We start from the raw sequence: 71,151 nt of genomic DNA, 5'->3' as shown, positions 1-71,151 counted from the left end.
ATATATATTTTTCATTACCATTCCATTTTAAGTAAATTTTTCTTTATAATTTCTGCTTTGACCTACGAGTTATTTAGAAGTGCTGTTAACATCACATGTGCATTTTACATTAAAAAAATTATTGTCTGCTGTTGCCTCATAACTTAATAGCATTGAAATCAGAGCGCTTAATCGTCTTAATAGTCTTAGACCAGGTTTCTTAGAAAACTTAAGTTGTCTAAGTTAAACTTAATCTAATATTATGGGGTTCAATCCCAGGGAAGCAAGCATTAGGGGGAAAGGGCTGAGAGGCAGGGAAAGAGAGAAAGGTGATGTGAGACGGAGCTGACCACAGCTGGCTCAGCAACACGCAGCTGGTTGCTGAATCACAGGGACTGTCTCTGGGGAACTAGGGCTTCTCTGAATAATTTCATTTTCGGGAAGAAGGTAGAATAATTTATCTGCTGGTCCCTTCCTGTCTCCTGTTTCCCATTATTCAATATTTATCCCAAAGACAATAATTTCCATGTTTTGTTAGTCTTTTCAGGGAGCCCTGGGGAAGCAGAGCCTTGTGGGTACAGTCTGCTGGCTCTGGGTGCTGGTGGGTACAACGAAGACCACCCAAGCCAAAGCCCAGCCCTGGCCCCAGGGGAGTTGGAGACCAATGTGGTGTTAGGAGAAGAGGTGGTGGCCGTTACCAGGGCTTTGGAACCCGGGGAATGAAAGGGGCCAGTACTGGGGCCGCCCAGGGCAGGAAGCCAGGCCAGTGACTACATCCTGGAGGTGAGTGGATGGGGAATGCAGGCAAGGCTGATCAGAAATTGATGGGAGCACAAAACTGGGTGTATCCATACTGCTTTTGAAATGGGTTGAGACTTAATTTATGGACTAGCATGTAGTTAATTTTTTTAATAAATGTGCTTGAGAAGGATGCTTATTTTCTAAGTATTGTGTGCAAGTTTCTACACATGTCTATTAATCAAGCATAATATGTTGTTTAATTGTCTATACTAATATTTTACCTGTTTGACCTAACAATCATTGAGGGAAGTGTGCTAGAAGTTTGCTTTATGATGGTGGATTTATCAATATCTCTTTGTAGTTCTATACGTTTTTGAGGCTATTTTAAAACTGTGTTTATACAAGTTAAAAAAAACCTATTTACTGAGAAAAAATTCAGATATACAGAAAAGTAGAAAAATAATAAATATCCATCACCTAGATTTTGTACTTCTTGACATTTTGCTATCTTAGCTTCAACTGTTTTTTTTCCCTGAACTATAACTTGTGTTATTTTACCCCAAGTACTTCTGCATGCATCTCTAAAAATTAAGGATATTTTTTCTTAAGTATAGTATTATAATGAAATTCACAATTCCTTGTTGTCATCCAATACCCAAACCGTATTCATATTTCCCCAGTTAACCCTTAGCTCAAATGTCTTTTCCTGCTAATTGGTTCAAGTCAGGATCCAATCAAGGTCCGCACCCTGTATTTGGTTGTTACCCTCTTAAGTCTTTAGAATGTCCCACCTTCTGGTTTTGTCTGTTAGCTTCCAAATGGTGTCATTTAACTTATTCCTCTAATTCTTATATTTCCTATAAACTGGAAATCATATGTAAACTTTTGGGTTAAGCATGTTTGATAAGTTGCCTTTAAGTGATGCAACATGAGGTGTACTTCATCTTCACGTCGGTAGGCACATAGTATCTGGTTATTCCAGTGTTAGTGCGTAGGTGATGACAGCCTGATCCCTTGATTTTAAAGTTAAGTTTTCCTCTTGAGATTAGCAAGGAATCCACGAGGGTGATACTTGGGCATTATGCAAATATCCTGTTCTCCATCAACCTTTCACTTAATGGTTTTAGCATCCATTGATCCTTGATTGAGTGAATTATTTTGTTAGAAGATGCAAAAAATGATTTTCTATCATTCATCTTTATCAATTAGCTATATTTTTCTGTAAAGAAGAGCTTTCCCTCACCACCTTGAGACATCTTGTTACCTGGAAGTAGATTTCTACAGCAAAGCAGAATAATGCTTAATTTTTTCTCTTTAAATATCATTTCAGAATAAAGACTTGGTGTGATAGGTAACTACTGTGGTGACAAAGGGATTGCGTTGTTGTTGTTCTTTTCATTTCTTTTCTCTTTTTGTTTACAAGTTTTAACTTACTATACCTTCCTGGTGAAAATTGAAGCTTTTATGACTATGTAGTGACTCTCTTTATCCTAAAAATAGTTTTTTCTTTTTGTCCTAAATCTCTATTTTTTTTAAATTAAAAAAAAAATTTTTTTTTATTTTTGTGGTACACGGGCCTCTCACTGTTGTGGCCTCTCCCATTGCGGAGCACAGGCTCCAGACGCTCAGGCTCAGTGGCCATGGCTCACGGGCCCAGCCGCTCCGTGGCACGTGGGATCTTCCTGGACCGGGGCACGAACCCGTGTCCCCTCCATCGGCAGGTGGACTCCCAACCACTGTGCCACCAGGGAAGCCCCTAAATCTCTATTTAAAAAAAATACTATATAGCTTCCCCAGCTTAAATTTGGTTATGTGCTTGCTTTCTATGCCTTTTTTCGTCTTTTTGGTTTCAACGATCTGTAACCTAACGTTCTGGGTGTGTCTTTTATAAATAACATGTAGCTTGATTTTATATTTTTATCCATTTTGCCTATCTTTATGTATTAGTTGGTGACTTTAACATTTATTGTAATTATTGATATTTTTGTTTTTAGCATCCTATTTTGTATATGTTATTTGTTCCATTTTCTATGCTTTCCTTCCTTTGAGCTCTCCTCCTCTTTCTTTTGAGATTGTTTGATATTTTGATTATTTTTCCTTAATCTATTTCTTGTTTTGATTGTTTTGAAGTTAAAAACTTTATTTCCATTCTTTTGGTGGTTACTCTTTTGACCGCTTAGAATATGTATGGTCAAGCCACTCAAGATGGCTGTTCTGTTGCTCTCTGTACATCCCCTGCCCGACCAGTGCCTGCTTCACTTATACCCTGCTCACATGACTGACCTTCCTACATACTTGCCCCAGACCCCAGCTAGTAATTGTTCTTATCCAAAGGGGTGGTGAGGGTTGTGCCCCTCTGGTGGTTTCCCTGGTAACTAATGCACCAATGTGACCTCAATTCCCCCTATAACTGGCAATTTCCCCTCCCCCCTGGGGCAAGGCCTGCTGCCATGTCCCGCCTGCCATTTGCTGCACACAGTGGGGTGTTGCTCCAGAACTTTGCTTCAGATGTGTTAGCTCCCCCATCCATTAAACCATTAATGTCTCTGTCACTGACTCTGGGCTCTTTCTTTGGTCTTAAAACTGGGCGAGTACAGGCCTTGTAGGCCTGCAGGATGCAGCCCAACAGAATATAATACATACACTTTATGTATCATAACTTTAATCAATATTTAAAACCCCCTCTTGAGAAAAGTTAAGAACTTTAGAGTATTTTAACTCCAACTAGCCTCTCCTGACCTACACACTATTGTTATTCTGTATTTTGATTAGACTTAAAAAAAATAACTCACAAAATAGATGTTATTGTTATTTTATGTTGACAAAATTTGTTTAGATTTATCTACATTTTTACCAGTTGCATTCTTTACTATTCCTTCTTGCATCTCAGTTTTTCTTTTTAGCCACATTTTCCCTCTCCCTAAAGTATATACTTTAAATATTTCTTTAGAGAAGGAACATTGTTGGTAGTAAACTAAATAAAATAAAAATAAATAAAATAAAGATAAAATGAAATAAAAATTAAAAAATCTTTTTTTTAAATTAACTTTTTATTGGAGTATAGCTGATTACAATGTAGTATTAGTTTCTGCTGTAAAGCCAAGTGAATCAGCCATATATATACATATATCCACTCTCTTCTAGACTCCATTCCCATATAGGTCATTACAGAGCACCAAATAGAGGTCCTGGGGCTCTACAGTAGGTTATTAGTTAAGGGTTAAGTCTTTTTTTTTTTTTTTACAACTTTACTGGAGTATAATTTCTTCACAATGGTGTATTAGTTTCTGCTTTATAACAAAGTGAATCAGTTATACATATACATCTGTTCCCATATCCCTTCTCTCTTGCGTCTCCCTTCCTCCCACCCTCCCTATCCCACCCCTCTAGGCAGTCACAAAGCACAGATCTGATCTCCCTGTGCTATGCGGCTGCTTCCCACTAGCTGTCTACCTTACGTTTGGTAGTGTATATATGTCCATGTCTCTCTCTTGCTTTGTCACAGCTTACCCTTCCCCCTCCCCATATCCTCAAGTACATTCTCTAGTAGGTCTGTGTCTTTATTCCTGTTTTACCCCTAGGTCCTTCGTGACATTTTTCCCCCTTAAATTCCATATATATGTGTTAGCATACGGTATTTGTCTTTCTCTTTCTGATTTACTTCACTCTGTATGACAGACTCTAGGTCTATCCACCTCATTACAAATAGCTCAATTTCGTTTCTTTTTATGGCTGAGTAATATTCCATTGTATATATGTACCACATCTTCTTTATCCATTCATCTGTCCATGGACACTTAGGTTGTTTCCATCTCCTGGCTATTGTGAATAGAGCTGTAATGAACAATTTGGTACATGTCTCTTTCTGAATTATGGTTTTCTCAGGATATATGTCCAGTAGAAGTACTGCTGGGTCATATGGTAATTCTATTTTTAGTTTTTTAAGGAACCTCCATACTGTTCTCCATAGTGGCTGTACCAATTCACACTCCCACCAACAGTGCAAGAGTGTTCCCTTTTCTCCACACCCTCTCCAACATTTATTGTTTCTAGATTTTTTGATGATGACCATTCTGACTGGTGTGAGATGATATCTCATTGTAGTTTTGATTTGCATTTCCCTAATGAGTAAAGATGTTGAGCATCCTTTCATGTGTTTGTTGGCAGTCTGTATATCTTCTTTGGAGAAATGTCTATTTAGGTCTTCTGCCCATTTTTGGATTGGGTTGTTTGTTTTTTGTTATTGAGCTGCATGGGCTGCTTATAAATTTTGGAGATTAATCCTTTTTCAGTTGCTTCATTTGCAAATATTTTCTCCCATTCTGAGGGTTGTCCTTTGGTCTTGTTTCTGGTTTCCTTTGCTGTGCAAAAGCTTTTAAGTTTCATTAGGTCCCATTTGTTTATTTTTGTTTTTATTTCCATTTCTCTAGGAGGTGGGTCAAAAGGATCTTGCTGTGATTTATGTCATAGAGCGTTCTGCCTATGTTTTCCTCTAAGAGTTTGATAGTGTCTGGCCTTACATTTAGGTCTTTAATCCATTTTGAGTTTATTTTTGTGTATGGTGTTAGGAAGTGTTCTAATTTCATTCTTTAACATGTAGCTGTCCAGTTTTCCCAGCACTGCTTATTGAAGAGGCTGTCTTTTCTCCATTGTATATTCTTGCCTCCTTTATCAAAGATAAGGTGACCATATGTGCGTGGGTTTATCTCTGGGCTTTCTATCCTGTTCCATTGATCTATCTTCCTGTTTCTTGCCAGTACCATACTGTCTTGATTACTGTAGCTTTGTAGTATAGTCTGAAATCTGGGAGCCTGATTCCTCCAGTTCCGTTTCTCATTCTCAAGATTGCTTTGCTATTCGGGGTCTTTTGTGTTTCCATACAAATTGTGAAATTTTTTGTTCTAGTTCTGTGAAAAATACCAGTGGTAGTTTGATAGGGATTGCATTGAATCTGTAGACTGTTTGGGGTAGTAGAGTCATTTTCACAATGTTGATTCTTCCAATCCAAGAACATGGTACATCTCTCCATCTATTTGTATCATCTTTAATTTCTTTCATCAGTGTCTTATAATTTTCTGCATACAGGTCTTTTGTCTCCTTATGTAGGTTTATTCCTAGATACTTTATTCTTTTTGTTGCAGTGGTAAATGGGAGTGTTTTCTTGATTTCACTTTCAGATTTTTCATCATTAGTGTATAGGAATGCCAGAGATTTCTGTGCATTAATTTTGTATCCTGCTACTTTACCAAATTCATTGATTAGTTCTAGTAGTTCTCTGGTAGCATCTTTAGGATTCTCTATGTATAGTATCATGTCATCTGCAAATTGAGACAGCTTTACTTCTTCTTTTCCAATTTGGATTCCTTTTATTTCCTTTTCTTCTCTGATTGCTGTGGCTAAAACTTCCAAAACTATGTTAAATAATAGTGGTGAGAGTGGGCAACCTTGTCTTGTTCCTGATCTTAGTGGAAATGCTTTCAGTTTTTCACCATTGAGGACAATGTTGGCTTGTCATATATGGCCTTTATTATGTTGAGGAAAGTTCCCTCTATGCCTACTTTCTGCAGGGTTTTTATCATAAATGGGTGTTGAATTTTGTCGAAAGCTTTCTCTGCATCTATTGAGATGATCATATGGTTTTTCTCCTTCAATTTGTTAATATGGTGTATCACGTTGATTGATTTGCGTATATTGCAGAATCCTTGCATTCCTGGAATAAACCCCACTTGATCATGGTGTATGATCCTTTTAATGTGCTGTTGGATTCTGTTTGCTAGTATTTTGTTGAGGATTTTTGCATCTATGTTCACCAGTGATATTGGCCTGTAGTTTTTTTTCTTTGTGACATCCTTGTCTGGCTTTGGTATCAAGGTGATGGTGGCCTCGTAGAATGAGTTTGGGAGTGTTCCTCCCTCTGCTATATTTTGGAAGAGTTTGAGAAGGATAGGTGTTAGCTCTTCTCTAAATGTTTGATAGAATTCGCCTGTGAAGCCATCTGGTCCTGGGCTTTTGTTTGTTGGAAGATTTTTAATCACAGTTTCAATTTCAGTGCTTGTGATTGGTCTGTTCATATTTTCTATTTCTTCCTGGTTCAGTCTCGGCAGGTTGTGCATTTCTAAGAATTTGTCCATTTCTTCCAGGTTGTCCATTTTATTGGCATAGAGTTGCTTGTAGTAATCTATCATGATCTTTTGTATTTCTGCAGTGTCAGTTGTTACTTCTCCTTTTTCATTTCTAATTCTATTGATTTGAGTCTTCTCCCTTTCTCTCTTGATGGGTCTGGCTAGTGGTTTATCAATTTTGTTTATCTTCTCAAAGAACCAGCTTTTAGTTTTATTGATCTTTGCTATCGTTTCCTTCACTTCTTTTTCATTTATTTCTGATGTGATTTTTATGATTTCTTTCCTTCTGCTAACTTTGGGGTTTTTTTGTTCTTCTTTCTCTAATTGCTTTAGGTGCAAGGTCAGGTTGTTTATTCGAGATGTGTCCTGTTTCTTAAGGTGGGATTGTATTGCTATAAACTTCCCTCTTAGAACTACTTTTGCTGCATCCCATAGGTTTTGGGTCATCGTGTCTCCATTGTCATTTGTTTCTAGGTATTTTTTGATTTCCTCTTTGATTTCTTCAGTGATCACTTCATTATTAAGTAGTTTATTGTTTAGCCTCCATGTGTTTGTATTTTTTACAGATCTTTCCTGTAGTTGATATCTAGTCTCATAGCATTGTGGTCGGAAAAGATACTTGATACAATTTCAATTTTCTTAAATTTACCAAGGCTTGATTTGTGACCCAAGATATGATCTATCCTGGAGAATGTTCCATGAACACTTGAGAAAAATGTGTATTCCATTGTTTTTGGATGGAATGTCCTATAAATATCAATTAAGTCCATCTTGTTTAATGTATCATTTAAAACTTGTGTTTCCTTATTTATTTTCATTTTGGATGATCTGTCCATTGGTGAAAGTGGGGTGTTATAGTCCCCTCCTATGATTGTGTTATTGTCGATTTCCCCTTTTATGGCTGTTAGTATTTGCCTTATGTATTGAGGTGCTCCTATGTTGGGTGCATAAATATTTACAATTGTTATATCTTCTTCTTGGATCAATCCTTTGATCATTCTGTAGTGTCCTTCTTTGTCTCTTCTAATAGTCTTTATTTTAAAGTCTATTTTATCTGATATGAGAAATGCTACTCCAGCTTTCTTTTGGTTTCCATTTGAATGGAATATCTTTTTCCATCCCCTTACTTTCAGTCTGTATGTGTCTCTAGGTCTGAAGTGGGTCTCTTGTAGACAGCATATATATGAGTCTTGTTTTTGTATCCATTCAGCCAATCTGTGTCTTTTGGTAAGAGCATTTAGTCCATTTACATTTAAGGTAATTATCAATATGTATGTTTCTATTCCCATTTTCTTAATTGTTTTGGGTTCGTTATTGTAGGTCTTTTCCTTCTGTTGTGTTTCTTGCCTAGAGAAGTTCTTTTAGCATTTGTTGTAAAGCTGGTTTGGTGGTGCTGAACTCTCTCAGCTTTTGCTTGTCTGTAAACGTTTTAATTTCTCCATCAAATCTGAATGAGATCCTTGCTGGGTAGAGTAATCTTGGTTGCAGGTTTTTCTCCTTCATCACTTTAAATATGTCCTGCCAGTCCCTTCTGGCTTGCAGAGTTTCTGCTGAAAGATCAGCTGTTAAACTTATGGGGATTCCCTTGTGTGTTTTTCCCTAGCTGCTTTTAATATGTTTTCTTTGTATTTAATTTTTGACAGTTTGATTAATATGTGTCTTGGTGTATTTCTCCTTGGATTTATTCTATATGGCACTCTCTGTGCCTCCTGGACTTGATTAACTATTTCCTTTCCCATATTAGGGAAGTTTTCAACTATAATCTCTTCAAATATTTTCTCAGTCCCTTTCTTTTTCTCTTCTTCTTCTGGAACCCCTATAATTCGAATGTTGGTGTGTTTAATGTTGTCCCAGAGGTCTCTGAGACTGTCCTCAGTTCTTTTCGTTCTTTTTTCTTTATTCTGCTCTGCAGTAGTTATTTCCACTATTTTATCTTCCACGTCACTTATCCGTTCTTCTGCCTCAGTTATTCTGCTATTGATTCCTTCTATTTGTAATTTCATTTATTGTGTTGTTCATCATTGCTTGTTTCATCTTTAGTTCTTCTAGGTCCTTGTTAAATGTTTCTTGCATTTTGTCTATTATATTTCCAAGATTTTGGATCATCTTTACTATCATTATTCTGAGTTCTTTTTCAGGTAGACTGCCTATTTCCTCTTCATTTGTTAGGTCTGGTGGGTTTTTATCTTGTTCCTTCACCTGCTGTGTGTTTTTCTGTCTTCTCATTTTGCTTTTCTTACTGTGTTTGGGGTCTCCTTTTTGCAGGCTGCAGGTTTGTAGTTCCCGTTGTTTTTGGTGTCTGTCCCCAGTGGCTAAGGTTGGTTCAGTGGGTTGTGTAGGCTTCCTGGTGGAGGGGACTAGTGCCTGTGTTCTGGTGGATGAGGCTGGATCTTGTCTTTCTGGTGGGCAGGTCCACGTCTGGTGGTGTGTTTTGGAGTGTCTGTGGACTTATTATGATTTTAGGCAGCCTCTCTGCTAATGGGTGGGGTTGTGTTCCTGTCTTGCTAGTTGTTTGGCATAGGGTGTCCAGCACTGTAGCTTGCTGGTCGTTGAGTGAAGCTGGGTGCTGGTGTTGAGATGGAGATCTCTGGGAGATTTTCGCCATTTGATATTATGTGGAGCTGGGAGGTCTCTTGTGGACCAGTGTCCTGAAGTTGGCTCTCCCACCTCAGAGGCACAGCACTGACTCCTGGGTGCAGCACCAAGAGCCTTTCATCCACACGGCTCAGAATAAAAGGGAGAAAAAGTAGAAAGTAAGAATTAGTAGAAGTAGAAAGAAAGAAAGAAAAGAGGGAGGGAGGGAGGGAGGGAGGAAGGAGGGAAGGAAGGAGGGAAGGAAGGACAAAAAGAAAGAAAGAAGAGAGTAAAATAAAATAAAGTATGATAAAATATAATAAAGTTATTAAAATAAAAAATAATTATTAAGAAAAAACAAAGAAACAAAAAAACGGATGGATAGAACCCTGGGACAAATGGTGAAAACAAAGCTATACAGACAAAATCTCACACAGAAGCATACACATACACACTCACAAAAAGAGGAAAAGGGGAAAAAATCATAAATCTTGCTCTCCAAGTCCACCTCCTCAATTTAGGATGATTTGTTGTCTTAAGGAGGGAAGGAAAGAAAGAAAGAAAGAAAGAAAGAAAGAAAGAAAGAAAGAAAGAAAGAAAGAAAGAAAGAAGATAAAGTAAAATAAAATAAAGTAAGATAAAATAAAATAAAGTTATTAAAATAAAAAATAATTATGAAGAAAAAAATTTAAAAAAAAACGGACGGATAGAACCCTAGGGCAAATGGTGGAAGCAAAGCTGTACAGACAAAATCTCACACAGAAGCATACACATACACACTCACAAAAAGAGGAAAAGGGGAAAAAATCATAAATCTTGCTCTCCAAGTCCACCTCCTCAATTTGGGATGATGTGTTGTCTATTCATGTATTCCACAGGTGCAGGGTACATCAAGTTGATTGTGGAGCTTTAATCCGCTGCTTCTGAGGCTGCTGGGAGAGATTTCCCTTTCTCTGTTCTCACAGCTCCCGGGTCTCAGCTTTGGGTTTGGCCCCGCCTCTGCGTGTAGGTCGCCGGAGGGCGTCTGTTCTTCGCTCAGACAGGACGGAGTTAAAGGAGCCGCTGATTCGGGTGCTCTGGCTCACTCAGGCCGGGGGCGGGGAGGGAGGGGCACGGAGGCGGGGCGAGCCTGCTGCGTCAGAGGCCGGCGTGACGTTGCACGAGCCCGTGACGTTGCACCAGCCCGAGGCGCGCCGTGCGTTCTCCCGAGGAAGCCGTGCCTGGATCGCCGGACCCCCGGCAGTGGCGGGCTGCACAGGCTCCCCGGAAGGGGGTCGTGGACAGTGACCTGCGCTCGCACACAGGCCTCTTGGCGGCGGTAGCAGCAGCCCCAGCGTCCCACGTCTCTGGGGTCCGCGCTTTTAGCCGCAGCTCGCACCTGTCTCTGGAGCTCCTTTAAGCAGCGCTCTTAATCCCCTCTCCTCGCGCACCAAAGAGGGAAGAAACAAAGAGGGAAGAAAAAGTCTCTTGCCTCTTCGTTAGGTCCAGACTTTTCAACAGACTCCCTCCCGGCTAGCTGTGGTGCACTAGCCCCTTCAGGCTGTGTTCACGCCTCCAACCCCAGTCCTTTCCCTGCGCTCCGACCGAAGCCCGAGCCTCAGCTCCCAGCCCCGCCTGCCCCGGCGGGCGAGCAGACAAGCCTCTCGGGCTGGTGAGTGCCGGTCGGCACCGATCCTCTGTGCGGGAATCTCTCCGCTTTGCCCTACCCAGGTACGTGGGGAGTTTCTTGCCTTTTGGGAGGTCTGAGGTCTTCTGCCAGCGTCCAGTAGGTGTTCTGTAGGAGTTGTTCCACGTGTAGATGTATTTCTGGTGTATCCGTGGGGAGGAAGGTGATCTCCGCGTCTTACTCTTCCGCCGTCTCCCCCGGCAGTCTCTTTTTCTTGAAAGATAGCTTTGTACTATTCACAATTCTTGGTTGACTGTTATCGCTTGGCACACTGAAGATACAGCTCCACTGTTCTATCTTTTTTATGCTGTGGGGAAGTCTGCTGTTAGTCTGATTGTGGTACAATTGTGGTATTGTAAGTGGTCTGGATTTTCTCTCTAGCTGCTTTAAAGTGTTTCTTTTCATCTTTGGTGTTATGAAGACTCACTATAATATGCCTAGGTGAAGATTTACTTTAATGTGTCCACCTTGGTTGTATGGGTATACACTGTGGTGGCATATGCTGTATATGTGGATTTTTGCCTTTAATTAGTTCTGGATATTCTCAGCTGGTAAGTTTTGGGATATTGTTTCCCTTTCATTCTTTCTGTTCTCTCTCTCTGGGGCTCTAAGTGGATATATTAGACCTTATCATTCTAGCCTCCATTATTCATAGCCTTGTTTTCATATTTTAAAGTCTTCCTATCTCTTTCTGCTAAAAACTGAAACTGAAAAATGAAATAAGCCAGGCACAAAAAGATAAATACTATATGATTCCACTTATATGAGTAGTCAAATTTGTAGACAGAAAGTAGAATGGTGACTGCCAGAGGCTGGGGTATGGGAGAAATAGGGTTATTACTTAATAGGTACAGAGTGTCAGTTTGGCAAGGTGAAAACTATTCTGGAGATGAATGGTGGTGATGGATGTACAACACTGTGAATGTCAAAACCATTAAACTGTATACTTAAAAATGGTTAAGATGGTAAATTTTATGTTGTGTGTATTTTACCACATTAAAAAAATTTTAATGTGGAAAAATATCCATTTTTAATTTATATAAATATTTTATAAATTATTACCATATTGGAGGCCCCATAGTGTGGTAGTTTATAGCATGAACTCTGGAGTCAGAATGCTCACGTTCAACTTACCAGTATGTAACCTCAGGCAAGGTACTAAATCTCATTTTGCTTAGTTTTTTTTTTTTTTTTTTTTTTTTGCTGTACGCGGGCCTCTCACTGTTGTGGCCTCTCCCGTTGCGGAGCACAGGCTCCGGACGCGCAGGCTCAGCGGCCATGGTTCACGGGCCTAGCTGCTCCGTGGCACGTGGGATCTTCCCGGACTGGAGCACGAACCCGTGTCCCCTGCATCGGCAGGCGGACTCTCAACCACTGCGCCACCAGGGAAGCCCAGTTTTCTTACCTTTAAAATGGGGATAAGAACAGTACCTATCTCATAGGTTTGTGTATTAAGTGAATCCGTACATGACGAAGCACTTAGAATAGTGTACAGTACATAGAAATACTCTATTAGTTATTATTATAGATGATTGTAACACCTAAAGTCCTTGAGGTTCTATTTTCTGTTTTTGAAAATAGAAAACCATGGTGGTTTTTATTTTTTTTTATTTATTTTATTTTATTTTTTTCGGTATGCGGGCCTCTCACTGTTGTGGCCTCTCCCGTTGCGGAGCACAGGCTCCGGATGCGCAGGCCCAGCGGCCATGGCTCACGGGCCCAGCCGCTCCGCGGCATATGGGATCCTCCCAGACCGGGGCACGAACCCGTATCCCCTGCATCGGCAGGCGGACTCTCAACCACTGCGCCACCAGGGAGGCCCGTGGTTTTTATTTTTTAAAATGTTGGCCAATCTTTGTGAGCTCATGTTTGGAGGATCTCTGTCTGGGAATCCCAAGGCTCTAAATTTGGGATGTTTTCCTCCTTCATTAGATCTGCCACCTGGGACCACATTTACCCCATTCAATTGTCTCTGTTCCATGTGGGAATCCCAGGTTCAGCTTCCCTACCTGCAGTGAGTCTGGGTTTAGTTCTGATCTCAGCTTTGTCCCAGGGCACCCCAAGATATTAGTTAGCTATTGCTCCCAGATATTCACCTTAGTTTCAGCTCACAATTCTGACGGTTTTCTTTTACTTTATTTTGATTTTTTGGCCTTTGAGGATTTCTGTTATTTCCTAAGAACCTAGGAAGCCATTAACAAGTATATTTTATGTAGGATTTGACCCAACTATAGCAAGAGGGTCCTCAGGATACCTGGGCCTCCATACAGCTGCCAGAGAAGTCCATGGGGCTTACTTCTTTGACCATTTTGAGTGCAGGAACTTATTCATGCTAATATCCTCAGAACCCAGCTTGGAGACCATCTCATTCCTGGCAGGTGATAAATGACTTTTTAAAAATGAATGATAAAAACCACACCCAGCGTTCTCCAGGTAGAAGTTAGGACTTGGAGGTGCAATACCTCTTTCCAGCCACTTAGGGAGCCATGATTCAATGTCAGCCTTGAATGCCCAAATCCTCTCTCTCCCCAGTCCTAGGTTATCTCTGGCCTGTGGCTGATATCAGGGCAGGAAGGAGGGGAGGAAGACAACGGGACAAGGCCTGTGTGGAAAGCACACTCACTGACCCTGGCTTCCCCAGTCGGCTGTTCACTGTTGCCCCCACCCATCAGCTCTGGTTCCCATGTCTCCTTTTCTTCTACTTTGAGAATAATTGTCTCCCCTAGACCTTTTCCTACCCAGGCCAAAGAATAAAGATCATAGTTCAATAGTCCTAGCTCAGCTCTTTTCAAGCAGCCCAGTCAGCCTATGTCAAAGACTTCATGTACCAGTTTAATAAACAGTGGCCACAGAGGTAATAATAATAACAATAGTAAGAAACAGTGTTTGTGCCAACAGCAGGACAGCTCATTCTCCATTATAACTGGTTTCTTGTTCACGTGGGCTTGGGGATGGGTGGGGAAGGAGAGGGTTTGCTCAGACCCTTTCATGCCTCTCTCCAGCCCTTGGTGATCTGGGCTCTCAGAAGAGCATCTGTTTCCATTCAGTAGAGTAGAAAGTTCCTTCTTGGCTTAGCAATGCCTTCTGAGACCTCAGCCTGGAAGCTGGCTTGTTCAGTGGGCTGTGTCTCTCCCACCTTGGGATGCTGGGAGCATCAGAGGCAGCTGAGCTGGGGCTGCTGACTTCCTCGGTGCCTGTGGGCTGTGGGATTTCTTACAGGAATGGAGGTCCTTTGCTGTACCAAGATATGCTGAGGGTGTGGGCAGAGATGTGTGTCCAAGGGGGCTCTTGCTCTGTGCCTGACTTCTGGGGGATCCCCAGGTGGACAGGGTGGGGTGAGGGGAAGCAGTTCCCAGCACTGCAGGGGGACAGCAGCATCATGGATCAGACTGGAATAAAAGAGACCAACAAAGAAATCAGATGATTTGAAAATGGACAAAATGGGGGCATGCAAAATTAATCTCCTTTACTGAAGCTTTTTGCTCATCTCACTACCCTCTAGAGGCCTTTCCACCCACCTTCTTATCAGAATCAGTTCTCTGGAAATGTCTGATAGTCTCATTCTGCCAGAGAACAGAGAATGGTAAAGCTGGGTGTGTTCCATACTCTGTATTTAATGGGAATCTCTGATCTAAGGAATTTCATAATGGTGGCATCCCAGGTTGTCACTTGCTGGGAAAGAAGATTGCTGGGGATGTAAGGGGGTATCTCAGAGGCATTAAGCCACTAAGGATGGTTTGGTACCCTCAGAGGAGAGGAAGGAAGGGAGGGCACAACAGGTAGAGCAAACATGCTCACCTTCCGGACATTGTAGATCCAGTTGAGATAGGCTGTGACCTTGGTGTACACTCCCGGGGTATTCGGCTGCCCACAGCCATGGCCCCAGCTCACGATGCCCACTACTTGCCACCGGTCAGAGCGATACATCAGAGGCCCACCGCTGTCACCCTGTGGGAGGCCAGAGCAGGGGCTACTGGAGAGGGCAGGCAGGGCGGGGGTGGAGGGGTGGGCTTCTCCTTCCTCCCCTCTCTGCATTGGCCCCTCTGTTTCCTGCTCTCCAGCATGCTCTGCTGTTCCACCCTCACCCCTTGTGCTCATGTTGTTCTTGCATCCTGCAGTGCCCTTCCCTTTGGGGCAAAAGTGTTCTGTGGTCAAGTAAGTTGTGGGTGTGCTCTTAGCCCTCTCTCGGAGATCCACAACTTGGGTTCTAAGGGGTTCTATGGTAAGGGAGCCTGATTATCTTTTTTTTTTTTTTAAACCACTGTCGGTTTAAAAAAAAATTTTTTTTTAATTGATTAATTTTTGACTGCATTGGGTCTTTGTTACTGCGCGCAGGCTTTCTCTAGTTGCGGCGAGTGGGGGCTACTCTTCGTTGTGGTGTGTGGGCTTCTCATTGCGGAGCACAGGCTCTAGGTGTGTGGGGTTCAGTAGTTGTGGCACGTGGGCTCAGTAGTTGTGGCTCGTGGGCTCTAGAGCGCAGGCTCAGTAGTTGTGGCACATGGGCTTAGTTGCTCTGTGGCATGTGAGATCTTCCCGGACCAGGGCTCGAACCCGTGTCCCCTGCATTGACAGGCAGATTCTTAACCACTGCGCCACCAGGGAAGCCCTGTGATTATCTTTGTTTAACCTAGTAGTTCCCAGATTTATTGGACCACTTCAGGACCTATTTCGTGTCAGCCACTGTTCTAGACAATTGGGATTCAATCAATGAAAAGAAGATCCCTGCCCTAAGGGAACTTGAAATCACATGGAGAAACAGAGAGAGAGAGAGAGAGAGAGAGAGAGAGAGAGAGAGGAGAGAGAAAGAGAGACAGAGAGACAGAGAGAGAGAGGGTGAGGGGGAAACAAGCAAACAACAAAACAGACAAGGAAATGTCAGATAGTGAAAAGTGCACTTATTTGGGTGTCCTTCTTACCAGCTCTTATAGCCCCTGGGGCTTCTTCCCTCAGAACCCGATAACTCTATAGCTGAACTGCCTGTTTTTTCACCCCCCCACACACTGTGAGCTCCCTGAGGGAAGACACTGTCCCCAAAGTTCAGCATTTACCTGACATCAAGTCATCAAGAGACTAAGAGATGCCTCTCGAGTGAAGGAATTTAATGACTGAGAATGGGGGTGGGAGTAGGGTTTGGGGTTTTAATGAAAATGGTTCAGAAAATCCTCTGGGTGGGTATGTGAGAATATATTCAGGGATTGGCCAGTGGGATGGGCTGAGGGGAAGGTGCACCAGGGCTCATCCAGCATAAGATGGGTTTTCTCTAATGTAGTTAGAGCAGCTTGAGGACAGCTGTAAAGAAAACAGACCTGGGGTTCCTGCCCTCTAGGGGCTCATACTCTTTTAAATGATGGGAAGTAAGAGTGGGTGAGGAGGGCTTCCCTGGTGGCACAGTGGTTAAGAATCCACCTGCTCATGCAGGGGACACGAGTTTGAGCCCTGATCATGGAAGATCCCACATGCTGCAGAGCAACTAAGCCCATGCGCCACAACTACTGAGCCTTCGCTCTAGAGCCCGCAAGCCACAACTACTGAGCCCACATGCCACAACTACTGAAGCCCGTGCGCCTAGAGCCCGTTCTCTGCAATAAGAGAAGCCACGACAATGAGAAGTTCGCGCACTGTCTCCGCAACTAGAGAAAGCCCGCGCATAGCAATGAAGACCCAACATAGCCAAAAAAAAAAAAGAGCGGTTGGGGAGTGCACCATCATCTTTGCATGTGAAATATACATTTGAAATCTTTCTGCTTCTATCTATCTGTCTATCTATCTGTCCATCTGCCTTTATATCTTTATCTGACTATAGTTCTTCCCTCCCTCCCCTCCTTCCTCCCTTCATCACATACTGAATGCCCACCATATGCAAGACTTCATGGGGGGCATTCATCCTCTGAGCTTTTTCTTCAGGGCAGACATCCCCTATCTCTATAATTCCCTCATGATCCTTGGAGGCCCCACCTGACAGGTGTCCACACCGCCCTCCAGGATGCCTGCACACAGCATCTTCTCGGTGACCTCCCCCTGGTACGCATCCTCTGCATTGCACCGAGTGCTGTTAATGAGCTGGACAGATGCCTGCAGCAGTATGTCAGATATCTTCCCTGCAGGTTGAAAACACACTCACATTCCCATTCTTGCCTTCAACCCCCAGCCCAGGATATTCTCTGGGTTGCCTGGTACCTTGGTGCTTGGACCTCCAGGATGGGTTTTTCTAAAGGATGGTCCTCCTTCCCATCACTTTCAGGAGCTGCTCACTTAGTCCTGTGGTCCTGAGCCTGGGACTTACCTCCGTCCTGTTCTGTAAAGCCCCATCCGATGACCCAGAGTGGGGTGGCTGGAGGAAGCTCCTCGTCAGAGAAGGGCAGGCAGATGGGCCTGACTGTGTCTACCAGGAACAAAGAGGAAGAGGGGACCCAAGGTTCAGGAGAGCCTGGCAGCTAAGCCCTCTGTAAGTGTTGGCACCATGGTTTCTGTAACGTACATTTCATGGGATGTTAATGGAAGTGGCATGAAAAAAAGGTTCTGTGGTCAAAGAAGTTTAGAAGATGTGAGTTAAACAAAATAAAACAAATTGTTTAAAAAATTTAAAAAACTTCTCATATCATTAATATACTAATGTGCTCCAGGAAGAGAGCTATAGTTTAAAAATGTTTTCCAAACTTACATGAGAATGGAACCCTTTTTTACCCAAGGGACCAGTGTCCTGTGGAAGCTACCATTGGAAATGCTGATCTGAATACTACCCAACGTAAACATGAGTCATCGAACAGAGCTGTTCAAAGAATCTATGGGCTGCCTTAACAGTAATGAGTCCCTGCCCCTGGAGGAGAGCAAATGGGCCCAGTGACCCCTTGGCAGGGAGATTGTGCAGGCTCTTGCCATTGGTCGGGGTGGAGGATGGATTAGGTCATCTTTTAGGTCCCTCACAGCTCCAAGATTGGATGAATCTGTGATTCTCACTTGAGGTGCTCCACGGGGAGAAAACAGACCTCAGAAGAATCTGGCAGGGGTGGGGTCAGGTGTCAGCTGATAGCTCGAGGAGGCCTCATGGCTTCCATGATGTTAGGCCGACACATTTGCAAGAAACAATAGGCAAACTGAGGTCGTGGGAAGAGAAGTGATGTGCCCAAGACCACTTAGTGAATGAGGTAGTGGCAGAGTTGGAGTTCTGTTCCCAGGTGCCAGCTCTCACCGGAGAATGTGAGAGGGAGCTGCAGCTTCACGAGGGCCATGTCCTGCTCTCTGGGGGACGTGATGTTGGGCTCGATGATGAAGATCTGGGCCACAGGCAGGGATGGGAAGTTGCCCAGTTTGTCTGAGCCGGCCCTCACCTTCCAGTTGGACACATGGAGATGCTGCCTGGGGACGGAGACAGTGCAGTTAAAGTCTGAGCCAAGCATGAGGAGGCTTTGCCAGAGGCTGGGTCCCCAGGGCCCTGGGGAGTGGGGTGCTGGCTGCCCCTGCCTTGGGAGGTAATGATGGTGAGGGCAGGGGTGGTGGAGGAGGGGCAGTCTGAGGAATCATCTACCACAGGTCAAATTCTAAAGGGGAATTTGATCTTTTTCCCTGGCGAAACCTGCCCAAAGAAACTTCTAACTGGAGGGCTGGGGAAGGGGCTGTCCCCAGTGCCTGAGCTCTGGGTCCTGACACTCTCTGCTCTGGTGCTTTTTACTGGCTCTGCTACTCATGTGGTACTTGCACTTGTCTTCCTTCCGACACCAGACACAGCTGAGTGTGCAGGAGTGATTTTCCAGGGAAAGGTTTATAGCTTTTGTCAGATTCTCCAAAAAGGTTAAAAATCACAGGCCTACACTGTGTGCTCCTGCAAGGCAGTGATGGAGTCTAATGCATGAGGGTACCTAGTACCTAGTAGGTACTCATAGGTGTTGAATGAATGAACGAATGAATGAATGAATGAATGAAGGTGAAGAGAACCTGGAGCGGTCTTTCCCCAGAGGTATGGGCAGTCCTGTCTCTACTGGCCTGTAAGAGGATCTATCCTTTTTCTTTAAGTTTCTGAATATAATGAAGGAGTGGCAGTGACTCTGGACCCGGAACCCCTTCCTGGAAGACTGGCAAAAAGGGAGAGAGTTCTCAGGACTCCAGGCAGATGAGAAGAGCTTTTGTGCCGTGAATGATATGGGGGTAGAGGGAGGACACTGGGTACCTGGTGGCTTCCCACCTGGAAGGGAAGAGGTCAGCCTTGGTGACTAGCTCTGCTCAGACCCCCAAGGCCTAACAAAGGACATCATGTCCAGTGTCTCACTAGGGTGGCCACACCCTGGGGCATGGTCTTTAGGGGGAGGGGTGGGGTGGGAGAGGGCATCAGAAACCAAGTTGGGAGACAGGGGACCCAGGCACTCAGGCCCCTCTGTGGCTCTGACCCCCGGGGCACCCTCGTGTGGGCCTTACCGGAAGCAGTGGGCTGCCGTGAGGATCCAGTGCGGGTCCAGGATGCTTCCTCCACAGATGTGTTGTTTGTTATACTGGATGCTGACCTGCCAAGGCCAAGAATCCACAGAGGCCACCTCCCCACCTACCACCCGAGGGACCTTCAGGCTCTCTCCGCAGGCTGGACTCAGTAGAAAGGAGGGAGAAAGCAGGAATCAGACTCTTGCGAGTGAGGACTGCCTCCCCTTAGAGCACCCAGTCTATCCTGAGCAGGGCCCTTAGGACTGGGACCGGGGGCTGGGTCGGGGTGGGAGGACCATGCCAATTTTGAATTATTCACAGGGAGACGTTGAGTGTCCCAGACCACAGGCTTTCCCCCAATCTCCCTCTCCTTTTTTTTTTTTTTTTCAGCTTTGTTTGAGTTTAGGAGTTGATATTGTGAACATGGGCGTGTCCATTGTGCCAGCGTTCATGACCTTCAAACTAAACAGGGACGCAGAATTATGAAAGTTCCGCCCAAAGGGGTGTCCCCAGCTCTTCCTACTGAGTAACAGTAAACAGACACCCACAGGCTGCTTTGGGATTGGAGAGTGGGAAGAAAGTTCCAGAAATGGATCTTCCCATCCTGAACTCACCTTTCTCCAAGTCCCTTCCCCCTGCTGAGAGAGTCTCCCAATTTGACATCCTGTTCCCTCTTTCACATCCCACTCTCCTGGCTCTCACATCTGACTCGCAAACTCTTAAAAAAAACCTCCAGTTCCACCTCCCCGTCCTGTTCTCAGCCTCTCCAATCCTTCTGGCAGTCACTGCCACAGTGGTGGTTCTAAGGGGGAAAGGCTACCACCCTTTTTGGGCCTATGCCTGGCAGGGGCTTTTCAAATACCATCTAATTCCAAACACTGTTTTCTACATGTCACCTCACTCCCCCACTCAAAGCCCCTTAGCATCCCCCTTTGTCTGTAGGGAAGAGTTTAAATTCCCCCTTCTGGCAGCCTTCTGCTGTCCTTATATAAAGTTTCTGTCTAGCCAAATCGATCTGTTGCTAGCTCCCTAAAAAGTCTTTCTGTTTTTGCTCCAGGAAAGGCCTGTCCCTGAGAGGCTGTCTCCTCTCCTGTTTATCTAGATCACTGATCATTCAGCACATTTGAATTGTGTGCCTACAGTGTCTCAAGGGTGCTGGGAAGAGAGTGGTGGACAAGACAGAGAGATGGACATGGTCCCTCCCTCCCTGGAGCCTACAGTTCATTCTGTGATGTTTAGCCTGGGCACTTCCTCCAGGTCACACAGTCCCTGGGGATTTTCCTCTCTTGGCATTTCCACAGCCTGCCTGGGTGTTGGCCAGCTTTTCTTGTTGACGTGGTTCGGTTTTGTCTTCTCAGTGAGACAGAAGTCTCCTCAAGGGAGGGTCTGTGGCTTAAGCCTCTTTGTGACTCCAGGGCTTTTCAGCTTAGCACGTTGAGTGACGTGAACATTCATTCATTCATTCATTGACCAGCCACCATGGGTCAGCCCTCACTCACTAGGTATCGTGGGGGTCACATGATAATGACTAAGAGTCTTAGCATCCAACAAGGAAGCATATACACTGCTAAACTGCAAAGGCAGCGAGGATGACCTTTCTCCTCTAAGGCGGCCCAGTTTCTGGCCATCTTGCCAGGCTCTGCTCGGTTCTCCCATGAGGCTGGTGGGATGAGCAGGGCTACAGTGCTTGTTTTGTCTTCTGATCTCCTCTCAGAGCTAGGGGGTCTCCCGGGATCCTCTTGGGTAGTCGGACTGAAGGGCTTCTTGGGAAGATGAACTTAAGAGAGGTCAGGTGAATTACTCAAGGTCACCCTGGAAGCCAGTGGACCTGGTGCCCAGGTCTCCTGCCCCTCCCCCCACCCCACCCCAGGTGCAGCTCTCTCTGAAGCATGTCAGCCGGGACCACTGCTCAGCTTGGTACTTCCTGCACGTGGCCTTGCACCTCTCTCTTTGCTCAGCCATTAGCTCCTGAGGACAGAGGCCTGGCAGTGCTGATACATTCTAACCGTTCGACGAACCTTTGCTAAATGGGATGTGGGTAATCAGATCTTGGACAGATGAGCTGACTGTGACAAAGGAGGTTATGTGGGCCCTGGCCAGGGGTGGGAGGGGGTGGAAGCCCAGTCCTGCCCTTTCCGGTTTTCCTACTCTCTCTCCTGGGTCTCCGCCCAGGTTGTGGGACTGAGCGTGGACAGTAAGAAGGAGTTCTTACTGTCAACCACTTGAAGGAACGTTACCTACCAGCCCAAGGCCAAGGGAGTAAGGTTGGGACAAAACAGCATGACACCTGGAGTCTGAGGAATTTAAGAATGAGGATGAAGTTCTTCCCTGCTTATTGCTGGCCCAGGACCCAAACCCTCAGAGATGGGGCGTACTCACCAACGCACTGCAGGGAAACCAGGGAGCCTGAGAGACAGGAGCTGGAAGGGAGACACAGGGGTCCTGTGGTTTCTGCTTGTCCCTTGGCTGGGAGGCGGGGACTCAGGTCTCCCAGCACTATTGATTAAAGTCCCCTCCCAGGACCCGGGAAGTACGGAACCTGAATGGTGGGGCTGTATAGACACCGTACTTTCACCCAGTTCAGTGCGATTTAATGCAATTGGATTCTACAGCAGTACTGATAAGCATCTACTACGTGCTGGGCCCTGCCTGAGTCACAGCCCACCCCGGGCTCTTGGCAGCCTGAGATGGAATAGAGCAGAGGCTGGGGCAGTGTCTGCTGTACTGCGGGCTCTCCAAACAGAAGAGGAATGGGATTTCGATGAAATTCCAGGCAAATGATCATTCTGCTCCTCTTCCTATCCTTTTCAAGGTTTACTCTTTGATGAATAAGCAGCCCTCAGCAACATCCCTGAATGCAAAGAAGCCAGCATCCTCTCTGAGTCACTCTGCTGCAGGGTGACAGTTTTCCTGTAGATGCCGGGCTCTGACTCGGGGTGGTGGGCACGGGAGTGGTGCATTGACAGAGGCCATGCAGCTTCTCCTCTGGAGAGTTGGAAATGTGGGGAGGGCTTACTCTGGCCTGGAGGAGAGGCAGGAAGGACAAAGTGGCCTTTGGAATCTTGCCTCTTGGGCTTAATAGGGAACATAAGGCCATAGGAAACAAATTTGGTTTTCTTAATTGACTGATGAAAGGCCACCAGCTTGTGGACAGCACACTTTGTCCAGCTGCTCCTTGTATTAAAACAAAGAGTCAATACAGAAAACCTCTCAGAAATGTGATGCTCTAGCTTTTGGTATCCGACAGTCTGCCTGGCCAGGAGTTCTTTTTGTTGTCTGGCTTAAGTTTGCCTTGCTAAGTCTGTTCAGGGTGGGCTGGCTGCAGCCCCGATGGCATCGTCCACATGTGAGCCTTTGTGGGCCAGGGGTGCCCCCTCACTTACTCATTTGAGTTTTGCACCTGAAGCTCCTGCATGTTCTCTGTGATTTTGACAACATCCAGGTCTTGGCCTGGGCCAATCTCCACGGCTCTGAAGGTGGGTTTGCTGCTCATGTTGGGAGGGAAAGAGAGGGAGGGAGAGATGTGAGCTGGGGCAGGAGTTTAGACCAAGAGGGTAGGAGTAGTCCCCACTCCCAGGAGAGGGGGCAGCAGAGACTTCTGGGTACGGCGTGGTAGGGGAGTGGAGGTGGCCTTGGTCAGTGAGGGTGGTGACTGCTTTGCTAGATGACAAGGGATGGTCCCTTGGCATCCCAGGATTCAGCCCTGGGCACAGTGCTGATGTGGACTTGCTTTCTCAGGCAGGGAAGCCTGGTCCTGAACCCAGAGCCCTGGACAAATGTTACGGATGTCCTTTGATAACTCCCAGCTCTGTCCCTATTCCAAATGTCCCGCGGTTTCTTCTGGTTCACAGCGAGGGGAACAAGGAGGCAAAGGAACCAGGTTAGCTCTCCCCTCACCTTGGAGGGAACTGAATGTGGATATGTGGCTCTCCAAACAAGGCATCTGGTCTAAATTTGGTAGTGGGGTACATTTATGGTCCCTTTGGAGGTAGGACAGGCCAAGATCAGGCTTCACATGCATCCAGACAAACATTTCTCTCATTTGGACCACTCTCCCTCTTCCTCTCCTCTAATCCATGCTTGTCTTTATCAAACCTTGGGTAAAAGTCTTCCCTCCTCCAGGAAGGTTTCCCTGATTAATCCCATCTTTCTGATGGTACCTGTACTGAATCTGCCTCTTTCCCATCTCTCCTATCCTTCCCCATCCAGCCATGCTATACAGAGCTAGTATAAACTCTGTATGCAGGCGTGGGTCAACCTGAGGCACTGGCTGACTGGCACATTCTCACATTCCCAGCCAGGAATCTGGCACTACCTGGATGACCCAGGCATGGCACCTGGAAGACTGAAGTCTAGCAGTGGGGGGTTTTGTGCTGAGAGCCCTCAGGACTGAGGTTCTTGTCCTGGCTCTGACACTAGCTTGCTATATACCCTTGGTAGGTCATATTCCCTCTCTGGGTCTCTCTAAGCCTCAGTTTTCCTCTGTATAAAATGATGGGTGGACCAGATGATCTCTAGAGTCCTTCCCACATTGAGCCATCTAGGGTTTTGTGGTCCTGGGACAAAAAGGGCCTCCTAGCCAGGGAAATCTGAGACCCAGAAGGAGGGATCATGGTGGAAATGGACATTCCCAGGAGAGTTAGCCTCTGTTTACCAGTTACATCCTGATGAATAATCCTGACCAGCTTTGATCTTGTAGAGCTTAAGAGAGAGATGGCTTGGTGCCTTAAAGAGCTCCAGAAGGACAGAAATTGCAGGAGCCTTTTACCTTAAGAGCCCCTGGAGACACCCTGGTTTCATAATCAAGCTGCAGCCTGCTATGCTGGTGCAGCTGACGCTGCAGTTGGCTGGACTGCAGTAGGGAGGAGGGGAGGCTGCAGCCAGAAGGCTGGGCTGGGGTGGCTGCTGGGGGAGGGGAAACAGCAGGGACAAGACGTGCCTTCCCAGCTCTCCTTGAAAATGAAGGTGGTAGGGTATCCTCTTCAGCGGGTACTGGATGTTGCACCCCATGGAGGGCAGAGAGCAGGAGAAGCCTGATAACCAGACAGCAGAAGGGCCAAATAGGTCTGATGGATCAGTAATGGCTGCCTGCAGCACTTATTGGAAACGGACCTTGAGGCTGCTCTAGGGATTGATGGAAGCGGGTTCTGTGACTGATAGATGAGGTCTGCTTAAGATTTATCATTTCTACCTAGTCTCTGCGTCCAGTGTCTCAGGATCCTGAAGTTGGGGGCTTGCCAGGAAGAGATTATCCCCTGTGCAACTGAATTCATGGGTTCTTTTCTATCCTCTCCAGTTAGGCTGTGAGTGATCAACTGTCTCCCCTCCCCTCCCTTTATAAATGAAACCTCCAGAGAAGAGAGAATTACCCAACCGAGAAACAGAGATGCTTCTGATGCCCAGGAATTAGGGAATCTTGGGCACAAATGCCAGCCCTCTCCCTCCCAGCTACCATCCAAGCAAGTTACTTACCTTCTTTGAACCTACTTCTAAAATAGATAGAATAATAACTACCTTTCTGGTTTTTGCCAAGATCAAATGAATATAAGTACGTAATGCTGATTACCCTTCTTATATCCTTTTTCATACACTGAAGATTTAAAACTGCTTTTGAAATTTGCTGAGAAAGCTGAGATTGCTGATGAAGGCCCAGTGAAATCAGGTTCATTTAAACTAAATTTTAACCAATGGGACTTTGAATAAGTAAATAAGACTTTTGTATTCTGGGGCAGGGACAGCGACTTGCCAAGCCAAGAAGGAGTGAGGATTGAGGAGTAAAGGAAAGGAAAGGATTGCAAAGGAGCTTGAACTGTGTGTGTGTGGCGGGGTGGGGGGGTGGGGGGTGGTGGCAGTGGGGGTGGGGGAGGGGTGGGGCAGATATCCTCTCTCTGGTGCCTCTTAACCATCCTATGAGGTTGGTATTGCTTCCCCCAGTAACTCTTGAACATGTTGAGGCTTAGAAGATTTAACTTCATGCTGCTCATAAGGGAAAGTGCTTCAAAAGCAGCTCTGACTCCAATACCTATACTTTTAAGGAAAGAGGGAGGAAGGAGGAAGGAAGGAGAGGAAAAGGGGAAAGAGGAAGGAAGAAAGAAAGGGAGAGAGGTCATGGGGTGAGGTGACAGCCTCCAGAGCCTTGGGCTGGGTACCTGTCATAGCCCATCTGCCCACAGGCTGTCTTGGCCAGAGCTTCTGTGAAGTTGTCGAAACAGGCGGAGGCCCAGTTCTTTGTGGCCAGGTCCAGCACCTGCAGGGTGGATCGGTCGCTGGAGAGGCGGACTGGAAGGGGAGGAACCCGGGTCAGCTCAGGGCAGGGACCCATTTGGCCTATCTCCCACAGAATTCATCATGTGACCAGCCCAAACCGGTAGCCCAAACCCTACCAGGAACTGGGGAGCATCACAGAACACCAACCCTTTCAACCTCAAGGGAAGTTCCTCCATTTGGCTTTGCCAGATTGAGTCTCATTCTGACAGTAGCTAGGGTGACCAGATGTCCTGGGGACAATCTCCATTTTGACCTTTGCCTTGGCATAATTATTAATAGCTCTTTATATGTATAAGTTTTGATGATATATTACATGGCTTCCCTACCCATAGTTCACACAGCTTGCCTAGCCTGGGAAAACTTCGCAAAGAGGAATGTTGCTCTTTTTCCATGTAAGGTCAGAGAGGGGAGTGCTATTGGCAGTAGGGTGGCAGGGCCCACAGGCATTTGACTTCTGATAAAAAAGAGCAAATACACATAAAAAAGAGCAAATACACAGGAAGTTACTCAGCCTTGCCCCACAAAAGCCCCCATCACCCGTGTCCTGGGCTGTCTTTTCTTTTCAGAGCCCAAGTAATAGGTGGATCAAGTTGGGCTAGAACAGTCCAAGAAAGAACATGGGTTTTTATGTTTGAAACATCTTAATATTCTTTGAAGGACCTAGCTCAGTGTTGTTCCATAATGTGTTACAATAAACACTTACCTAATGAATAGAGGGATCAATAGCTGGCTAACGGCCTTAATGGTCTCTTTCTAGTCCCCTTGAAATAATAGATTTCAGAGAAAGGAGGGAACTCCCCAAGGTCGTTCCATTCAGCACCCAGGAGCAGCAGGAATGGGGCAGGCTCAGTTACAATTTCCTGTCCCCTCTGGCCCACATTTGTTCATCAAAATTTACTGAGTGTTTGCATGTCAAGTATTGGGGACCTAGTAGACAAGACATGATCCTGTTTTTAAGAACCTTACAACGGGGAAGGAAAGTGACTAGTCTAGTCAGGTGGCAGATGTTGTGCAGTGGACCAAGGGGACCTGAGTCGACTTCCTGCCCTTACCACTCCCCTGGCCCCACAGCCCCTAGACTCACCTGTCACTGGAGGCCCATCGGGGAATTTCTTGACACAGTGCTGCTCATCCTCCCCTGAGGCACAGTCCTGCTGGCCATCACACAACTGCCCCCTCGAGATGAAGTGGAGGGGCTGCCCGCAGAGGAAGTAATTGTCCAGAACCACCTTGACTGTAAGGCAAGGGCAGGGAGGGGCAGAGAGGGCTGACGGTCAAGCAGGCAGCCCAGGGGCAGGAGAGATTGTTTCCCTGAAAACATGCTGGGCCTGGAGACAGGCAGATGTGGGTTCCAGGCCCAGTTCTGTCACTTAGGAGCTGGTGTTCTTGGTCCTGAGCCTCAGTTTCCTCATCTGTAAAATGGAGATAATAACATCTGTCCCTATCCCTAAAGATGGCTGAGGAGTCAATCAAGATCATGTGTGGGGAGCAATTTAGAAACAGTCCCCACTAGTCTCTCAACCCCAAGTGCTGGCACAGTGCCTCTGTGGATGGAGAAGACAGCCCTGGGCCTGGAGTCTGAAGACCCGAGTGCTGGCTCTGCCACCTACTGTGTGAATTTAGACCAATCGCTTCCCCTTTCTGGGCCTCACAGGGTTGCAGAGAACGTTTGATGAGCTGGTGGTTGTGAAAGTGTCTCATCACTATCAAGTGCAGTTCTAGGATTTGGTGTTTTTATCTGGGGCTGAAAGACCCATTAGGAGGTTGGTGTTTTGCTTTGTTTTTGTCTTCTGCCTCCTGCCTTCAAGATTCTATTGCTCCTCTGCTGTCTTAGATGATGGGAAGGAGTCTAGTGTTTTTAAGTCCTCGGAAAATGCAATATAGTTTTGGAAGTTTTAGCCACGGCAATCAGAGAAGAAAAAGAAATAAAAGGAATCCAAATGGGAAAAGAAGAAGTGAAACTGTCACTGTTTGAAGATGACATGATACTATACATAGAGAATCCTAAAGATGCTACCAGAACCTACTAGAGCTAATCAACGAATTTGGTAAAGTAGCAGGATAGAAAATTGATGCACAGAAATCTCTTGCAATCCTATACACTAATGACAAAAAATATGAAAGAGAAATTAAGGAAACACTCCCATTTACCATTGCAACAAAAAGAATAAAATATATAGGAATAAACCTACCTAAGGAAACAAAAGACCTGTATGCAGAAAACTAGAAGACACTGATAAAAGAAATTAAAGATGATACAGACAGATGGAGAGATATACCATGTTCTTGGATTGAAAGATTCAACATTGTGAAAACGGCTATACTACCCAAAGCAATCTACAGATTCAATGCAATCCCTATCAAACTACCAATGGCATTTTTCACAGAACTAGAACAAAAAATTTTACAATTTGTATGGAAACCCAAAAGACCCCGAATAGCCAAAGCAATCTTGAGAAAGAAAAATGGAGCTGGAGGAATCAGGCTCCCTGACTTCAGACTATACTACAAAGCTACAGTAATCAAGACAGTATAGTACTGGCACAGAAACAGAAATATAGATCAATGGAACAGGATAGAAAGCCCAGAGATAAACCCACGCACATATGGTCACCTTATCTTTGATAAAGGAGGCAAGAATATACAATGAAGAAAAGACAGCCTCTTCAATAAGCAGTGCTGGGAAAACTGGTCAGCTACATGTTAAAGAATGAAATTAGAACACTTCCTAACGCCATACACAAAAATAAACTCAAAATGGATTAAAGACCTAAATGTAAGGCCAGACACTATCAAACTCTCAGAGGAAAACATAGGCAGAACACTCTATGACATAAATCACAGCAAGATCCTTTTGACCCACGTCCTAGAGAAATGGAAATAAAAACAAAAATAAACAAATGGGACCTAATGAAACTTAAAAGCTTTTGCACAGCAAAGGAAACCATAAGCAAGATGAAAAGACAGCCCTCAGAATGGGAGAAAATATTTGCAAATGAAGCAACTGACAAAGGATTAATCTCCAAAATATAGAAGCAGCTCATGCAGCTCAACAGCAAAAAAACAAACAACCCAATCCAAAAATGGGCAGAAGACCTAAATAGACATTTCTCCAAAGAGGATATACAGATCGCCCACAAACACATGAAAGGATGTTCAACATCACTAATCATTAGAGAAATGCAAATCAAAACCACAATGAGGTATCACCTCACACAGGTCACAATGGCCATCATCAAAAAATCTACAAACAATAAATGCTGGGGAGGGTGTGGAGAAAAGGGAACCCTCTTGCATTGTTGGTGGGAATGTAAATTGATACAGCTACTATGGAGAACAGTATGGAGGTTCCTTAAAAAACTACAAATAGAACTACCATATGACCCAGCAATCCCACTACTGGACATGTACCCTGAGAAAACTATAATTCAAAAAGAGACATGTGCCACAATATTCATGGCAGCGCTATTTACAATAGGCAGGACATGGAAGCACCCTAAATGTCCATTGACAGATGAATGGATAAAGAAGTTGTGGCACATATATACAATGGAATATTACTCAGGCATAAAAAGAAACAAAATTGAGTTATTTGTAGTGAGGTGGGTGGACCTAGAATCTGTCATACAGAGTGAAGTAAGTCAGAAAGAAAAACAAATACTGTATGCTAACACATATATATGGAATCTAAAAACAATGATTGTGATGAACCTAGGGACAGGACAGGAATAAAGATGCAGACGTAGAGAACGGATTTGAGGGCACGGGTGGGAAGGGTAAGCTGGGAGGAAGTGAGAGAGCGGCATGGACATATATACACTACCAAATGTAAAATAGTTGGCTAGTGGGAAGCAGCCGCATAGCACAGGGAGATCAGCTCGGTGTTTTGTGACCACCTAGAGGGGTGGGATAGGGAGGGTGGGAGGGAGACACAAGAGAGAGAGGATATGGGGATATATGTATATGTATAGCTGATTCACTTTGTAATACAGCAGAAACTAACACAACATTGTAAAGCAATTATACTCCAATAAAGACGTTAAAAGCAAAGAAAAAATTGTAAAAAAAAAAAAAAAAAGTCCTCAGGGAACAGATATTTCCATACTTTCCAAACTGTCCTGGCTCCTCCTGCCTGACTGAACTCTCCCTTGGCCTGAAGCTCCCCTCTGCAGCCCAGCATCACCACTGGCTGACCCTAGGAGTGGTGGTAACAAGTCTGACATGGCCCTGCTTATCACTGCTAAGCGCTTTCCTTGCATTGTCACCTGGAATCCTGACAACAACTTTAGGAGCCAGGTGCCATTATGAACTCCCATTACAAATAAAGAAATGGAGGTTTAGAGAGTTAGGGTTTATTTCCCAAGGCCACTTAGCAGTCAGGTGTTAGAGCCAGGATTTTGATCAGTGTCTGTCTAGTTCTAAGGCTCTTTGCTGCCTCTCTGCACCTTCCCTGAAGGAGCTCAAAATGCGATCTTATGGCCCCGATGCTCCTGGTTTGAGAAGCAAGGGAGAAAGAGCAGGTCAGTCAGATATTTCCTGGACTTTCAGAGTTTGGTTCATGGTCAGGAGCCTGGGTGAGGAGGGGTCCCTTCTGCCTCCTGGGGTGAAGCCAGGACACAGCGTCACCAGTTGAGCCCCCAGAAGCCAAAAGGTTGAGGGAGCCCAGCCCAGGATGGAAGTTCACGTTACCTCCTCTGGTTGCAGAACCTGGGGGTCCCGGGTTGGAAGCTGCACAGGGCCTTCTGAGACAGGGAGAGCCCGACTCTAAATTACGTACTTGTACCTGCCTTGGATCACCCTGAACCTGGCCCTGTCTTCTCTCTCCACTATGGCAGGGCACGTGCTCAGAGTAGGCAGGCTCATCTTGATATTAGTCTGAGCCAAACTGGCCTAGGACAGTAAATCTGCTGCTGCTGCACACCCACCACCGCTTTGGGCCAGCCAAGGTCAAGAGGAATGATTTGGAGTTATCTGCATCTCACGTACTGATAGGGAGCTCAGGGACCTGGGTGGTGTTTGTGTTGTGTATCTGCATTCCCACCACCACGAAGTAGAAGTGGACCTGCCCAGTCAGGGCTTGGGGACCTGTCCTAGCCCTGTCCTCGACTGCCACACCCCCTCTCTGCCTCAGTGCCCAAGTGGAGAATGAGGCGTTGGATGATCTCTGAGCATCCTCCAACGAGTTGAAGGCTGCTGCAGGCTCCTGGAAGGCCGTCCTGGCCTGGTGAGCAAACACGTGGCCTCGGCCACATCTCTACACACTTGGTGATGACCTACACTTTTGCACAACTTGGTTTTTATCCAGGTACTTTACGCTCGTTACCTCATTGGTTCTCTGATATCCCTCTGAGGGAGGTAGGACGTTTTACAGGTGAGGAGACTGAGGTTAAGAGAGGTCGAGGGACTTACTCAGGGTCACATAGCAGCAAGAAGGGGCAGCGCCGGTATCCCCGACCCAGGTGTCCTGATTCCTAGTCTGGTCCCCTCAGCCCTACTTCCTGCGTGAAAGCTGCGGTCAGTAGCCTGCTGTGACTATGGGGGTGGGTGAAGATGGGGACTCAGTCACAGGATGTGCGGGCTGAAAAGGGAGGGACTGTGGGAATCGGGGCTCGCTCAGTTTACTCTTCTTTGCCCCAGAGTGGCCTGCCTGGGATAACAGGGGGTCTCAGGCTCCTGCCATGGTGAAGCCAGAGCTCAAGGTGGGGAGAGGTGCTGTCTGCCTGGGCATCTTCCCCGATGCGTCCTCCCTGTTGCCCTCCTCATAAGCAGACATGCTGCCTGCTCCTCCCAGCAGGGCTGCGGATCCACCCCGCTCTCTGTCTGCAGACTTGGGGCGGAGCAGGCAGGGGGCCTGGCTGCTGTGCCATTGCCTGAGTGGGTTTGAAACTGGTGCAAACTGTGCTTTCCCCGCAGAAGAAATCTTCTGGGATAGAATCCATCTGGGTAGATGGGGGCTGAGTTCATCTCCCTCTCACTCTGAGAGGAAGGCTCCCTTCAGAGCAGGGGTGGATACAAAGCTCTATGCAGATCACCTGGCCTTGACTCTGCTGGGGTGGGGAGCGCTCTGAGGTGAGGGCAGGGGAGGGGTGGGTGGGAGCTGCCACTTGCTGTAGGGGTGGAGGGGGGGCAGTAAGGCGGCATGGGGGCCGGGGTGAGGGCTGCCACTTACTGAGGACAGCCGCGGTCATGATGATCAGCAGGCTCAGCAGTGCTGCGATGATGGGGATCCCCACCTTTCTGAAGGTCTCCAGGGAGGTGCGGGATTTGCGCAGGGGGGTGACATCTGTGAGGGGGAGGGGAAGAGCCTGCAGTCAGTACTCGGAGACCACCCCTGCCAAGGCCCACAGCTTCCCCACCCTCTGGCCCCTGGTGCGGAGCCCAGGAAAACTTTGGGGACCGTTTTGGTTGATGCTGGGGTTATTCCTGCAGACTAGGCTTAGCTTCCTCAGCATAGGGGCCCCCCCACCTCCTTTCACCTACCCGGGCGTGTCCCTCTTGCACAGGTGCTCCTCTAGCCCATGGCACCTTCTCTTTGTCTTGACAGCCTCTTCTAGGATGTTTCATTCTCTCCAGTCTGACCTGCGTCTGTCCCAGGAGAGGCACGTACCCTTTCCCTTTACTATCATGTATCCTCTTTCCTGACTTGTCTTTTGATTAAACTATAAGCTCCAGGAGGGCAGGGGCTGCCGACACAGTGTGTGCTTAGTGGAAGCTTAATAAATACTTGTGAATGAAGGTGACCTAATGGCCTTCATCTCCAACTCAGTTCAACACACAGCTAGTCCCTAGAAAGGTCCTGTCTTTAAGGAGATTCCAATTTGGGGGAAGAGGCAAACAGGGACACAATTGCCAGTACCACCAGACACCATCAAGACACTTAAATGGGTCTTTCTAGGTGGAGATGGGAGAGGGAGGAGTGGGTCCAGCTTGGTGAAGGCCTGGGTGTTGGGAGCTGTGAGCTGCCGGCGTGCCTGGGAGGTAAGGTGGGTAAAAGCATGTTTTGGAAGCAGGGCTGGCAAAGTCAGCTTGTGGAGAGTCTTGACTATCATGCTAAGGGATTTGGATTTTATCCTGAGGGCAGTGAGGGACCATGGAAAGCTTTTAAGCAGCAGAGAGATACGATCACATGAACATTTAGAATTATGACTCTTTCATCAGGGAGGAGATGGACTAGAACAAGAGTCTGGGGTTCGGGAGACCAGGAGGGACCTATTGATGTCTAAAACAGAGGCAATAATAACTATATTGTCCACTTCACGTGGCTATCCAAGGAGATGGAACATGGCAAGGCTTTAAAAGATTAAATTCTCACCAAGTGTCAGGGATAGGCTCTTTGGTGTCCCCTCTCCTTGCAGGCAATAAGCTGGGGAGGTGCCATGGGGACTTCTCCAGGGAGAGCTAGGGCAGGAGTTATAGCAACCCTGAGAATCCCTGGAAAGCAGTAGGCCAGCTCTCCTCCCCCTCATCTGCACATGGCTTTCTCCTTTACCTCCATCCAGTTGTTCTTCAGATGTCACTTTCTTGCTGAGGCCTTCTTTGACCTCCCTATTTAAAATTCAATCTTCCAATATTTCCTATCCTCCTTCCCTGTTTTATTTTTTCAAAGCATTCATCACCTCTAATGTGCTGTATATTTTACATATTTTGTATATCATCTAGCCCCTTCCAACCCTGCCTGAAATGAAGTCTCCAGGAAGATGGGGATTTTTGTCTGTTTTGTTCACTGCTGAGTCCCTGGTGCCTAGAACAGTGCCTGGCCCCTAGTAGGAACTCAAAAAATATGTGTCAAGTGAATAAACGGTTTACTCTTTGCTTGTTCTCTTCAGCACATCCCTTCTGCCTTTCTTCCAGGTCTCATTTTATTCTTTCTGGAATGATGGCTAGTTATGTTTCTGTCTCTATGTCATTCCTCAGCTGTTCAAAAGCAGAGAATGGCACCCTGCCAGAGACTGGTGCCCAATAAGTGCGGATATCATTGGATGTGTTGATAGGGAAAGCGTAGGAAACTCTATGTTTCCTCAATAGGGAGAGGTTGAACCTCAGACCCAGAGCTCTGGCCCTAAGGATGTGGGTTGGTATTGCCTGTTATTATCAGGACCTGGCAACAGAGTAGGTTATTAATAATGTCGTCGGATATTGTTTTTAAAGTTCCAGCAGTGAGTGTTCAGCACTGTCCTCTTTCCTGCAGCCATGGACATGGAGACATTCTGTTCATTCATTCATGCCTGATGTCTTCATTGAGCACCTACCTCTGGGGATAAAAGGTTGGCTTGTTTTCCCAGAAGTGAATGACTTATTGGGAGTCCTTTGATGAGTTCCCTTGTCCAGGGCCCAATGTCTCTGCCTCCTTGATGTTCTCACGGAGAACATCATCAGGAAGCGAAGGGTTTTCTTGGTTTATTGTCTATAAAGTTTATTGTTTATAAAGTTAACCAACCCGCTGAGCTATGAATAGCCTCCTTGCCTGCCACTGTTCCTTCCTCCAGCCTGTCCTGCCAAATGCTGCCAGACAGACATATTGCTCTCATCCCATCACGTCTCTGCTCCAGAACCCTCAAGGGGTCCCCATGACTTCTATCTCTGGACCACCCTCTTCTCTGGGCTTTCAAAGGCAGTGTAATTTGGCTTCCCTCTCCCAGCCAAATGGACTTCCCACTGCTAGTCCTCGCCAGCCCCATTTCCACAGGAGCAGTTTCACTCCCTGGTCCTTGCACAACCTGAAATCATTCTTAACCTCGGAATCTTCACTTGGCACTGATTTCTCCCTCCCGAGCTCCCTTAATTGTTTTCTGGTTTGGCTGTTCCCAGGCTTACTCAGGTGGTGGAGCCCTTGAATGTCTAGTGTTCTTTGGGGACACCACGGAATATTGATATATTAAATTCCAAAGTAGAAACTAGGCATTGTTTTACCTGCTGAAGATTATATTGTTTGTGATCTTTATTAACTCGTGACCCTGAAATAAATAAGCTGTCAAAGTAAGTGGGATTGGTCATCTCCTTATGAAGCTGTCATATTAATTTGTCTTTGCTCACTCGTTTTGCTGATCAGGTTATCAGGCATAGGTATCAATGGTTTAAAAAAATGGAACGGGAGGGAAAAAAAACCCTATATTTGGGAATACTTCATCTATTAACTTATTTTTCTCTGGTAAGTCAGGCAAACACTGCCATTTTCTATTCTACCAGTGAAAACACCTTTGTCCAGCTTGTTCCTTGGCAGCACGGTCAGACTGTAAACTCCATGAGGGTAGGGACTTTGGCTGTTGTATTTACTGCTGTAGTCCCGTGTCCAGCCCAGGGCCTACCCCGTGCAGGCACTCACAGTATTGTTGAAGGGATGAGAGAATAAGTAACTGAATGAATGAATTAGAAAATCACTGCTGTTGGCGTTTTAGGTTTGATGGTTCTATTTCCCCAGAGATCATGCCTCCTACTTGTAGAATGAATCCTGGAGATGACACTTGCTTGATACATGTTTGGTGAATGGTGGATGGATGTCTCCCGTAGCATTTAGCGCTTGGAGGTGGTGGTGAGGACCATGCAAGAGGGGTTTAGTATCTACTTGGTAACTGAGTGAAACTGAGATAGACAAAGGAAAGCCAGACCTGAGCTTACCGAGGCTGTTCAGGGGTTGACTGCTGTCAGGTTCCTGTAATTGAAGGAAAAACAGTCAGTGAGTTGAGTGAGGGAACCTCTCAGGCTGGGGTTAAGAGCCCAGGAAAGGGCTCTTATCTGCATTCCCTTCTCCCTGCTGAGTCTAAGGTGGGGGGCTCTATGATATCTAAATAATTGATTTAAAATATAAAATTCAGTTATTCATCTAAATGACCTGATACAACAGGTTTACTAATTGTAGCAACTAGTTAGCAATTGAAAAACAACTGGCTGCTGGGCTGTTGTGTGTATTGCTGAGTTTCTTAAGATGGTTCTGCTTGCCTGTCTGTTTTTGTCAATTATTTGCCTACTTTGATAGATATTGTAGTTCTGTAAAAACTTGAACGGACACTTCACCAAAGGGGATACTTCCATGGCCAGTTAAGTGCCAAAAGATGCTTGACGTCATCACTCATCAGGCCAATGTAAATTCAGACCACAATGAACTATCTCTACAGAGACACCAGAATGGTTAAAATTTAAAAGCCTGACAATACTAAGTGCTGATGAGGATGTGGGGCAACTGGAAATCTCAGACACTGCTGCTAAGAGTGTAAATTGGTACAAATATTTTGGAAAAAGGTTTGGCTGAATCTACTAAAGCTAAACATATGACTATTCTATGATTCTTTTTTTGTTTTGTTTTGTTTTTTTAAATTTGGCTGCACCAGGTCTTAGTTGAGGCACGTGGGATCTTTGTTGTCACGTGCAGGATCTGAGTTGCGGCATGCGGGATCCTTTAGTTGCGGCATGTGGGATCTAGTTCTCTGACCAGGGATCGAACCCGGGCCCCCTGCATTGGGAGCTTGGAGTCTTAACCACTGGACCACCAGGGAAGTCTCAGTATTCTATGATTCTATGACCAGGAATTAGGGTCAAGAGAAATGAGTACATCTGTCCAGCAAAACACCTGTACATGAATCTTCATACTAGCTTCATCCATAATAGCTAAAACTTGGAAAAACCCCAAAGTCAATCACTGATGGAATAAACTGTGGTGTATTCATATAATGGAATATAATTCAGCAATAGACAAGAATAAACTAGTGTGAAATGCAATGACACATGGAAGAATCTCCGAGACATAATAATGAAAAAAAGAAACTAGACACAAAAGAGTATTATTTCATATATATGATTAAAAGGTAAAGTTAATCCATGGTGATAGAAGTCAGGATAGTGATTATACTGGGGGTTATCTGAAGGAGCACAATGGAGCCTTCTGGAATGTTAGAAAACTAGGTCTTGATCTAGGTGTTGGTTACATGGGGGTATATGTGTGTAAAAATTCATTGAGTGGTATACTTTAGATTTGAGTACTTTACAGAACATATGTTATACCTAATAGAACAAACAGACAAAAACAAAAAACTACCAGGACACTAAGTTATTTCTGTGAGTGTAGTCTTAGGTCATCGTGAATACACATACACAAATGCACACAAGGCTCTGTTCTTCCACTCATTTGCACCACTACACGTGCACTCAGCATACACACAGCCACATAGGGGCACACACAGGAGCCCGCACATAAAGGCTCTCATGCAAAGTACTTGCACCCTTTCCTGCAAGGCAGAGCTTAGGGAAGGGTGCTTCCTAAGTTCATGCTCTCCTGCCTCCCATGACTCTCTTTCTTTCCTTTCCTCGTCTGGCATAGGACCTGGAGTCCCTGGGCTGGGCGAGGCCTAGGTCTCTACCCAGGGACATGCCTGCCCGCTGGCTGAGGTCATGGCCGCCCCAGTGGAGGTGGAGGAGCTGCAGGCCCTTGGACATTTCCAGGGGGGAGTTTTCCCAGTCCCATCTGGGAGTGAGAGGGCCTCTTCTAACCCCTGGGTGGGTGTCCGAGATTAGAAATTGTGGGGTCCCTGGGTGCTGCCTGCTCCCATGGTTGAGCATGGCGGACATAGTCGTTGGGAGAAGGAGCTTCTTCCTTTTTCCCAAACTGCTGGAGGGATGTGCCTGGTTTTGCCCTACGGGGGCACTAGGCCACGGGCGGCTGGGGGATGCAGCAGAGATAGCTAGGCTCTGCAGGGGCTGAGCTGGAATTCGAGTTCTGCCTCCTATTAACTGGGAGCCTTTGGGCAAGATACTTAACCTCTCTGAGCTTCAGGTTTCCCCTCCCCTCGGTAGAGTGGGGAAAATGACACCTACTTCAAAGTGCTCCTGTGAGGATGCGATGTGATATCTGATGGAAAGTGCCTGGTTCATAGAGAGAACTCTCCTCCTGGGCCTTCCATCCTGTGCCCCCGGGCATTTGGCACAGAACTCTATTATAGCACTCTCCCGTCGGGTGGTCTCTATTTCTTATTGCCTTTGTGTCTTCAGTGCTTTGCATCCGGCTTGTACCTAGTAAAGGCCCAGTAAATGACTGCTACACGGAACTGAACTCTGGGCTCTGCACTGTAGTTCCTTCCGGGCCGTCTCTCCTCCACCATCACCAGGGCCTGGATAGGGAACTACTTCCAGGATGAAGATGAGAATGATTCTGGCGAGTCTGTTGCGGTAGCCACAGAGCCAGGTGATAATCTTACCAACAGTAATCTGTACACAATTGGCGCGTAGCAGTTTACAAAGCCCTTTTGTCTAACTCAAATACAAAGGTGAAAAGAATTGACGCTCATCTGATAACCAGAGCGGGTAGCATTCAATAGTTAAGTATCAAACAAATATTTTTGGGTGTCTGTGTTGTACCAGGCACTGCTCTGGGAGCTGTGGATTCAAAGACAAATGAGAAATAATTACAGCAAGGATGGGAGAAGTGCCCAAACAAGACAGGTGAGGCCCTGCCCTCAAGATGCTGTATCCTGGGGTGGGGGAGTCAGGGGGAGAGTAGGAGAGGCCAGGTCGTCAACAGATAAGCCCAAAGAGTGATGGGTGCTATGCAGAGAGTAACATGGGTGATAGGAGACAGCGCCTGGCTGGATGCTTAAAATGGGAGGTCTAGGGAAGGGGTGAGGCTAGGGAGGGCCTCTGGCCTGAGACTTGAATGACAGGAAGTAGCCAGGCAGGCAGAAACAAGCTTGGTGTTGGAGGAACAGAATGGAGATCAGTGTGGCTACAGCAAGAGGGGATAAATAGACGGGCGGTGGGAAGATTCAACTGTGCTTCGAAGATAAAGGCAATGGGCCTCGCCAGTAGATTGGATGCTTTTGGGTTTTTAGTGAACAGGTAAGAGGGCATTTGCTGAGATGTGGAAGGCTACAGGAGGGGCAGGTTGGAGGGTTATCAAGGCCGTGCAATTAGTGGCCGATCCCCTGTCAGTTCATTCTTTCTCACGGAATCTGCCTGCACATACATGTCTGCACTGGTTGAAGTAGGTAGGGTAAGTCTCTTTGTTTATTTTTCAGCAAATATTGACTGTTCACCTTTGATGGGTCCGGAACTGTGCTAGAAGCTGAGAGACAGACGGAACAAAAGAGGCTTTCGGTCTGTATTTTCTGGGGCCTTGGATTCCTCATCTCTGAACTGAAGTGACCCTAGTATCCCTGGCTAACATGTTTTCGATCGCTATCAGTTGAGTAGTGGTTATTAAACAGAAAAAACAATCCATACCTTTTTGAAAACAAAAGAGAATGAGGAAAAAACCCTGCAAGATAGAATGATAGAGGCTGCGATTATCTTGGCCATTACTGCACCCCTGGTGTCTCCTACAATACCTGGCACATAGTGGGTATTTAATAAATCTTTGTTGAATGAAAAAATTAAGGAAAATACTGCAGTTTCAGGGTTCAGTCCTAGGCCAGCCTTGAAGACGCTGACTGAGGTAATTCACACAATGGAATATTATGCTGCAGTCAAAACACATGAACTGTGGTGCCACAAAGTAATATGAACGGCGTGAGCAATTTCATATTAAAGGAAAAATTAAGTCCCAGAAGATTTCATCTAACACAGAATCTTTTTTATTACAAAAAAGCAAAGAAATGGTGAACATGGAAATCAGGATGATTCTAGCACCATCTATGGACTATTGAAGATGTACAATCAAGATATGTTGAGTTGATAAACAAAAAGGACTCGCCCACCTACCTCAGCAAGGGGATCTCCTGGTTAGATGTAGGTTATTGTTAAATTCTAGCTTTTGTTTTGGGTGGTGGGTTTATGGAGGCTTATTACGTTGCTGAAACTGTGTAACTAGGTGGTGAGTTATAGGGAGCCCTGCATGGACCAATAGTGAAAAATGCCATGAATCAATGATTATGATTTATCCAGGGCTGTGCACCTGAGGGTCAAAGAGAAAGTAAAAAAGCGCCCGCCTGGGGCTTCCCTGGTGGCGCAGTGGTTGAGAGTCCGCCTGCCGATGCAGGGGACACGGGTTCGTGCCCTGGTCCGGGAGGATCCCACATGCCAGGGAGCGGCTGGGCCCATGAGCCATGGCCGCTGAGCCTGCGCGTCTGGAGCCTGTGCTCCGCAACGGGAGAGGCCACAACAGTGAGAGGCCTGCGTACCGCAGGAAAAAAAAAAAAAAAAAAAAAGCAGCCGCCTGGTTCTGCTGAGGGGTTTGAGGCTCAAACTCCCATCCTCCGGCTGCTTTGCTCTGACTCTTATGCTGCCTGACTTCTCCCATTTAGTGGCCCACTCTTTGGCTTTTCTTGAAGCCTCTCTGGCAAACATCTCCAGCACAGAGATCAGAGATGAAGAGTTGCTAAAATTCTGGGAAGGGGAGCTGCTGAAAGTCAAGGGCATCGGGGATAATGCATCGGGAGTTGGGTGCGTTTTAGGCCTATGAGTGGCAGCTGAGCAACATCAATGCCAGTGACTTTCCTGAGCAGGATAAAGATGGGGACTCCCAGCAGCTGCGTCGCCTTTCAGTCCAGAATCAATCCTGAGCTGGGGGAAGGAGGGAGGGAGGCTGAGAGATGTGGCGACCAGGTAAGGTTCTGCGATCTGACCCACCCCCAACACTGTGGTGGGTCCCTTCCAGATCACAGTGTGCAAGGCTGAAAGGGTCTCTGGAGTAGAGACAAAACCAGCCAGACAGGGGAAATGTTTTGCCCTGTAGTTGATGGAGGGAAGAGGGCTGAGAGGCCACCAAAGACCAGCTGTGCCTCCTTCTGCTTTGTTGGAGGCATCTCTGTTTATCCCCAGCTTGAACTCAGCCCCTGGCCACAGCTGCCACAGCCTAGGCTCCCCCCCCCCCCCAGTGCAGGCAGAGGCATTGGCCTTCTCCTTTTGGTCGGGGCCACTGGCTGGGTCAGGCCTGTCTGCTCTGTTGATTCAGTTGCATCAGAGCCCTGACTCATGGGGCCAGCCCCACTGGTGCCCGACCCAGGGCTCATCCAGGAATGAGAAAGGACAAGAATACCTGGGGCCCCAGAGCCCAGGAGGGCCCGAGATGGATGAGGTGGGAGGTGGGGTGGGTGGGTGGAAGTTAGTTAGTTGAAAGACACCCACCCATTTTCTGATTCACTCAGAGAATCTTCTTTTCCTGTTTCGCAGTTGGTCACTGGTGGCAGAAAGACATTAATCCAAGATCCAAATGTGGAGGCAGAAAAATTAATTCTGCAGTTGGCTACCGTTATATGTCTTTCATAAAGGCTGTGAGGATTAAATGCTCTCACAACAACCCTGAGAAATTATCCCCACTTTACACAAGAGAAAACCAAGACTCCTATAGATTGAGTGGTCTCCATGGCCCCAGAGCAAGTAAGTAACAGATCCATCCCTTGGGGCCAGCCTTTTGGACTTGGTGGACAGTTGTTTTCATTTCCGCACTGTTTCAGTAACCTATCTGGTCGGCATCAGCTGGTACTGGGTCCTTCTGATTCTCTGCTCCCCTGCAATGAAGTCTAGTTGCATATAATTAGCATGCAGTCAACATGCAGAAATTACCCCCAGCATCTTCCCAGCCCTTCCTCAGTCTGAAGGCAAACCCAACTCTGCTTGGTTCCTGACTCTGCTAAATCGTCCATGAACAAGGGTAAGAAGACCTTCCTCCCAGACTGTATTGAGGAAAGGGCCTACTGCAGTGCTTGGCACCTAGTAGGGGCTTTATTGATACTAGCACCCCTTCTTCCCTCTCTTCCATTAGCTTTGCACCTTTCTCACCTGCTTCTCCTTCCTTTATTTACCAATTACCCTCAGCCCCTGCTGTTTTATTATTTATTTATTTATAAATTTATTTTATTTATTTATTTATTTTTGGCTGCTTTGAGCCTTCATTGCTGCGAGTGGGCTTTCTGTAGTTGCAGCGAGCGGGGGCTACTCTTTGTTGTGGTGCTCGGGCTTCTCATTGCGGTGGCTTCTCTTGCTGTGGAGCACGGGCTCTAGGCGTATGGGCTTCAGTAGTTGTGGCATGCGGGCTCAGTAGTTGTGGCTTGCAGGCTCTAGAGCGCAGACTCAATAGTTGTGGCACGTGGGCTTAGTTGCTCCGTGGCATGTGAGATCTTCCCGGACCAGGGCTCGAACCCACGTCCTCTGCGTTGGCAGGCGGATTCTTAACCATTGCGCCACCAGGGAAGCCCAGGCCCTGCTGTTTTAGATCCCGAGAAACTCCTGGTTGGGTTTAGCTCAGCTCCAAATCACAGATGAATATCTCAGCTGTTTCCCTTCCAGCTCAGAGATGATGAATCAAACATAAGGCAGCTCTTGTTTATAAATGGGGGTGAGGATTAAGTGTACTGCAGAGAAGACAAAGACCCAGCCGGGGGAGTACGAGTCCTCATCTTGCCCTGTCTTCTCACGTGCTGGGTGGCCTTGGGCATGCTCCTCAACCTCTCTGTGCCTCAAGTTCCCTTTGGGTAATTGGGAACTCTCAGAGATGATGAAGCAGATAAGAGGTTACTAACCACACAATGAAATGGGTATCACCAGGCTAATAACGAGGCAATGAAGAGGCAAATGCTCACAGAGGCCAAAGGAACAGAAAACCTGCCCAGCTTCTTTGTCTGCTTTCTTTGCCAAGCACCCTGCCCCTGGGGCCTTATTTCTCTCTTCTCCACAATGCTGACTCTGCATTCCTTATTCCGGAAAGAAGTTGGTAGGGGCAGAGCTGGGATGATTGGGGTGTAGAAGAAGGGAGAGCAGGGGCCTACAGAAAGGGGCTTTCTGGTCCTGATCTGGCCTGTGGCAGCTTCAGGCTCCCATGGGGTCTAAAGCCCTGGCTTCCCATGGTCTCTCTGGGAAAACCTAGAGCAGGGCTGCTGCTGTCGCTGGGTGATGGGATATACAGGACCTCTGTGGCTCTGGCAGGTGGCAGCTAGGTTGCTAAGGCTGGTGACATAGGGAGGAAAACCCGAGGGAGGGGGTGGGGAAAGATCTCTGGGTGAGCCAGGGGACCCAGAGGCTGCTTCCAGTCAGCTTGCAGAGTGGGGCTCAGCCATCGGCTGCCTCAGGTGCTTCTCTGAGGGACCTCACACTGTTCTGACCCGTGTACCTGCATCCCACCCCCAACGTGACGGCAAGCAGCTATGTCCTTTCCATCTGCAGGCTGATGCCTTTGCCGGGTTGGAGCAAGTACCCTCTCTCTTGGGTGCCTCAGCTATGACAGGTAAGGTGACGAGAGGGAACATGAAGTGAGGGCTGGGGGATCATGAGCCAAGAGAGGAGGGTGGTAGTTTCCTGAGACAAGCCTGGCTGTGATGCAGTAGCCCTGAGTTCATGGAAGGTTCTCAGAGATGACAAATCATGCTGGCTTTCAAGGGCCTTCTGAATTGTTAGCCTGTCTCCAGGCAGATCCCCCCAGTCCGGGCCACGCACAGGTGGGTATCCAAGCCCTGGCACGGAGGAGCCTCTGGAAACATCCTCACTCAATCTGCCTTGTGCTGAGGTGTCCTATCGGCAGCACATTTTCCTCTGGACCAGCCTCAGCCTCGGCTGCTGCATTAGAAACCATTTTGCCTTGTTCTAAGCCAAAACAAGGCAAAATGATTTTGCCTTGTGCTAAGCCACATAGGTGCTGACCTGTTGGCAATTTGAGCTGAGTACCTTGGCCCTGTCCCAGCGTATAATGGCTCTGGGACAGGGCCTGGGGCGGAAGGGAGGTGTCAGGTGGCCTGCCGTTATCCTGCTGCCAGCCTGCTGTTCAGCTGCTGTCATTTAAGAATCTGCCTTTGTATTCAGGCACAGCTCTCAACTCCAGGTAGGGCCGGGGAGAGGGCGAGGATGTAACAATTCCTGTTCTACAAATGGGGAAACTGAGACACAGAGGCGTTGCGCTAGCTCTCCCCAGGTCATGTGGCAAGAAGTTGTAAAGGGCAGGAGTGAGGTACTAGGTACATGCCTGTTGGGTTGAGTCAAAGTGAAGGAAGCCCTGGTTCCCCAGTGCAGAGCCCTTGCCTCTAGGTGATGCTGCTGTTACCTGTCGCTCCTGCACATCCCACCTGAGGGCCATCCTTTGGTCTCTGCAGCCTCTCTGAGTTCTCTCAACAATTCTACTTTATTCAGTTTTCTTTCTGCCCCAGGACAGTGTGTCCATCCAGCCCACCTTCCCTTCCCTGCAGCATCTGATGGGAAGGAAGGTGCCCCCAGTTTTGCACACCTGAATGCAATGGCTGCACAATGGCTGAAGGGGACAGGAAAGCCATCAGGAGTCAGGACACCTAGACTGACTGGGACCCTTAGAGGGTTTGCCTTTGGGAAGAGTTGATAGATCTTAAAGCTTGGCAGGGTTCTCTAAACCTTGCAATTTACCTGAACTAGGGAACGGCCATCTGTGATGCAGGCTGAGGTTTGTGAAAGAACCCCACAAAGTTTACATTGCCTTTGAAAAATCATACTCCCCTTTGCCTGTCCTGAATTGTCCTTTAAACTTTAACCGGGAGAGAAATGATGGGGAGGAAAGAAGGACTTGGTATTATAAAGTCCGACTCGTCTGTTTATCTGTGGAGCTATTTTTTATTTAGCTATTACTTACCTTAGGTAAATCATTTAACATCTCCTGGACCCAGTTTCCTCCTTTGGGACTTTGGTGTGATAAAACTATGATAAAACCAGACAGCGAGAAAGGTTCTGTCAGGTGCTTTACCTGCTAGTTACGATGCACCTTTTCAAGCCCACGGGAAACCCATCTGGTCCTCTCATGATTGTATAGACTTGCTCATGGTCCCCCTCGGTTGGTGTTTGTGGTCTGAGGGGTCTCAGATGCTCTGGTCAGAGGGGGGTGTCCCTGCTTCTGTACCCCCTGAGCGCTGAATCAGGAGCACTGGCCTGAATCCAGCTCTTCCCCTTACCAGCCATGTGGTCCTGGGCATGTTACTTAATTTTTTTGAGTCTCAGTTTCCTCATCTGTAAGATGGGGAGAATATGATCTATTGCACAGGGTTGTTGGTGAGGGTTAACAGGGATGATGCACATGGTTCGGTGCTTTGACATGCAGAGGAGTTTAGCACATGAAAGTTCATCCCCTCCCATACCCCAGAAGCTTGGGGAGCAGGATCCCCCACAGCGCTGGAGGAGGCTCTGCAGGTGGGTCTGCACAGGGCAGGACCAGAGCATTCTCTTTTGTTCTGGTTGCTGCCAGAGAACCAGCTGCTAGTGGGCTGGTTTGGCTGCTGCAGCAAAGAGCTGCCATCTCCTGGCCAAAGTCTGTAGTGATTTCTGGATCTCTGCCTGTGAACTCCGACCTCGTGATCCTGTAAATAGTGCCTCAGTGCTGCTTCCGTGACTGCTCTGCATCTATTACTTTGTAGTTGTATAACCCGAAGCTCCTTTGCCACTTTCCTGCCCACTCACATAACTCTGGGAACACTTGGTGAAGTTTTTCCATGCTGGGCTGCAAATTGCTAGGGAAGGCTGTGTTTTATACTGGATGGAGCACGAGCCTCAGGCAAGTTATTTAACCCCTGGGAGCCTCAATATTGTGTGTGTGTGTGTGTGTGTGAGAGAGAGAGAGAGAGACAGAGAGAGAGACAGAGAGACAGAATTTCAATGTCTTCCTCTTAATGAGACCAAAGTATGTACCGCATATAGCACATTGCCTGTTACGTAGTAGGAATGCAATAAATATTAATAACAACAACAATCATCATACTTTGTCCATTCAGTAAGGCACTGTTCTGGGACTGTATATACAGCAGCGAACCAGTAAGCAAAGTCCTCGTGTCCATGGAGTACATATTGTATTATTTTTGTTAATAATTAATAACAGTATCAATACAGAACCTAGCAAGTGCTTGACATAATAGATACTAAAAGATCGTTAATTATTAATGAGAAAGAGCTTAGTAGAGGGCTTAGCATATGTGTAGTAGGAACCAAGCAAATGGTGGCTATTTTGTGGTTTCATTAGGTCAAGGGCTCTGACTTCAGGAAAGGAATTGAAGGACTCGGGTGCCCTGGGGGAGAGTGACCAGAGCAGTTAGGGGACCCAAAGTGATGTCATGTGACATGTGTGATCTCTCTATGAACAAAGGGTGGAGGATGCAGGCCAGAGGAGTGAAGATTCAGGGTAGCACACGTGTGGTCCCTTGAAATGTGTAGGGGCGTCTCAAGGTGAAGGTGAAGAAGAGGCTGAGGATGAATGGGGAAATTACAGAAAGACGGCTTCCTCTTGGCCAGGGGAGGATTGTTTTCAGCCACAGAAGAACTGTGAGTAGAAGCTGGATCGTGAAGGAAATTTCCACAGTAGACAAAGGCAAGGCCACATAAGGGCTCTGTGGCATCCTGGGGGGATTTGGTGGAGCCCCCAGAGGTTGCCGTAGTGTTGGGAGGGAGAGAGGGCAGGGGTGGCTGGGGGTTGCAGTCCTTTCAAACACTGCAGCTCTGGTTTTCTCTGTTTTCCATATGGGGTTCTACATTAGATTTCAGGGGGCAAAGGGCTCTGAGGCTGAAGCAAATTTTGGGGAACCACTTATCTGGATGGTCTCCTTTCTTTAGGGCCTGTGATTCTGAAGAGCTTACTGTTAACCATGGGTGAGACTAGTCCTAGGCCTGATTTACTCATAACATTCTCTCTTTAAATCAATTTTCTATCCTTAGTGATCTCATGGTAACTTGAGTCTTTTTTTCTCCTAAGCAGCATCAGGCATGAAACTTTTTCTTGGTCTTCGTGAAAGTCTAAGTTAGTTATGTCCACTGGTTTCCTGTGTCCATGTGTTTTTTTCCTCCTTAGTGACCTTTAGTAGATTAGCGAGAGATGCAGTCTCCTTGCAGAAATGACATTGTCTTTCTTCCACTTGATTGCACCAGCTGATGCAGTCTTCCCTAAATGCATACTTTATCATAAAATCTATCAGCTTCTAGATAGGAACATGGGGTCTCCTGGTCCTTTCTAGTTTAAGTTCTCGTTCTAGTTCAAGTCCAGGTCTTATGGGTCCACATCTTAGAGGAGACGCAGGGTGTGAAGGAAAAGCAGGGCACTTAATCCCCAAATCCCAGAGCTTAGAGCCCAGCCCTGATCCCTGTTGGCTGCGTGGCCCTTCTCAAGTCACTTGAGCTCTTTGAGTCTCAGTCCCCTCATCTGTACAAGGAGGATCACTGTATCTCAGAGAGTTGTGGGTACGATTCAGGGAGATTCTGGATGTGAATGTGCTTCTCAAACCACAAAATGTGGTGCTTGCTGTGTTTGGGTGCAGGTGAGACATGGCTGCTGTTGTTATTATTCTCTTTAGCACATCAGTGATTCCTCCTCACCAGGGTAGGTCCTCCCGACAGCCTGACAGAACCCTGCTCTCTGAGGATCCGAGGTGTGATCCTGAGTGAAGTCCCAGTGTCAGGGTGGGAATGGGATGACGGTGAAGTAGGGTGACCTCAGCTATGTTGCCCCCTTTCTGTTTCACATCCATGGGTGAATGAGCGCCCTACTCTGCCTGGGGTGGGGGAAGTAGTTTCCCCTGCCTCTGTTCCATCCATGGAGCCTATGGAACCGAGGGCTTCGATTCTGGGTATTTTTCTCTGACTCTCCCACTGTGTCTAGCCAGCGCATAGCATATGCTCAGGAAACACACGCTGAATGAATGCATGCATATCATAAAGGAAGAAATTAAGACTGCAGGAAATGCCTAAAACATCAGACACGTCAGCAGGCAGAGCCCGGCCAGACAGATACGCAGAACATTTTGTGACGGAAGACATTGCTGCCATCCCTGGACGGGTGCCCGTCCCCGAACGGGTGCCAACTCAGTCTCTCGCCCTCTTCCTCAAGTATTTCTTTCACCTGCTACCCTGTGAGAGTTTCCGCTTGCATGCGGATTATGCCAGGAAGCTGGAAGCTGCTCCGGGAGGGAGGGGTCGGGGAGAGGTGTCTGGGTTCTGAGTCTTGTTTACGAATTTCTCTGCTGCAGTCCTGACAGTCAGAGCTGTGGGCTGCGAGGTGGAGTTAAGCACATCACAGGGGGATTGCCATGTTGGTTCTGCTCCGACTCTCTCTCTTTCCCATCACTGGGGTTTCCAGGTGGGCTCAGGCCTCACCCCAGCCCTGTCTGGGATGCAAGCAGCTTGGTAACAGCTCCGGTGGCATCTGGTATGTTTTTCAGTCAGGCTTGGCTGATCTTGTTTTCAGTGTCAGATAAATCAGACCGCTCATTATAGGGGTTCCAGTCTTTGGTCATTTATTTATCCTTCATTCACAAATGTTTATCAAGTGCCTATTCCGTGCCAGGCCCTGGGCTAGGTTTGGGGCTAAAAAGATGGAAGAGACGCAGACCCTCCTCTAGAAGTTCATAGTCTGGTGGCAACAGGTTTATAAGAGAATGTGGCAGATGAATGCATTTCAGGTTTGGGGGATTCACTGTCTGGGGGAATCATTGCTTGGGCATTTGAGGTGCTTTACAGAGGCAGATGTTTTCATCTGAGCAAGAAGGAAGGCTGAGGGGAGGAGAGCTGCCTGGGAAATCTGAGAGGCCCGCCAAGATTTTCAGGCCTGAGAGCATTTGTCTCCTGCTGTCCTGCGTTAGTTCTGGGGCTTCGGAAAGTTTGTCCAGAGTTCCTGAGCCCTGTTTTTGGTTGCTTCCATTTTTCCTCTCTGCCCTGGACTAGTCTCTCCGCACTTCCCACATTCAGCTCCTCAGATTTTCTTAGTCTTCGTCAAGGGCACAGGCTGGGGGTGAAGGGCGTTTGCTGTGACCACTGGGGTCTCAACTGCACAGAGGGGAGGTGGAGAGGGTGAGGGAGAGGCCCCGGGGGCATGGACCAGACCCGACTTCTAAACCGCTTCTCCGTGTCAGTAGCCAGGCACAGAACTCCACCCCAAGTGCAGGAGTGAAGAGCCCTGGGGGACGGAAGAGGACCTGGGGATGTACGTCCACATTCTCGGGAGCTGGTCCCTCTGCCTGACACGGCCCATCTCCTCCCACCCCAGCTCCTATGCAGCCCTCGGCCTCTGCTGACCTCCAGCAAGGCCCACGCCCTGGTCTGGCTCTGACAGCTCCCCTCGTGTTTCATCACAGCCCGTCAGTCAGTTGTTAGTGAAACAGGAGTTGGTGTGATTGTTTGATAACCGTCTACCCCTCCCCACCCTCCACTGCCTCTAGACGCTGAGCGAGCGCAGGGCCCACGTCTGCTTTCTCTCACCAGCAAGTCTAGCGCGAGCACAGAGGAGGCATGCTGCCCGTTTCTTGGGATGAATGAGTGGAGCTGGATACCTGCTGCCCTGCCTGGGAGGGGTCAAGGGTGGGCTGGGCCAGATTCTGGGGGTGGCTCAGCCCAAGGCGTGAGCCCCTGGCAGCTGCTGGGACTCCACCCTGGCCCAGCCCCCATGAGCTGCAGGGCACAGGGGGGACCCTCAACCTGAGCTCCATGCAGAGCCTTGCACGACCACCCCACGGGGCCCAAACCTCAGCTGTGCCCCCTGCGCCTGTTGCTCCAGCCACAGCACCCTCCCCCTCGTCCCCCACGGCCACGCTTTCTTGCTGTTCACATGCGCTTCCCTCTGCCTGGAGAGAGCCTGCTCATCCTTCAAGGTCTAGTGCAAGGTCAAGTACTTTCTCTTCTGGGACAACTCCCTGGCCGCCCCCAGAGGGAACTTACTGCCTGCTCCGCTCCAGGGGTACCTTGCACCACCTCTGGCATTGGATTTGTCGCACTCCTTTAGGATCCTTTGCTTAAGGAGCTGTCCTTCCTCTGGATTTCGAGCACCTCCAGGGCAGAACCTAGGCATTGTACCCTCTTGCCCTCCTTCCAGCCGTCTGGAGGCTGGCCAATAGCAGGGGCTGATTAAATGGTGGTTGGAAGGATGGAGCTACTTCGGGGGTCACATCAGGTAGGGAGGGGGCCTGGAGAACAGGAGGGGGCCTAGCCCTTCTTTGCCTGTCTTGCCCTCTTGGGTCTTTCGACTGCCCAGCTCTTCTTTCTGTGAGCCAGGAAGGTGCCACCAGGGCTGAGTGGGCTCCTGGACTCGGCCTCTCTTGGAGGTGGACCCCACCCATGCTCCCGGACCCCTGCTGACCTGCTCATTCCTGAGCCCCAGCCAAGCCCAGCAACACACTGGGTCTGTACCAGCTGGCAAGTCAAGGAGGAGAGGGTGGGGAGGACCGGCTTCTTCCAGGGTGGCCCAAGGTTTGGGCTGACCTCGGGTGTGGAACACTCTACTCTGGTGGTTCATGGTGTGTTGGGGCCTCCTGGGCAGTAATGAGTTAAGATCAGGATGGCTAGTCCTAGTGTCCCAGGCTTCCCTCCAGAGATCAGCTGTGGGTATCAGATATCAAGGGACACATTCCCCTTGAGGGGAGATGGGGCTCAGACCTCTGCCCAGGGCCCTCCCCAGCTCCTGTCTCACTGGTGTACCTGGTTGAATAGGTTTGAAGGAGAACCTTCATGAAGACACAGCCACCAGTGCAGGACTTTGTCTAGGGAGCGGCCCGAGGGTGTGGGAGGAAGCAGGGAGGGGAAGGAGAAGGGAGGGCTGGGAGCTACAGTTGTGTGGGCCTCGTTACAGGGAAGTAACAGGATTATCAGGTACAGGTGGTTTCATGGTTAGCTCAGGGGCCAGAAGCTCCCTGGGTCCCATCCTGGATCGAGGGTAAATCTGCTGCCTTGCCTCTGGGGCCCCGGGCCTGGTCCCTCCTCCCCAGCTTGCCCACTTGCCCCCATGCACTCATACAGTAGCACCTGGCTCCTTCTCTGGGCAGTGGAGGGTCAGTGCTGGCCACGCCTCCCACCTGCCGTTCCCTGGAGCGGATTTTTCCTTAGTCATAAATGCTGACATCTGTACAGGGCTCCCTGGTTTACAGAGGCTATTCACATATATCACTAGCCCATTTAGTCTTTCCTCTAACCCTGTGTATGTGCCTAGGGGGTCATGTGGATAATGTTTCTGTTTTACAGAGGGAGACGGTGAGTCTCAGAGTAAAGTCTGAAGACTAACAAGCTCATAAGGGAGCTGGCCATGTGACCTTTTGACTCTATGGCTAGTGCCCCAACCATCTGCCCCCCAAATTGCCCTCTTCCATGTTGCTCCAAGTGCCACCAAGAAGCCGCTGACATTCAGGCGGGCTGGCACCGCTTCCTGTTCCCTCCTGAGAGCCCTGGCGGGATGGAGCTTCTCTGCAAACAGGCTGGGCTTCTAGGGACGGGACATAGAAGGCTGGTGCTTCAATCCTGGCTGAACTGCAGAGTAAAGCAGGTGAACCCCTTCCCCTTTCTGGCCCCAGCTCCCCCAGCCCTGGGGCTAGAGCGTTGCCAGACTGTTCAGGAGAGCGTCACAGAAAGTGCTCGGGAGTCAGGAGACCGTCACCCGAGGGGCCCAGCGGGTCACCCCCTTCTCTCCTGGACCTAATGCCCCCCCTTCCCTTCCCTTCCTTCCCTCCCCTTTCATCTTCACGTTGCTTGTTGGCAACTGCAGCATCTTGGCCAACAATCAGAGAAGGAGGTTTCCCTGGTTTCCACCTCCTCCCCTCCCTGTCCTCAGCCGTCCTCCCTGAAAGGTGGGATTGATTCTCTTCTCCCCCAAGACAGCGGAGAAGCTCTCGCTGTTCAGAGGAGGAGAGAAAGCAGAGCCATAAGAAGGGGCCAGTAGATCGCCACGGCACCCCAGATTGTTCTGAGGCAGTGCTCCACTGTTTTTCTTTAAAAAGAAAAGGAGTCAGTTTCCCCAGAGAGGTAGCAGGGGGCCACCATTGTGTCAAAGCAGACCCTTGCCTTGGAAAAGTGGCTCCAGTCTCCAGCCAACCGACCAGGAGACCTTGGGCAAGAGAGTAGGCAGGATGGCCCTGGCTTGGTGCTGGTGCAACGGCTGTTGGCCAGAGGGCAGGTGGGGACTGACACCTATAAGGGGCTGGAGTGTGGGGCGAGTCAGGTGTGACTTCTTTTTTTAACCTGGAAGGTGTTGCAAAATTCTCAGCTGCCCGAAGGGCCCTTTATGGGGAGACCCTCCCTCCACCAGTTTTCGGAGCAGAGGCCTTCACACTCACCATGTTGGCTCTGCGACCTTCCCGAATTCTCTACGGCCTGGAGCTGAGCGACATCGGCAAGTCAGGAGGAGGGCCTTCCGGGATCGGGCCCTGGCTGGCCAGCAGGTCAGACCCCTGGCAGCATTGGCTGGAGGAGGCCTAAGTGCAGGGCAGGCTTTGGCCCCTAGCGTCCAGCATCTCTCCCCGCCTCGAGGAGCTGGCCGCGTCCCTCCCACCGCTGTCTTCCAGGAGTGATTTGGAGACTATGGGGCAGGTCAATTAAAGCAGCCCTACAGGTGAAGTTGCCAAACTGGAAGGATTATGCATTTTATAATCCTCGTCTTAGGGGCTGGAACAACACCTGGAGTCATTCTTTGGCCCTTGGCCTCATAACAGGTGACACACCTAGTTGTTGTAAAAGCCTTCCCAGCTGAATGGCTTCCACCCAACCGGGTGTTGGCTGTCTGTGATGTCAGAAGGCCCTCCTCCTCTCTCTCTCTCTCATCTCTTCTAGTTGCAGGTGTTTTGTTTGGGGTTGTGGGGAGGTGGTGGAGGAGTTTGGGGAGTGGGCTGACAGAATTTACTGCTCGGTGGAACTGGATTGTTGCCATGAGTGGGGCAACGGGATTGGGAAGTCCGTGGAGAACAGGTTTCCCTACCTTTCCCTGGACCTTGGAGTGAAGCTGTCCTGCGTAGGTTCATATACGGAGTACCAGCCAGCATCCCTTTTGAGCATTTCTTGCCCCTGCCTCACCAGTTATTACTATTTTGAGTATCACCCAGAAGGGTCACTGCGGATTCACATCCTGCTGTATCCTGAGGTCTGGAGCCACCCCTTGGCCAGGGGGTGTGCAAGGCGACACCTTGGAACCACAGAACCACAGAACTGGAAGGGATTTGGACAACTGTCTTCTCCCATCCCTTTTGTGGGTCAGGAAACTAAATTCCCACAAAAGGGATGTCCAAGATCACACAGTAAATTAGTGTCGGTTTCTGAACAAGTCTAGATTTTCTTCCATTTCTCAGCCTTGACCCTCCCCAGAGACCAGCCCAGGTTAGACTTCTGTATTGGCCCATCCATTGATAACATGCTTGTATGTTTCATCTCTTTAATTCTCACCATAACCCCATGAGGAATATTTTGCTCCCATTTGACAGTTGAGGAAATCATAGCTCGTGGAGATGAAGTGACTGGCCCCCAAATCACACTGGGTTTTTGGCAGAGCTGGGGCTTGAGCCCAGTTCAGGGCTGAATGTAACGCATGTGTCTGAAAGCCCCGGGGGATGGTCTGGGGAGATATGACACATGAAAGACCCTGGTGACCTCTGAGCAGAAGGAGGAATATTGGCTAGATTTAACTGTTTACTGGCCTAATCTTGGCTGCTCCATCAGGTATGGCCTTGGACTCATCTCTGAGCAGCAGAGATCTGAGCTGGTCTGGAGGGTCTCTTGGGCCCACCATCATTCCCCACTCTAGGGTGATGGCCTTCAGAATTGGAAGTCTTGGGCCAAGTCAAGTGCCCGCGATCTCAGAACAGGTGACTTCAAGGTACAGGCTGTGAAGACCCAGGCAGGCATGTCCCTCTTAAGGAGGACCCAGCAGTCGGGCAGTGGGAGGCCAGGGGGCCACCCTGAACCAGGCTTTTCCTGACCTTGCTTCCTCCATGTACCAGGCTAAACATCAGGCCCCAGGCTTGCATCTCCTTGCTGGGTGCTCAGGTGATGAACCAGGAAAGAGGTAGCTGCGTGGGCAAGAGTGCTGCTGGGTGAGGCTTGCTGGAGGGATGATTACTCAGCCCTCCTGTCTCCAGCTCGGGCCCAGGCTCCCAAGTGGGTCTGGGAGCTTGAAGAGAGGCCTGGGAAGGAGACGGGGGCAGGACGGGGCAGGGTCGTTGTGGGGACGAGGCTGCACGGTGTACAGGTGGAGGCCCAGAGGCCTGGAGAGAGCAGAGGGCCCGACCTCCTGGGTGCTGGGGGACCAGCTGGCTGGATGCTCCCAGCCCCCTGCCCCCATTCATCCAGAGGCAGTTTCAACTCCCGCTCAGCTCCTTCCTGTCCCATCTCTGATGGCTCTTTCTCTTTTCCAACCATCTCTTTGAGTCCCCCTCCTTTTTTCTCCCTCTTTTCTTTCCTTTTGCTCCTGTTTTCTCTCTTTCTCTCTTTGTCCGACATTTTTTCCTCTCCCTTCTTCCTGTTGCTCTCATTTCCAGCACGTGGGTCAAGATCAGAGGCATATTTGCCGCAAAGCTAATGTAGCCTAAGCTGCAGAGCCCCTCCCTGCACGGCACCTCCAAGGCTTGGAATGGTCCCGGTGATGTGTTCACATGGTCATACTATTTTGTAAATTTTGCAGCAGATTTTTGCGGGTATGCTTTTTCTCAAAGAGGGTCCCTCAAAATGTATCAGCTTCAGGCCTCACACAACCTGGCTCTCCCTTGGTGAGGAGCGTGGGCTCTGGCCACCTGGGTACTAATCCCAACCACTGACTGTGTGACTGTGGCCATTTTACTTAATCCTCTCAAGTTTCACATTCCTCATCTGTAAAGTGGTGATAATAGGACCGACCTTATAAGGCGGTTACAGGATTAAATGAGATATCCATGTCTGGTACCTAAAGGGGATTTCCTGAATGGAGCTATTATCCCTATTCATTTCACAAAGTGTGTGTATTTATGGAGCTCTTGCTAGAGCCAGGCACTGGGGATTAGGAGATAAAAGGCACAGCCCTGCATGCGCACACCTCATGGTCTACAGGAGGGGATATGACACATCCTTAAATCATTCTAAGTTAATAAGATGTTCCAGTAGAGTTAAAAAGAAAACTCTTTGGGAGTTTAGAGGGTTTTTCATCTTTCACTGCCCTCTTCCCCTCCCTCCCTCCCTCCCTCCCTCCCTCCCCTCCTTCCCCCTTCCCTCATTTCACCTCCAGGACATTTTTACCTAGATATGTAATTATAGGACAGTCTATCAACTGCCAGTTTTCTCTGATTGTACATTTGATCTTCACATCAGCATCCGTCCATCTACATCTGCCTGCCCATCCATCCATCCATCCATCCTTCCATCCATCTGCCCATCCATCCAACAAATATTTTCTATGGTGTTAAAGGCACTGTGATGTTAGACCCTGTGGTTGGAGAAGGGCCTGCCCAGGGACTGCACTCCCCCTATTACAGCAGGACCTTCTGAGGGCAGCAAGTCCTCTAGATCGACCTACTGAGTCGGAATCTGCATTACAAGATCCCTGGGTGATTCAAATATACCTTTAAGTTTATGAAATGCTGGTCTAGATCTCTTTCTATGCTGGGGAGCGGGTAGAGGCTGTTATTTCTGGAGTGAGCTGAACTCAGAGACTGGAGCTTGACATCCATGAATCCTTTGGGTTCCTTCCAGCCAGCAGAGTCTATGATTCTTTCCTCTGAGCCCAAATAATTTGAGATAAGTTTCAGCCACAGACCCTTTTGTTCTAGCCTCTCCCAGGAAATTAAATGAGAAAGGGCGCAGCCCAGCCCGTGGGCATGTGCTGGCAACAGCTCTCCTCACCCAAGCCAAGCAGCTCTGAAATGCGGCAGGTAGGGAATGCAGCACCTGCGCTATGGGGACAGCAAGGGCCACCTCGGCTCTCTGTGAGGGCTGCAGGTGTGGCCCTCTGTTGAGTCTCTTTCTGGAGAGGATTTTCACTGCTTGGCAGCCCTTCTCCCAAGACATGGGTTAGGCCCTGAGGCTGTCGAGCTGAGTCTTAAATATCTGCACCAAAGAAGAACTGGGGAGCCTGAGAATCCCCAACCCTGGCTGGTCTCTGCTGGGTGGGAGCTGACCTTTCTCTTGCCAGGATGAACTTCCACGGGTGGGGAGACTAAGGCTGACAGAATGACGAGACACTTTTGCTTCCATAAACCACAAGAGGGAAAAATAACCAGCATGTAAAGTGTGTTCTCATGCGCCAGGCTTTTACACCTGTGCAAAGAAAGGACGTCACCTCATTTAGTCCTTGCGGCCACCCTAGGATGTGGGTGCTGCTCTTGCCTCCATTTTACAAAGGAGGAGACAGAGGCTCAGAGGGGGTGGGATCCAGGCCTGCGTAACTTGGGGTGCTCAGGCCTTTTCCACCGCATCGTGCATGGGTAGGCCCTGCGTGGGTCATGGAGAGAAAGTGCAATGGCCTCTGCTGTCCTCCAGGGACCTCTAGAAAGCCACTCGGGCCCCTGTAGCACCAGAGCACAGGGTGGGCCTGCCTGGACCCCAGGGAACAGTTTCTACATTGCCAGTATAATTTGAAATCAATCTCAGAGAAAATATTTTCATTCAGTCCTCTCCCCTGCAAATTAGGCAAAGAATGAATTTCAGATTATTTCAGAGGCAGCCTCTTTCTTTTCATCTGTCTCTAGAGGCTGCTTATAGCTTCACCCTGGAGGAGCCCAGTGGTTTAAAGGAAAAGGGAGGGCAGTGGGGCTGGGAGATGCTGCTTTTCCTCTTAACTGTGCTGTGGATTTGAGACCATGAACATATAATACTTTGATGATTTTTTTAAAAAAGAATCTGGCTAGAAATTAAATAGTATAGATGAAAACTTTATTACATTCATTTCCTCAGGATCAGAGAATCAATTTAAAATCCAGTCTATTATACATGGAATAAACTCCACACACAGCTTTAAATCTTAGCTATAACAGCTCTATCACCCACCAGCTGGGTTACCTTGGGCACGTTATTTAACCTCTCTGTGTCTCGCTTTCCTCATCTGTAAAATGGGTGACAATAGTATCTACCTTTAAGGGCTGTTGAGAGGATTAGGTGACTTAATATTTGTAAAGTGCTTACAATGGTGCCATAAAAATATTGTCAGTGAAGTGAAAACGGTTATTATTTCAGCCACAGGTTAAATAAATCATCACCTTCAGAATGTACGTTTTGCCATGTAGTCTACACGTCACTGATTTTTTACTGCTTCATCACCAGTGCACGTTTTCTATTCAGGTTTCAGTCCCATCTTTTGCCAGTTGTGTGGGGGAGGGCTGGACCCTCACTTCTTGGCCTCGGTTACCTGCGGCGTTAAACTAGCTGCCCAGTCTGGTCCACGATGTGGTTGTGAAGGTGGGAGGGGAGAACGGTGGTGTGAGGGCTTCACCAGCCGCGCAGAGCACCGTCAGTGTAAGGGACCTGTGTCCTCCAGATGCGGGACGTGTGAGAATTCTGAAGGCCCTGAGGTGGTCCATGCATCTGCTCTGGAAAGGGCTGGACCGTCCTGCAGGTGCAGTCCCACCCGAGTTGTGCTTTGTCATGTGCTCGGCTCATTCTGCATCTCCCTGCCTGGCAGGGGAGGTCCAGTGCCCACTTTTCTCCTCCCGGTACTGAGCTTTTGCAACTCTTCAGGGATGGAATTGCAAACAGATCCCTGAAGAGGTGCAAAAGCTCAGCGCTGGGTGCAAGGTGGAGCCTGGACCAGAGGAGAGGGCAAGCTGGTTAAGGGCTTAACAGGACCACACACTGATTCCCTCTGGCAGCTACTAAAGGATGCCCTTCAGAAGTCCTGAATCATAAAATGACCCAGCTTGGACTTTATACAAGAGATACCCTGGCAAATGCTCGCTGATGACATCAGGGCAGCTCCCAATTTATTCAGGAAGCCAATGTGCATGGATTGGTGAAGAAACATCCCACGTGTCTGTGCACAGTGCTTTATAGCAACAAAGCATCTTTTCTCATTTGACCTTCAAAACAGTCCTGTGCTGTTGACCAGAGAACTGAGGCTCAGAGAAGTTGAGCAGATTGTCCAGGGTTACACAGCTGCTTAGATGTCCACCTGGAACTGACCCATCTTAAACCCCTTCATATGGTCCTTTCTTCTAACTTTTATTGGCAACTTGGCAGTATATCCTCCTGCTGGATTGTCGATGCCTGTACTGGGTTGAATAGTGTCTCCCTGAGACAAGACTAGGACCCTTTGCTGCAGTGCTTGCACCTGGACAAACTTCTCCTTGAGCAACAGAATACAAAGAAACTATAAGGGACTGAAAATAACTGCACACATGCGCAGTTGGGGCCAAAGTAGAAACAATAAGATACAAAAAAGGCCACAAACCAACTGCCGTTTATCAGGTACGGGGACAAAAAGCAGGGTAATACCCATCATCCCTGTACACGGCACCACCAGGGGGATGGGCAGACCGTCCAAGGCACCCCTCTCGCCCGACCACCATGCTGATCTGCCCTACACTCCCCCAGTTAAGAAACTGCCTGCCCTCCTTGGAGAGAGGAGAGGGAGAAAAGAGCAAGTGCACACTGTTACTTGTTCTTGCTTCCTCTTGCTGCAGCACAAATCCCAGTAAAGCCTTGCCTGAACTCCTTGTCTGGCCTCTCATCAATTTCTACTGATTAAAGAGTCCAAGGACCCCGGTTGGTAACACCCCAAGAATTCATGTCCACCCAGATCCTCAGAATGTGACCTTCTTTGGAAGGAGGGTCATTGTAGATATAATTAGGTAAGATTGGGTCATGCTGGAGTAGGATGGGCCCTTCATCCAATATGACTGGTGAGAAGAGACCCAGAAACAAACCCACACTGAGGGGAGATGATGTGTAGATACAGAGGGAAGACGGTCATGTGAAGACAGAGGCAGAGATTTGAGCGATGCTGCCATATAGGCCAAGGATCACCCGGGGCCACCAGAAGGGGGAAGAGGCAAGGAAGGGTCCTCCCCTAGAGGCTTCAGAGGAAGAATGGCTCAGCCAACACCCTGATTTCAGACCTCTGGCCTCCAGAAACAGGGGACAGTAGTTTCCGTTGTTTTTGCCGCAAAGTTTATGGTACTGTTACTGTGATACAGTGCCAAGGGCAGGGGTTGTGTCTTATTCTTCTTTGTGCTTCTGTTCCTTCTAGTCTTGCTGTGTTCTTTCCCATCCTGGATGGTTATACACACAGAGAAGCTAAGTCCTGGCAGCTCATGCCCTATATAGACAAGGGTTTTGATCCTTGATCTGGATTATATTTATCACAGCAAATTCACCTGTTTAATCCTGTTTGGCTCTGGCTTTTTTCAATGTAACTTCTACCATCTCAGCTACTCTTGAGAGTGTGCCTGTCTGCATTTGTGGGTGTGATGGTGTCTGGGAGGGGAGGTAGGAGGTGATGTGGTCATCACACCTTGGGAACAGACTTTTGTCTGGCAGGCACTCACAGAATCCCTTGAGTCCATCTGTCTGGGGCTGAAGGTTTCAAGCCGGGTCCGAGGGCTCACGCTGGACCTTGCTCTTGGCTTTCAAGTGCCGGCTGGACCAACACTACCCGAGGATCTGATCGTGCTCAGGCTGCCACAAAAAGGGAAATATTGAGAAGGGAGGTGATCACCCAACCCCCTCCTCAAAAAGAGGCATTTCCTCCACCAGAGTCATTGAGCCAGATCCTTGCAGGTGGTTGAGTCATAATCTTTGCCTGTTTACCCTTTCTGTCACTGTCTGGACAGTCTCTTTATGCTGGGACTTCCTGCTACTTGTCCTTGTGCTGAAGTTATGTGTGTGGGGGAGGGGCGGAAGGAAGGCAGGTGGGGGGTGATGGAGATGAGGGGTGAATTAGAAAGAGCATGGGTTCAGTTTGAGTCCCCACTTGGTGACCTTCTAGATAAACAAAATCATAAGTATTTATTATGGGAGAGAGGCAGGGAAGCTCTCTCTCCCTGGGAGAGAACTCATTTATTTTCTTATTTTAATTTTTAATTTTTAAATTTTATTTATTTATTTTTGGCTGTGTTGGGTTTTTGTTGCCGCGCGCGGGCTTTCTCTAGCTTTGGCAAGTGGGGGCTACCCTTCATTGCGGTGCGTGGGCTTCTCATTGCGGTGGCTTCTCTTGCTGCGGAGCACAGGCTCTAGACGTGTGGGCTTCTTCAGTAGTTATGGCATGCGGGCTCAGTAGTTGTGGCTCGTGGGCTCTAGAGTGTGGGCTGTAGAGCGCAAGCTCTGTAGTTGTGGTGCACGTGCTTAGTTGCTCCACAGCATGTGAGATCTTCCTGGGCCAGGGATCGAACCTGTGTCCCCTGCACTGGCAGGCGGATTCTTAGCCACTGTGCCACTGGGGAAGCCCCAAGCCCATTTATTTTTATATCTGCAGCACCAGCACAGTGCCAGGCACACAATGTGCTCAAATGTTGCTTAAGTAAATTTAGTGTAAAACATAACTGTTGCCACAGAGAAAGATACTCCTGGCAGCTGTGTGGAGGAGGGGAAGGGAGACCAGGTAAGAGGCCATTGCAATAGTTCAGGTAAAGATGGAGAAGGCCTACATTAAGGCCTGGGCCACAGGAATGGAGAGGATGAAGAAAAGGAAGGGATATTCTTTATTAATATTCTCCTCTGTGCTGTGCCCTATGCTATGCGCTGTATGTTAGTTAAGTAATTTTGTCCTAATAACCTTGCAAACTCAGTCTCATAAATGTTCCCTTTTTATGGCTGAGGGAACTGAAGTAACTGACCCAGTACCACTCAACTCGTACTTGGTGGGCAGACCCAGACTGCAAGATTGGCCCAGACACTGGGCTGCCAGGATTTAGAGACATTTCTGACACTCCAGAGGACTGTCTGTGGGAGGAATTGGGGATGACTCTGAGGTTTCTCTGTGGGTGATGGAGTTATGGTGGGCCATTAACAGTTGGGTTCATTGGGTTGACCCTATTGCAAGAGGGGATGCTTTTAGATTGTTTGTGTCCAGGCTTTGCCAAATCCAGCAGAAGAGCATTTATTGACAATGCTGGTGCCTCTGGCTTGACTGAGTGCTTCTGGCCACAGAGTGATGCTTAGGGAGAGGCTGCTTGGCTCCTGGAAGCCACTCTGCCTCAGTGGGTTTGCCCGATGTGGACAGTGCTGCCAGGTGGCGGAAGCTCACTTCCTCACCCCAGGGTCCCTGCTGCTTCTCCTTTGAGTAGATTCATCTCCCACTTGAAAGGCCATCAGTGAGCAGCCCTTCTGTCAACATGCAGACACGGTCCTGGATGCCCCTCACATCATCGCCTTCATCTCCCTGCCCATTACCCAGAACCAAAGTTCTTGAACCTGGAAGTCTCCGGCCCTAGACCTCATCCCAGGCTCTGTGGGAATCTCTCATTCTTTAGCCATTTACTGAGCACCTGTAGTCTGAGGACACATGGGTGAATCAGGCACCTTACCTGCCCCCCCATAGCTCTCCGACATGGTGGGGAGGGCACTGTGATCTGCCGGGGAGGCCGTGCTGAGAGTGCAAACTGAGCTGGAGGTCGGCAGCCTCCCCAGAGGAGGTAGCATTTGAGCTGAGCTTATGAGGATGAGCAGGACGTGGTCAGGTAGAAGAGTAAGGGCCAAAGGGTAGGAGAGCATTCACAGCACAGAGGAGGCTGTGTGTTTGCAGAGCAAGCTCTTAATTCCACAAATATTTACTGAGCACCTTGTCTATGACAGCCTTGGGCTGGGGCTGGGAAGATACATAATACATGACCCTGATGAAACTCACAAGACATCTTCTTTTGCAGGACCTGTGCACAAAATGAGGAATTTGGACTCAGGCCCACGTACTAGTCTTAGAAGTTCCCAAACTAGGGTTCTTAAACCCAGGGATTATGCAAGGGGATCCACTGGGGTAGGAGAAAAAAATATTGAAACTTCAATATTGAAAAATATTCAAATATTTATGTGTATTTTTAAACTAAAAACAAAGAAACTTTGAGCTTTTCTAATATTTGCTGTGTGAGTTGATCCAGGTCCCCACACTTAGCCCCTATGTCACGCATGTTATGTGTCTGAGGGAGTCCGAGGGAAGTGGGGGTTGGGGAGTTCCATGACAACGGGCAGAGGGGTCCTTCCATCTTCATTCCCTTTTGCGACGCACACATGCTCATGAAGTGGATTTATGGGTGATCTCATCTAGTTTTAACTAAATTGACCATCACACAATGGACAAGGTGCTTAGCAATTTCCTGAAAAGACACTGGAGGTTGGAGCGAAGGCCGTGGTCCGAGTACAGGCAGAAGGCAAGGGATTGGCAAGACTGTTGCTTCCCAACTCTTTTCTTTTTTTTTTCTGTGTGATTTTTCTTATATATTTTTATCTTTTTAATTAAAAAAATTTTTTAACATCTTTATTGGAGTATAATTGCTTTACAGTGTTGTGTTAGTTTCTGCTGTATAACAAAGTGAATCAGCTATACGTATACATATATCCCCATATCCCCTCCCTCTTGCATCTCCCTCCCACCCTCCCTATTCCACCTTTGTGATCTAGGTGGTCACAAAGCATGGAGCTGATCTCCCTGTGCTGTGCAGCAGCTTCCCATTAACTAGCTATTTTACATTTGGTAGTGTATATATGTCCATGCCACTCTCTCACTTCGTCCCAGCTTACCCTTCCCCCTCCCTGTGTCCTCAAGTCCATTCTCTACGTCTGCGTCTTTATTCCTGTCCTGCCCCTAGGTTCTTCAGAACCTTTTTTTTTTTTTTTTAGATTCCATATATATGTGTTCGCATACGGTATTTGTTTTTCTCTTTCTGACTTACTTCACTGTGTACGACAGACTCTAGCTCTATCCATCTCACTACAAATAACTCAGTTTCGTTTCTTTTTATGGCTGAGTAATATTCCATTGTATATATGTGCCACATCTTTATCCATTCTTCTGTCGATGGACACTTAGGTTGCTTCCACGTCCTGGCTATTGTAAACAGAGCTGCAATGAACATTGTGGTACATGTGTCTTTTTGAATTATGGTTTTCTCAGGGTATATGCCCAGTAATGGTATTGCTGGGTCATATGGTAGTTCTATTTTTAGGTCTTTAAGGAACCTCCATACTGTTCTCCATAGTGGCTGTATCAATTTACATTCCCAGCAACAGTGCAAGAGAGTTCCCTTTTCTCCACACCCTCTCCAGCATTTATTGTTTGTAGATTTTTTGATGATGGCCATTCTGACCAGTGTGAGGTGATACCTCATAATGGTTTTGGTTTGCATTTCTCTGATGATTAGTGATGTTGAGCATCCTTTCATGTGTTTGTTGGCCATCTGTATATCTTTGGAGAAATGTCTATTTAGGTCTTCTGCCCATTTTTGGATTGGGTTGCTTTGTTTTTTTGATATTGAGCTGCATGAGCTGCTTGTATATTTTGGAGATTAATCCTTTGTCAGTTGCTTCATTTGCAGATATTTTCTCCATTTTGAGGGTTGTCTTTTCATCTTGTTTATGGTTTCCTTTGCTGTGCAAAAGCTTTTAAGTTTCATTAGGTCCCATTTGTTTATTTTTGTTTTTATTTCCATTACTCTAGGAGGTGGGTCAAAAAGGATCTTGTTGTGATTTATGTCATAGAGTGTTCTGCCTATGTTTTCCTCTAAGAGTTTGATAGCGTCTGGCCTTACATTTAGGTCTTTAATCCATTTTGAGTTTATTTTTGTGTATGGTGTTAGGAAGTGTTCTAATTTCATTCTTTTACATGTAGCTGTCCAGTTTTCCCAGCACCACTTATTGAAGAGGCTGTCTTTTCTCCATTGTATATTCTTGCCTCCTTTATCAAAGATAAGGTGACCATATGTGCGTGGGTTTATCTCTCCCCCACTTTTTGGATGGGCTCCTCGTTACCTTCCTGTGTTGAGTTAAAAACTGTAACAATCTAATCAATATCAATGGAAGCTGATCTAATCAATATCAATGGAAGCTGATTAGAAGTATTCAAAATTATCAGGATAATTTGAAATATAGATTCAAATTTTCTGGTGTTAGTGATACTCTTTCTTTAAAGGTTGGTTGTCCTTCAGATATTGGCTAATGATGGTAGAACATGGAAACATAATTTATACATAAATAAATATACATATGTTAGAGGTGGGTGCCAAAATTATTTTGTTATCGACAAACATCAAAGAGGCTTGGAGGGGGCTTCCCTGGTGGCGCAGTGGTTGAGAGTCCGCCTGCCGATGCAGGGGACATGGGTTCGTGCCCCGGTCCGGGAAGATCCCACATGCCGTGGATCGGCGGGGCCCGTGAGCCATGGCCGCCAAGCCTGCGCGTCCGGAGCCTGTGCTCCGCAACAGGAGAGGCCACAACAGTGAGAGGCCCGAGTACTGCAAAAAAAAAAAAAGAGGCTTGGAGACCACAGCTCTAGGCACTAAGGAGCCAGTAGAAGTTGTTCAAATAGGGATGACTTTTTGCTCTTTGTTTTATTAATTTTGGAAGACCACCCCCTGGCAGCAGTGTGGAGAGATGGGGGTAGAGATACTTGTAGGGGGCTGTTGGCGGAAGTCCAGGTGGGAGGAAGAAACCAGGAGAGCAGAGAGAAGTTTTACGTATGGTTGGATTTGATGACTAAGTAGATTTGGAGAACAAGGCAGGGGGAGGATGCAGGGAGAGTCTCAGTTCTCTGAACGACTGGGCAAATAGTGGTACCATTTACCAAGGGGGTGAACAGTTGGGAGGGGTAGGTTTGGGGAGAAAGATAAAGAGTCTGAATCTGAACAGGTTGAGTCAGACATGCCAGTGAGAGACCTGGCTGGAGCTGTCCCACTTGGTCATGCTTCTGGAGGTCTGGGGCTGCAGACACCCCTTCCCCAGGCACAGCCCCAAGTGAGTGATGGTGAGGGTAGTGTCTGAAGGACATGAAATGGGTCAATTGGGCAGCAATGGTGACTTCTGTCCAGTCTTCCTGATTTTAGCCTGGCCCCTTGGCTCCATGTCCCAGGGATCAGACCCAGACCACTCCCATATTTCACTTCTGGGAACCACTCAAAGTGTAGGTACCCTTGTCTTCTTCCTCCTCCAAGCCATCTTGGATGGTGGCCAGGCTCCTACCCACGGTACTCCAGGCCAAAGTCATTGAGAAAGGCTGGTTAGGCTGGGTGTGTCCTTGCTGTCATCTTCTGGTGCTAAGATAAGCAAAGTAAAATGCAGGGAAGGAGCTGGGTGGGGTGGGATGGAGCGTGGGTACCCTGCAGCTGCCAAGGTAGGACAGCTGTGGGACCACTGACAAGGGCTCCACTGCAGGTCATGCCTTAGAATAGATGTATTTCATTCTGTCCTGGTCTGGTCAGTTGGGATATCTGGGCTGCCCCAGTTCAGTGTACTTGACCAAGATTCTGCCTAGGGCTCAGTGTGGAGAAGGTTACCAGTTTTATCAGTGATGACTCTGAGGATGAGCCCCCGGAACCACCACTTTGAACCTCTGGCAGGACCTTGGGGTCTGTGTATATGGGGGTGGGGTGGGTGTGTGGTCAGTGGAAAGTTGGTGGCTATCTTATCTCCCACTTCCGTATTTTTCTTTGGAAGGGAAAAGAAGAGAAATATAGATAAGCAAAGAGACTGAGTAATTAAGAGTAGAGTAGATTTAGAAATACAAACAGAAAGATGGAGATGAGAGAGAGACAGGAGAGACAGAAATCAGGAAGGAGAGCAGAAGGATATTTAGAAAAATACCGACTAGAACAACAGAAAGAAAAGTGGAAATTAAGACAGAGGGAAGACAGAAAGTGAGGGAGATGGACAGGGAAACAGATGGAGGCTGAAGAAGTGGCAGAAACTCAGAGACACGGAGGAGAGAGAGGGCATTTGGAGGGAGGGATGGAGAGAGGCCTGCTCGGATGAAGCCCTTGCCCTCCACCTTCCTTTCTTCCCTCCCTATCTGCCTGGTTCTCAATCACAAAATCAAGAGTCAGAGCCCCAGTGAACGTCCTGTTTCCATTCCTGACACCCAGCTGGGCTACGGGAAGAGGTCAGAGGCCGCTGTCACCTTTGCTTATGCTGGGAAGGGGCCCTCCAGCAGGGTCTGGAGAGGAGCCAGGCTGACCTGGGGTCCTGGCCCCTGTGAACTGAAGAAGATGCCTGCTTTGATGCTTTAGCTCTGGGTGGTTCCCCGGACTTTGGCTTTTCTTTGTGATGGAACAGAATTAGAAGTCTATGTGATGGAATTGTTCAGAGGGGGAGACTGAGTTGTAATGAACTTGGACCCAGGTGGTGCGTGGGTTGGGAGCGCTTGGTGACAGTCACACCCTGTTCGAGGTGACCGGCATTGTTACTTGTACACCAACAGCCAGGCTGTGGGCTGTGAAGGCGGGAAGTCCCTGAACGGTGAGGGCTGCTACTGTGAAGTCAACTCATAATGGGAAGAGAAGTACCATCTTGGAGGCCCAGGGAACAGAGGTGACTCTGGCTTGGTCAGTGACACTCACACATCTAAAGAAAGAAAGCATCCACAAAAGGGGGATCCCAGTGTACAAACCAGCCCAGGTCAGCGGATGGGGCCTGGGAGTGGTGGGCACTAGCAGGTTCTGCTTACCTCGTAGCCTCTGTGGAGGCTACTGGTGTTTGTGGGCCCTCCCCAGAGCGCAGTGAAATTCCCCACACCCTCCCACTTCCCTTGATCTGATTCTGTGTTCATCTGATAGTTACTGATTCAGCTTCCCTGGGACATTGATGCCAGGAAGAAGATAACCCAAGGTGTGGGGTCTCACCACACTAGTCCCTGGAATAATTTGCTAATTTAAAAAAAAATCACTCATTGGTATAATAGTAGCAAGAAATGTCACTTAGTGAGTGAGCACTTATCAGGCTCTGCTGAAGGCTTCATGTGACTGTGTCATCCTATGCTGACAATAATCATGTGAGGTGGGCATTATCTCCAACATTTTACAGGTGGGAAATCAGGCCCAGATCTGAGGTTTGCAGCGGGCTCCCAGAGACCAAAGTCTGGTCTCTTGACCTCTCCCTTCTTGGGGGAGCTGGGGATGAGGGTGATGCGGACGCAGAGCTCAGGCCCTCTTCAGCCCCTTAGTCATCCGCACTGAATGGGGACAGGGTGAGTCTGTCACTGCGATGGTGATGCAAGCAGTCCCATCTCTGGACAAGCAGATATTAGAACGAGTGACTCAGCAGAAGTGCTGCCTCTGGGAGGCTCTGCTGGCCCCATCGGAGTCCCCCAAACTTTCATCCAGAACCGCTGTGTTGGGAGGACACAGAGCTGGAGGAGTAGCATGGAATTACTTCCTCTGTTGCTTCCTCTTGGATCGATAAGGGAAAATTAAAGGGAGGCCAGCGTGGATGTCTGCCTGGGAGGTTGTGTGTCTGTCCTCAGGGCTGAAAAGAGATCTGCGAGCCAGTTTGGAGCCACATTCTAGGGGGCCTGGAGCTGGCAGGTAACCAGAGGAAGAGATGGGGGAAGGGGATCGCTAAGGGCAAAGACAAGAGGAATCCTTCTAGACTCCAGTTCTGTAGGGGGCTCCAGCCAACCAGTGGCAGCTGCTTTCTCCCCACCTGGGACCCAAAGGTGCACGGGATCCTACACTTGGAAGGGAAAGGCCAAGGACAGTCTCTCAGGGGAGCAAGGCAGCCACCTCTGGGTTTCCACCACGAATGCTTCCCAGGGCTGCCTGCGCCCCCATCTACCCTCCTCTGCCAGCCAAGGACAGCAGATGGGTTATAGCATTGGCTGCAGCAAGACAGAGCTGCAGCAAAAGGCTGACTCGGGCCTTCCAAAGCCAGAAGATCTTATTTGAGTATTTCCCAGCTCCTTCATCAGCGCTAGGAATTCACCGCAAGAGGGCTGTTGCGGCTGGAGGTGGTGAGCCAGAGTGTTTACACTCAGGAATGGAAAAGGCTGGAACTCCCACTGGGGGAGGAAGCCCTCAGCCTCCCTTTGCATCCCTGATGACCAGGGCGGAAGTGAGATGAGTTGTCTGGGCTCTGGATGGAGGCTCCAGGCAGGCTTCCCAGGGAAGAGGCATGAGTGTGGATGAGATTTAGGAGAGCCCCTGGAGCATGGGAACTGGGTCAGTGGCTGGGGGCCCTGGCTGCCTCCCAGCCGGCCCCTCCTTCTTGTCCCACACAGGTGGGTACAGGTTTGTCTGCCAGGATGGTGCAGCCTCCACCTCTCCCGACAGGCTCCAGAGCTCAGGGTGAGGAGATAAAATGCTAACCAAATTCTTCTCGACCCACCGCCTGCAGGTTCTCAGCTTGGTTTGGCTCAGCAAGTATTCTCCTGTCATCTTCCCCATCAACAGGAGGGGTGGGAGGTCGTGATCCCCAGCAGGGCCCAGCTGCTCCGGGTGGGACTGCAGTTCTATTTTTTAAAAATATATCTTTATTAAGTATAATTGCTTTACAATGGTGTGCTAGTTTCTGCTTTATAACAAAGTGAATCAGCTATACATAGTGTACATATACATTTGTTCCCATATCTCTTCCCTCTTGCGTCTCCCTCCCTCCCACCCTCCCTATCCCACCCCTCTAGGTGGTCACGAAGCCCCGAGCTGATCTCCCTGTGCTGTGCGGCTGCTTCCCACTAGCTATCTACCTTACGTTTGGTAGTGTATATATGTCCATGCCACTCTCTCACTTTGTCACAGCTTACCCTTCCCCCTCCCCATATCCTCAAGTCCATTCTCTAGTAGGTCTGTGTCTTTATTCCTGTCTTACCCCTAGGTTCTTCGTGACATTTTTTTTTCTTAAATTCCATATATATGTGTTAGCGTACGGTATTTGTCTTTCTCTTTCTGACTTACTTCACTCTGTATGACAGACTCTGGGTCCATCCACCTCATTACAAATAGCTCAATTTCGTTTCTTTTTATGGCTGAGTAATATTCCATTGTATATATGTGCCACATCTTCTTTATCCATTCACCCGATGATGGACACTTAGGTTGTTTCCATCTCCTGGCTATTGTAAATAGTGCTGCAATGAACATTATGGTACATGACTCTTTTTGAATTATGGTTTTCTCAGGGTATATGCCCAGTAATGGGATTGTTGGGTCGTATGGTAGTTCTATTTTTAGTATTTTAAGGAACCTCCATACTGTTCTCCATAGCGGCTGTACCAATTCACATTCCCACCAGCAGTGCAAGAGTGTTCCCTTTTCTCCACACCCTCTCCAGCATTTACTGTTTCTAGGTTTTTTGATGATGGCCATTCTGACTGGTGTGAGATGATATCTCATTGTAGTTTTGATTTGCATTTCTCTAATGATTAATGATGTTGAGCATTCTTTCATGTGTTTGTTGGCAGTCTGTATATCTTCTTTGGAGAAAATGTCTACTTGAGCTTACCCACAAGGGGTTGAGAACCTCGCCCTGTGCTCCAGATCTGGGCACTCCTAACGATGCTCCAAGGCTTCTTCTGGGCCCAGAGTGAAGCAGAGTCGGGGTTGGGGGGGAGCCCAGAATGTTTTCCAGGGGAAGCAGCAAAGGAGTGGAGACAGTCACATCCACAGGGCCCACCGAGGCCAGGGGATCCTGAGGGCCCCAGTGCACTCCAAAGCCTCAGGGTGCTCTTCTTGGCAATGGAGCTCCCAGGACATGTTTTTGTATTTTTAACAACGGCTGGCAAACTTTCTTTTACACGTTTTCTCATTTACACCTTAAGGCACCCAGGAGGTGGGCCTTATAAGGCTGCTTATTGTTTCAAACCAGGAAGGTGATCCCTTAGTAAGTGGCTGAGCCTGGACCCCAATGGGTCTGAGTATTCCACGCTGGGGGTGTTTCCCTTCCTCCAGCACATTTGATAGAAAACATCACTCCCCTCCCCAGACCGAGGCCCACCGTGCACGTGTCCCAGGCTTCACAGGTGATAGGGCTTCACGTTCGCGTCCTCACCTCCCCACTCCTCACATCATTTCTGTGTGACGGGATGACATTTACTTTGAAAGAGTCCCAGGGTCCTCTCAGGCTCTCACACCTTTACAGGATGGCTGGGGTCTCCCAGAGGTTTCAGTGCCCCACCCCGTGAACTGGGCAGAGGCTGAGCCCAGAACCACCAAGCTGGGACAGACATTGTTGTGGAAGAGCTGCGAGGGCCCCACCTCTCTAGATAAGGGTCCTGCCTTGTGAGAGGGGCAGGTGGAGGCCTGGGCCAGGAGAGGGGCCTCACCCCAGCTATGCCAGGGGCTCTGATGACATTTCTGCTCAACTTGTGACTTGCCCTATTTGTCCTATCTTGACCTCTCTCCTGGTTCCCTTTAGTTACCAGAAAAACTTCAGAAGCACACTGCTCTATTTTAGGGACAGGAAAGTGGGGGAGATGCTCTGAACCTGATACCGCCTTCTCGGCAGGACGCCTCCCCCCATTTCCTCCCCAGGTCCTCAAAGTTGAGGTCATGGTCTAATTCCAGAGAAGTCTGGCCTGGAGGCAGGACACACTCAGTAACCCAGACTTCGAGTGATGGGTGGACCCAGTCGGGGGCTCTACCAGCTCTCGACTCCCCTACTTGTTTCTGAATTTTCTCCTGTTCTTACAAGTGGGTTTCTGGTTTGGTCCCTATTCCAAGCCCTTGTTCCAGGATTCTGCCCTTAGGCTAACCTGATCCCTGGCACTTGCCTCTCACCTACCTGTTGGGCATGCCATCCTGAGGTCCATCATCCCTCCTTGTACCCAGGCCATGGCTGCCTGCTGGACCCCTGCCCACATCTGCCCCACCTGCCCAGGACCCCCTCCTTGGGTCTATTTCCCACTCCGGTCCCTTCCCCACAAGCCTGGCTCTGGGGTGAATACTGAACCTGAGACTGGGCGGGGAGGAGAGAAACCTCAAAGGAAGGAGGGGTAGACCCAGGAAGGGGGGACAGCAGACCACCCAAGGGCTGCAGGGGGACTTAGCAGCCAAAACAAGCCCAGGAGGGGGCCCCTCTGCTTCAGGGACCTTGCCTTCCTGGCCTCCAACATAACAGCCCCTGTAACAGGGTGGCTGGCCTAGGGAGTGGGTGCCTGAGTTTTTTTTTTTAAACAATTATGAAACATGTTCTAATTCGGGAGGACCAACTCCCAGCTAGGTCACAGGGTCAATAGAGTTTAATCCCCTGCCTGTGGTTACCCTACTCTTGTGGCCAGGTATCAAATTAAAGGCTTAGATCAACTGAAGATGGAAATGTAATGATTTATTTTTAAGCCATTCAGGTTTAATTCCACAAAAATTGTACCACAAAGCAGGTATTGTGGGGATTACTCGGGAAAAGGAAAATAGGGGTGATTTTGGATCTGATACATATTTGACTCACGTTCCACAGGTGGACCCCTTCCATTGGGCCATTGGTTACCATGCATATGGCTTCCACCCTGACCTACTGTAGGCCTTGCCTTTGAGATGCAGATGCTGCAGGACTCTGTGCTTGGGGGCAAGTACAAGTCCGGTGTGAGCCTTTGGCCATGGTGAGCGCTCATTACCTTTTCCTGTGTTATTACTAATCATCTTAGTGATAGCATCCCCTCAGACTGCTGGGAGGGAAGGAGGTGGGGAGAGGTTGGTGCCAATCTGATCTAGTACAGTGTGACAGTGTGTGTGCCTGCACACCACACCTGGCCAGCAAAACACTAACCCTGGAGTGAGCCAACAACCACCTGCATCCTTCCTGCACCTGGGATGCTGAAAAAACTCCTTCAGGCTCTCAGATGAGACCACAGCAACGGCATTGGCTCCAACTCCCAGCTGAGCTCTCCCCACCCCATGGCCACCTCTCTGCGCGTCCATGGTCAGCTCTCTCCCCGCG

At 48.1% G+C, this 71,151-nt stretch overlaps 1 protein-coding gene across 1 annotated transcript; it reads right to left on the bottom strand.

Annotated features, from left to right (window-relative positions):
• Positions 1-14,808: 14,808 nt before the first annotated feature.
• TMPRSS4 (transmembrane serine protease 4) lies at positions 14,809-49,447 on the bottom strand (the record flags this gene model as incomplete). Its single annotated transcript, XM_082629513.1, has 13 exons — positions 14,809-15,030; positions 17,038-17,180; positions 17,366-17,464; positions 18,272-18,438; positions 19,492-19,651; positions 21,871-21,911; positions 22,875-22,976; positions 25,641-25,770; positions 26,843-26,992; positions 31,928-32,041; positions 35,374-35,407; positions 48,933-49,050; positions 49,341-49,447. The coding sequence occupies 13 exons, from the start codon at positions 49,445-49,447 to the stop codon at positions 14,809-14,811; spliced, it is 1,587 nt and encodes a 528-aa protein (XP_082485639.1).
• Between the last annotated feature and the right edge of the window lie 21,704 nt (positions 49,448-71,151).

Source organism: Mesoplodon mirus (genome assembly GCF_964341445.2).
Source record: "Mesoplodon mirus genome assembly, chromosome: 7".
NCBI lineage: Eukaryota > Metazoa > Chordata > Mammalia > Artiodactyla > Ziphiidae > Mesoplodon > Mesoplodon mirus.
The sequence above is the reverse complement of the archived record's forward strand: the minus strand, read 5'-3'. Positions and strand labels throughout refer to the sequence as shown.